Genomic DNA, 68,466 nt, shown 5'->3' with positions numbered 1-68,466 from the left:
CTTTCTGCGAGAGATGCGGGATCGCATGGCAAACGTTCTGGAGGCGCCGAAAAACTCCAAATTTTACATCGACGAGTACTGCCTCCACGGTGCAGTGAGTCGCGAGTATGTGGCCAAGATGATGCCCGCCGTTGCCTGCTACTACATCTCCTTCCTGAAAGCAAAGTCAGAGCAGCGTGTCCTGAAGCAACTATCGCATCAACAGCCTATCCTGGCGGGTTGCGCTGGAAAGGAACGTGCTGGGCTGACGGGGAAAGTTCTGATGAACCGCGCCGAGACCCGCGTTGGCAGCGTGTACACCGATGTCTCCAACGACCACGCATCTCTGGCTGTGAAGGTGGCAGCGTTGGAGGGTGCGTTGAAGAGCGGGAGCAACACTTCTCCGAAGATCACCTACGTGGTAAAGGGGTACGTGACTCGCGCTGTGACAAGCATCTCGAACTGGAGTCACACGGCCAACGAGGTGTACGTGGTCTGTGTGAACAGCACCGTGACGGTGGTGGATCGCGCTTCGGTGGAGGCCCTCGATGGGCCAACGCACACGCCGTCACTGGCGCACCAGCCGGACCTGAGCGAGGATGCCGAGGTGGCCAACGGCACGACATCGGCGGTGGTGGAGACTCTTCAGGTGCGTCGGGGCGACATTCTCTCCTTCTACGTCCCCCCGAGCACCCGCAGCACGGGCGCCAGCCCAACTCTCCGTGTTACCGCGGCACACGATCTCAGCGAGGATGACGATATCTTCTATGGTACACCACATCTCGAAGCGCTGAAGTTCTGCTCGAACAACACCTCGTCGTCGTCGTCTGAGGCACCGTCGCGCTGTGGCTCAGCGGGTCTCACTCTCGATCCTGCGAAGGGGGCCTCCGATGAAGACAGCGCGTCCGCGGCGGCCACCCACTCCAGCGGAGCGACCGGCCTCGACGGCAATGCCGCCCCCTTTGAGGCGAAGAAGGGCAGCTGGCGCGTCGACGACAACATCTTCATCGAGAGCGTCCTTCTCTCCCTTGTGCGTGATGAGTGCAAGCTGGCGCGTGAGGCGACGGAGCAGGACCCGGGGTGGGTCTACGACGATGTCAGCAGGTCCTGTGTTCACGACGGCTCCTTTTACGTGTGGCACTTCCGTCGCGGCCACGAGGACTTCTACTACGGTACCGTGCCCAAGTTTGCCAACCCGAACCGACAATCGAGTCGCAAAAACGGCGGTTGTAGTAGCGGTAACGCGGAGCAGGGCAAGGTTGACCGCGGCGGCGTTGGGGGTGCCGGGGCTGCGAGAGATCCGAACAGTGGTCTCCACAACATCGGCGCGCGCGGGCAGAATGACAAGTCGCCAATGCTGTCGCCGACGCCTGCCGTGAATGCAGGCAAGACCCCGACCGGTGCACTGCCGCCAAGCGTGCCTCCGGTGCACAGACAGAATATCCTCTCCCAGCCACTCCAGTCCTCGAAGCTGCCCCAGAAAGGCACGTTGCTACCCTTCACCCTTTCGGCGGCGAGTCCAGACGTTCAGCAGGCGTACCTCGCGTCTATCGCCGCTGGAGTCTCGTTGCCACAGCCACCCGCGTACGATGCAAGTGTGCACTCTGCAGTTCAAGCTGCCCCAAATCCGTTTACAAGCAGCGTTGGCCAAGGGCACCTCAATTCAATGTATGCCACATACCCCGCGGAGGCGGCGGCGATGGCGGCGGCAGGCGCCCCCATGATGTACACCTTCATGCCTATCAGTCAGGGCCCGGGTCAGATGTCGCCGGCACCGCAACAGCAGCTGCACACCTTGCCTCCCCAGGGGATGTACAGCCATGGGGTGTCTCCTCTGCCCCCGTCTCCTTCTCCGCAGCAAGCCGTGTGGAGCGTGGCGGGTGCTGGCAATGGTCAAGGTACCACACCAACATCCCAGTCGGTCGGAACGTGTCTCGTGAATGCACTGGGACAACTCATTTCTGTAGATGGCTCAATGGGGAGCGAGGTCGCACCAGCGCCGCAGGTGTCCTACACCCCGTCTGTCGCTACCGCCGCACCGCAGCCGTACCCAAGCTACGTGATGGTGAATGGGCAGCTCTGCATCTTGCAATCGACCGCGACTGGCGCCACCGCCGCTGCACCGTCGTCGCTGCTACCCTACCAACAGCACCCGCACATGATGGCCTTCGGCCAGTGACGAGGCGTCGCAGAGCCAGCTCCTCTTTTTTCCCCTTTCCCCTCCCTTGCTTCTGCGCACCGTACACGATCAAGGTGGCAGAAAGGTGGCGGTGGGGAAGGCGGCTATGGAGTGGAGGGGGATGGCGAGACGGCCGCATAGGCCAGTGCTTGAGCACACGCCTGCACCCACGGTAATACAGGACGCCTCACGCTCCCGTTCGTTCTCTCTTTGTTTTTCTCTGGCCTCCGCAGCTCTTGTTCGTGTGTGTGTGTGTGTGTGCTCACGTAGGCTGCCTGTGTTCTTCTCGCTGTTGCCGTCCTGATGCACCGAGTTGGTCGCTTATCGAACTCCCGGTGTATCGATATGCACGCCTTGGACGGGTCTGCACAGCAGTTGTATGTATGTATGTGTAACCTATATATTATTGCTCACCGCGCGCTGGTGCATGTGCGTCGATCCACCCTCTACACAAGTTCCTCCTCGTACACGGCGAACACACACGAAACCGCCCTAGCAAAAACGGGCAGTGCCGCGGTCGTCAGTCTGTGGCGCTTGATCGCTGCTCTGAAATAAGAGTCGAGCATCTGAGCCGAGGCGCAGCAAAGGCAGAGCGACTGAATACGGAAAGAAGATCGAGTCCTTGTACCCCAGAAATGCATGGGCCGGTAGCCGACATGCGCGTTGATGGTATTTTCTCTTCGTACCTTTTATGTATCTTCCTTGACCTTGCTTTCCTTTTGTCTGGGAAGGATGCCGATGTGTGACTCTATCCGCCCTTCCACTCGCTGTCTTTCTTGCTTGTCCGGTGCATGGACCGTTCGGCGCTTGCTCTTTTTTTTTATCAATCGTCTTGTTTTCCTTGCTGTTGTCTTCGATGGAAACCGTCATCGCTGCCCTTGCGAATCGAGCAGGCCGTAGTGCCCAGGACAAGTGCTTTATTTCTCGCCCGCCCCTCCCTCCCCTCTCACCACGAAGTCATGTTCCCGCACTATTAAATCCCCCCCTCTCTCTCCGCCTTTTTTTTCTCTCCCACGTTATGACGTACTTGATGCAAATTCTTTATGTTCTTTTTTTTTATTGTTCGACTTTCGAATGCGTGTTGCCGTCAGTGATGTATTTTTCTTTTCTTTAGTGCGTGCGCCGTGTTCTCCTCCTTCTCCCCCCTCCCCCTCCCCTCCCCTTCTTCATGCACCAGTGCGCGGGGGTGCGGGGGGAGAGAGGGGGGGGTACGTTTTCTCTCTCGTTTTCCTGGTGGTATTCTCGTTTTGCGCGCCCCGTTTTACGTTCTTCTAACTATTCTCTCTCCTCTTTCGTCCCTGCTTTCTGTTGTCACACCCACACACGGCTCTCGCTTCCCTTTTCCGTTGCTCTTTCTTGTTTTCGCTTTGTAAAGAATCGCCAGACTCTCAGGAGAGCCAACTCCCCTCCCCCCTCCACACGCCTTGCCCTCCACTACACACCCCTCTCCCTCCCTCCATGTTTCCTTTCACCACTTTCATGCAGTTTCTCCCACTTTTCTTTTCAGAATCTCTTCGCTCTTCCCTTTTCTTCGCCTTGCCTCAAAACCCTGAGGCTGGAGGGGGAGGGGCCCTGTGGCAGACCGGGCGGTGTGTTGTACCCGCTGATGCGTCGCGGCAGAGAAGTGGGCACGCTGATTAAAAAAATATGTCTGCGTGTTTCGCCTCTTCTCTTGGGTGCAGTTATCTTTGTGTTTTACGTGTGCTCGACTCCCTTGATCGGAGCGTCTTGTGTGTCTCTCCATCTCTTGCTCGCTCTTGTCTGTTGGTCGACGGTGTTTCCTTAAGATATAAGCGGGTGGTGCATGCGTTTTCGTGCCTGTCTGTGCTTGCCCCCCGCACATCGGTCTCCGTACCTTCATGAGACACGAGTGTGCCTCCGTTGCTTCTCCTCCTCTCCCCCTCTTATGTTTTCCCCTTTTTTCATCGTCGTGTACGCATTCGTCTGCCCCTTCATTGGAGTCTTCTCGTGCCAACAGCGCTGAGCTTTTTGGTGCATCTTGTTTGTTCATGGCAGTGTCGTGCTAGCCGTGCTGGGCTTCTTCTTTTTGTTTTTCCGTTTTGTCGTCGTTTGTGCGCGTCAACAGTCGCCCAACCCCCTCCCCGGAAGTCGCGTCTTCTCCTAGAGCTGTGAACACCGATGGTTCGCTCACGGCTTGCAGAACCGCGAGCAGGAGCGTAAGAGGAGAGCTGAGTGCATCGGTAAATAACGCTCACTCTCTTTTTTTTTTCGCTCTTGCTCGCTGCTGTTGAAGTAGAACATGTGCGCGGCGCCCTCTGCCTATGCGCGCGGGCGCATGCCTGTGCTTACAGCCAGCGCGACTCGGAGGCCGCAGCGTTATGGGCTTGCATGGCTGGTGCGATGCGGTAGTAGGAGGCGATCCTCCTCCGTTGGCCGACGTCTTTGCGTATGTCATGACTTACCACGTTGCATGTCTCCTTTTGCTTTTTCTTTTTTTGTCGTTCTCCTTTCACAGTCGATGATGTGCGCGTATGGACCTTCTTTTGGGCTCGACTTCATCTTTTTGTTTTTGGTTGTTGTTCCCCTCCTATGTCCCTGTCTTTATGTACATTTTTTTTTTATCTGGGTTTCCGTGCGCATGTTTCCGGGCTGAGGCAGACACACACACACACACACACAACGAAACAAAAAATGTCAAAGATGAGACACACTCCCCCTCCCCTCCCACCCACATGAGCAGCAGACTTTTTCCCTGTTCGCCCTCTCCTCCTCCTCCTCCTCCCGCCTCTATTTCTTTCTCCTTTTCGTTGTTGTCGCACTTTCCCTTCCACCCACTCTCGTTGGCACGCCGGAAGGCTTCTTTGACTTCTCCGCTTTTTTTTCTTTGTTGTTGTGCTTCCTGAGTCGCTGCTTCGCTCTGCCTTTTGTCGTCTGTGGCGCTCTCATTCATTGCTCCGCCGCCACCGCCGACCTTTTCTTTGCCACTCAGCCGTCTCAGCTCTCCAGTGTTCATCAGCGCACCCCGTTGTTTTTTTTTTCCTTTTACGCTCTCCGGGCGTAGCAGCTCATTGTGTACTTCACCTCACCTTCCCCACTCGATATGCGTCACTTTGCGTTTTCTGTCTTCGTCTGCACACCCGCATCGGCTGGACTGGGGGAGGGGGGCACGACAACGGTCAAGGATGCTTTTGTGCACCTCACCCCCGCCTGTGCACCCCGCGCAACGGGGCTGGGGTGCACAGGCGGGAGAACCGGCAACATCACAGCGAATTCGAACTCGTTCGTTTCGCCACCACCCACCTCCTCCTCCTCATTCCCTTTGTTTTACAACCAGGGAAGCGCGACCGTGACAGACACGCGCACTTTTACGCAACTCGCAACCAAAAACAAAAAAAAACGAACAAAATCGGGAGGAAAACGAAAGACACCCACAAAAAGGAACATAGACACGCTCTCGCACGGACACTGTCACTCGCTTCCACTCGTTCCAACCCTCCCCTCCCCTCCGCCCTCCGTTCAAAGGGTGTGAAGGCGTCTTTTAACAGCCGCTTGTGCTTGTGCGTATATATATATATTCACTCTCGCTCCCTTGCACATCTCTTTGCCCGTCAACAATGCGCCGCACCGAGACGTGATGCTCTGCTGAGAGAACCGCAGAATGTAAAAGCTCTGCTCTGTACCTTCTTTTCACGTTTTTGTTTTGGTGTTTTATTTTTGCTTTGTGTCGAGTGTGTGCGTGTGCTCGAGTCTCCCCTGTGCAGCTGATCTGTTGGATCCGCGAGGCCTTTGCGTGTAGGCGCTGGTGGACTTTGGTGATGGCGGCGTTGTCCTTTTTCCTTTTCCCCTTCTCTGTTCTCAAGACGGCAGTTTTGTCGACGAGAACGGGTGCTGACTGAGGGTGATCCAGTAGACGATGAACAGGCGAGCTGCTCCACCTGCTGTTGTTGCCGTTCTTGTGGACTGTATTCTTTTCGGTCTCTCCGTCTCTCTCTCGCACCCTTTTCTGGCATGTTCTTCGTTTATGTGCGCTCTCACGCACTCTCGCTCTCCCACGACTCACGTGTGTGGCCTTGTTTTCTGTCGTGTCTTCTGTCGAATGTGTCGCCTGCTTTTTTCATTGCCCCGTTTCGGGTTCTTGCCCACTGTTCTGTGCGCTTCCCGCCCCCACCCCCTCCCCCTCTCTCTCGCTCTCTGTGAAGGGATGGGAACCTCCGTGGGTGTAGAGAGCCGTATCTCGATGGGGTTTGCTTTGCTCTCCTTTCCTGCCCTCTTTTCCCCTTTGTCTGCGTGTCGTTGCTTCGTTCGCCTTTTCCTCCAGCGGTGGCGTGCCACCGCCTTTGCACACGCGCATCTGCTCTTCAGCGTCAGCACTGTTCTGCGTAAGTTGGAGCGCATGTCGGACAGGCGCACAAGCGGGCGCAGGACACGACTTCGGTACATACACAAGCAAAAAAAAGGAAAAGGAAAAGGGGGAAGGGAAAAAAATCAGCAACACTCCGGCACGTACGCGCACTCCTGTCGCGCTCTGCAGGCCTTTCACAAGATCGATGACTTCACGGATTCGCTTACGTTGAGCTGCGTCTCAACAGAGCCAGAGAAAGAAACAACAAAGAAACGCAAGCGGAAAGGGAAGCTGGGGCAGCGTTGGAGGTGCGCAATCAGTGGTGCCGATGCTGGTGGTAGCGGACAGAATAGACGAGTACATGAGGGGAGCCCAAGTCTTTCCTCAGTTTCTCCGCCTCCCCCCTTCTTCAGTCCCCATCAGTGTGTCATTCACCTGCACATCTTCGTTGTTGGATCTTCCTGTTTAGTATTAACGTCCACGTGCGGCAACGAGAGAAGGATGCCATGCTGCGTCGCGCGCGCCGCGTCTTGCGTGCATGCATGGACTACTGCTGAGAGCGATAGCGGAAAACAAAAGGCAAAGAAAAAGGGAAAAGGGCGAACTGAAACACGAACACACACACACACACCAAACAATATAACGCGACATGAATGAAGCCATCCGTAAAGCGCTCAGCAAAAAGCACCGCGTCGAGGGCCCATTCAGTGCAAATCCAGTGTCTGCCTTCGATGCTGCTTTTACCGAGCGTCTGGATATCTTTGCGCCTCTCTCTGGTCTATCTTCTCTCTCCCCCTCTCTCTATTGTGTTGTACTCTTCGTTGGCCTGGATAGTTTGGAGGGATGCCCCCCTCCCTCCCTATTCCCCTTCCACTTCGAAAAAAAAAACAGAAACGTGAAGCAAATGACCTTGTATCACCCATGAGGAGTGCATCGTGGCGTGTATGTGTATGTGTGTGCACGCAACCAGTGAAAGAAGAACGATAAAACAAAAGGACAAGAGAGGGAGATCAAATCGTAGTGCGTCTTATCCTTGCTAAGCAGTATCGCCTTTTCATCGTTCTCCCGTGTGCGTATGCGTGCTTTCAATGTACTCCTGTCATGGTGTGATGGATCGGACGGAGAGGGCAGAGGAGGATCGACAAGCGCTGTGACTGTCTTTCTCTCTCTGGTTTTCTATGGTTGCTGAGGAGCGAGTCATTTTTTTTTGTTTGTTGGGGGCGTGGGTGGCAGTGCTTCGGATGTATACGCAGATGTGTTTGTGTGCCTGTTTTATGGCAAGAACGCAGGCTCTGTGCAGTTGTATGGGTGCAAACAGGTGGTAGTGGTCGTGAAGCGAGAACACGTAGACATGTATGTGTGTGCGCGTGTGTGCGGTTCTTCTTTCCTTTTTTTTGCGATAAGTGCCCACCCCTCCCCTCTCTTTCTCGCTTATGTATCTCTTCTCCCCTCCTCTGGCCCTTTTTTTCGTTTCTGCTGTTCCACCCGCTCTCCCTCTCCCCCTCTTCGTGCCTGCGCGCCCACATCCGCTGCTCTGCAACGTGTAACTCTCCCGCTTCCGTAAGGTTCGCACACGCGGAACCGAAAACACAACGAACATACGTATGTCTGCGCGTCTGTGTCTCTCTCTGTGTGTGTGTGTGCGAGGGTGAACGGACGAAGTCGTTGCTCAGGATAAAGCGAAGATCTCTTCAAAAAGAGAATGTAGTGAGGGAGGGGGAGACGATTGGGGTGGGGTGGGGTGGGGCAACGAACAGCAGCAGAGAGAAGGGAAAACGAAAGGAAACGAAAGTGAGCTCCCCCCACCCCACTCCACCCCAGTGCTCGCTCCGTGTATCATTCTTTTTTTTTTTTCAATTTTATTTGTTCGCTTTGTTATATATGCGAGCTTCTCCCCGGCAAGGGGGTGAGGGTGTACGCCGGCGGGCACGCGTGCCAAAGTGGAGAAGGGTAGACGAGGGCGAGGGAATGATGAAACTTCCTTGCTTAGACAACACATGCAAGCAGTCTGATGGCGGTGTCTAGCAGGAGGAGATGGAGCATGGGCCAGGGAGGAGCACTAATCAAACGCCAGCGAGAGAGAGAGTGCGAGAAAAAAAAGTGCACTCTTTCGGGGCGCGGCATACGGCGCAAGACTGCTCCACCTCGTGGACGCGTAAGTGGACAATGAAGCGCTCGTGTGACCGATCAAGCCCCTCTCCTCCTCTCCTGCGCAAACACGTGCCTAACGACACGTATGCGGGCATGGACAGACATATGGTTGAGTCCGGCACGCGTGCGCACATCAGGTGATTAGCCCACGCTTTTCCCTTGTGCTCTCGAACGTTTGAGTAAATATCGGATTTCTCCTCTCTGGTCTTGTGCAGGGATGTCTTCAACGGGCAGCACAAAGTGCGCGCGCGTGTCTATCGGCGCTCGCTTCTATATGCTCGTGCTCGCATGCCTGTGAGGGGTACCGCTTTCCCGATATATATATATATTCTTGTTGTCTTCCTCTAGTTTTGGACTTGCTGCGCACGTGGCGGCTGTGTGTCATTCTTGTCGAAGCGAGGTTGTGTGCTCCCAACTCTCCTCCTCAGGTCTTTCTCTCTTTCCATTTGTATGTGTGCGTGTCTGCCAATCACGCGCGCAAAGAACGCATAGGTCCAGTACCAGCAGCGGTGTTCGCCTGCCCACGAGCGTACCTTTTCTCCGCCTCTTTCTCTCTCTTGTGCGATTTGTGCATGTATAGGCTTTCGTTGTGTGGTAGAGCTCCGCAAGTCTTGCTGCTGCTGCTTTCCCCCTCACCCTCCCCCTCCCTCTCCCTCTCCTCCTCGAGACGCCTCTCTTGCTCCCTTTACCCTTCTTGCGATTTCTTTTTTTATTATTCTGTTTCTCATTTTTTTTATTGGTCCCTCTTGGCGCACAATTTGATGGCTCGCCTCGCTTCGCTCTCTCGCTTGCTGCTGTTGTTTACCATTGCTTTTTTTTTCTTCTTCCTCTGTGTTCCTTCGTCATCTTCGAGTTGTAGTGCAGTCAATCTTTTGTTCTTTCTTTTTTTTTTCGTATGCTTGTGTGGTGGGGATGCGATGGCGCTCGCGTCTGACACCCCAATGCACTCTCCCAAGCGTTTGCTTGAGCTCTTCTCTGTTTTTCTTTTTTTTTTTGCTCGCTCATTCTCTTGTCTTTTTTCCTTTCTCCCTCTTGGCCATGCACGCACTCATAGAGGCGTGTGGCACCCATGGACCCGCACACACACACACACACACACATACGTTTGTGTCCATCTCTTCTTCCTATTCTATGCGAAGGCTTGCCAGTCTCTGTGTATGTAGATGTCGCTCGCTCGATGGGCTTGCTCCGTGTCTTGCGTCTTGACGCCTTTTGTACCCACGGCGTGCGCTGCGTGTGGATGCGGTGGAGCCAGCGCACAGACACATAGGGAGACGCGCATCACCAACAAAACAATTTCCTTGAACAAAAAAGTGGGCGGATCTGGAACACTAGGAGGGTGTCTAGTGTACGTTCCGTGTGGTACACATGCCCACACATATTACGCAGATGTCAGGGGACGGTTTCTCGAAGCGTAGAAGAGCCATCCCCTGCTTCGCCGGAGGTGTAAGGACCCTTTTTCACATCAAGCGGCGCGCCTGCGGGCCAGATGGTGGTGGTGATGGGGGAAGTAGATACCCCCATGCAACGGCTGCTTTTCATATCTCTATCCTATCTCTCTATTCTTTTCCTCCTTGTCTCCTCTCTGGGCAATGGTGCACTCTACCACGCACACGGTCACATACATCCGAGCAAGCCAGCGGAGTCTTGGAGGGTACTCGCCTATCTTTTGTTGCTTCTTCAAGGTGCGGGGGGGGGCACATACAGGCACAACACACACGTGCGTACAGCCGACCCACTCCAGGCTTTCAATATAGCCACATGAACTTGTCTATGTGTCCACGCATTGGTTGAACAGATTTTGTTCGTTTACCTGGTCTGTTGCGTTTTTTTTGTCGTTCCCTTTTCCTCCTTCCTCCACCTCTTCCCTACACCCTACACCGCCTCCCTCCACCTGTCCCCTTGCTTTGATCACCTCTTCCTTCCCTCCTTTCAGTTATTCTTCTACTGGTGGGTGTGCTTCAACGCAGGCACACACGCCTGCAGCTGCCACTGTTCCCTGAGCTCAGCATCTTGTGGTGCAAAGCCTTGCTATCTGATTGGGGGACGGTGTGTCGCCTCTGGCAGCCGCTGCCGCAGCCGCGCTCACACATCGGAGAAGAGGAGCCCCTGCACGGGGAAAGAGCGTACTGGCAAGCGGACGCTCTTTGTCTTTGTTTCGCGCGGCCGCGCAGGCAAAGCGAGGGTAGGGACTGACATGCTGCGAAGCCATCAAAGCGGATAGCGCCAACAAGACAAGCGAACACGAAAACGTACACGTAGGAGAGGCATCTCGACCTATTATCACCTTTTGCTGCTGTTCTCTACCTCGAATATTTTTGCCTTCTCGTTACCTGAATCTCTCACCTTCCTCCCCCTCTCCCCCGCATCCCTCTGTCTCTCTGAGCGTCTCTCTCTCTTTCTTCCTGTGTGTCTTGACGGGGGCATTTTCATTTTTTTGTGTGTGCGCGTGTGTGTGTGGCCACTGTCGTGTGCTCTCGTCCTCTCCGACCCTTTTGTTTCAGCTCTGCCCTTCGCTGTTATCTGTCGTTTCTTTTTCGTTTTGTTGCTCTCCCTCTCTCTCGCTTTTTTCTTCCTCTGGTGCGCTTCTTCCAACTTTGTACAGCACACAACGAAGAGCGCAGCCCCGGAGAGGTGATACCGCCCGAAAACGCCTTTGCTTACCCACTTGCCCAACGCTTGCACACATCCAAGCCGATACCTGTACAGAGAGCGCATACAGAAAAAAAACGCTGCGCCGTTTTGAGAGAGCAAACAACCGCGCTTTTTCGTCTCTTCGCTCTGGCGCTCCTCCACTGCCGCGAAATCGACGCCCCTCCTCAAGTGCCGTGTGGTGTTTGGACGCAGCAGGGGAAAGTCAAACAGATAACTGACCGTGCGCTTATTGTTCTCTCTCTATCCCCCTCGCGGAGTCTTCAGTCGACCAACGCCCCGCTGACCCCACTTTCCTGTGTACACGCACGCATAGACGAAACGAAAAAAAAGAAGAAGGGCAGAGTGAGGGGTCCTCGTCCGCCTGCCAAACTGGTCGTGCTTTCGTGGGGCTGTCCTCCATCAAGCTATTGCCCGCTTTGCCCGCTTTGCCCGCTTTGCCCGCTTTGCCCCGCCCCCCCCCCCCACTCCTTCCTTCGCCATATCGAACCAACCAGCCGTCTGCGTGTTCGGGCTTCCTTCAAAGTTGGAAACCCAGTCCCACATACGCCACAGGGAAAAAGGCGAAACCTCCCTCCCTCCTCCTCCTCCTCCTCCTCTCTCCCCTAAAAACAAAACGAGCACTAGCAGTAAACTAAAACAGGTACGACAGCGCCAAACGACGAGTCCGAGCGAAGGCGGTACGGAGCTGCGAGGACGCGCCTGATTTTCCGTTGCGCTTTCTTTTCGTTTATTTTTCTGCTGACTTCGAGTGCGCACTACTTCCGCGCGCCCTTTTCTTATTTTCCTGCCATTAGCCGTTTTTGTTGCTTGTTCGCTTTTCTTCTTGGTGTCTCTACCCCCCCCCCCCCTCCCTCTCCCTCTCCGTGCTTCTAAGCGTTCCGCCGAGTCTTGTCTCTGTCTGTGTGCGTGCATGTGGGCAGCTGGCTTACTCGGCATTTTTCCCTCTTGCTCCCTCCGTTTTCTTCCTCGGTATCTCTCCGTCGCTCTGAGCTAGCTTTACTACTCGCCCCCGCCGCTGTTTTCCTGACAGCTGCTTTGGACTTTGTCTGACTCGTGTGAGTGCATGCATATTGTGTGGCACCGTCCTCTCCACTCCTCCTCTCTCCTGTCTTTTGTTTTTTTTATATGTGTGTGTGTGGTGCCTTCTGTTATCTTCTTGCTTGCTAAGGCTTAGAGTAAGCTGGTCACTCGTACACATCGCGCCTGCGCACACGTACGTCATCTTGCTCTGCTTTTTCTTCGCTGCTCTTCGTTCTGTGGAGGCGCGCGCTCGTTGCCCACATCTTCTCACCCGCACCCATTGCGGCCTTCTTGCTCTCTTGGGGAGGTGGAGGCGCACTTTCGTTGCTGCCTGAGTGGGTCGGGTGCGTCACGCGGTACACCACGCACGCTTGAGCTCACCCGCGAAAAGCGCTCCATTTGATTGTGTCTCGGCAGCGGAGCGAGAGAGATAGAGAGAGGCGAGGGAGCGGTACGTCTGGAGCAGCAACACCATAATCGGCACGAGCAGCTCAGCAAAGGAAACGCAGGGATGGGAGCAGTGCCGAGTCGCGAAACCGTTGAGCACTGGCTCTCTCAGCCCCCCTTCTACGGCCAGCGCCAGGACGTTGTTCTCATTCCGCTTCTGAAGAAGTTCTTTCCGAGTCCAGACTGCCACTTGTTCGTGCAGCTCTACGAGGCACGATGTGATCCGGCGGTGAGGTACTACTACTACGCTAATGACGGCATCAGCAAGGTGCAATCGACGCCAACCACGCCGGTGTCTCCGGCGGTGTACGCGGCACACGAGGGCGTCGGCAACGTTGCCTCGCCCACTTACCTGGCTGAGGTGATCGGCAATGCCCCCATCTACTGCCCTCCCGCTGACGTGTTTCCATCTGTGAACTTGACGCGAGAGGCCATGTATGATGCGTACATCACCAACGGCGGAGAGAGGATGGTCTACGAGACGGACGAGGAGATGTTGCGAGCCTACCGTGCAGATGCAACGTCGGTGCGGCCGCTGCCGTGCGCTGTGGCTTTCCTCTACCACCGACAGGCCTCAGCAGTGAGCCCCGCCACTTCTTCTGCGGGTGATGTTGACTGCGAGGGGAGCGCGGATGCAGCCTTCATTAACGAGACCGTCGCTGTCGGCGCCTGTAGCTTCCCTGAAGACTGCACCGAGGTGCTGGGGTGCTACGTGAAGGCGACGGGGTTCATCGGCGACGTGCACGGGCTGGGTGCCTCGTGCCCGCGAAAGCTGCCTTACTACGAGATGCAGATGTTTCTGACCAAGTCCGCCGGTGACCACCACCGCACGCACGTCCTTCTTACAGCAGTCTACACGTATGCGGAGCAGTGGCAGCGGGCGTGTCTGCACTGTGTGCCGTGTGACCTCACAGCGAAGGAGCTGGCGCCAGCGGCGACGAAAAACGGCGACACTGCTGGCAAGAATCTCGGCGACGCCTTCTTCTACTACAAACCCTTCTCCCAATCGCACCACATGCTTGTGGAGGCGAACCGGATAGCTGGGCATAACCGCACGGCGAAGTCCGCAGCCGCCGAGAGAAACGGGGGCAAGAGCGGCACCCTTGAGGTGGACGAAAAGACTCGGTTTTGGGCTCCACCGCCGCTGCCATCACTCGTGATGCGTAGCCGCCGGGCTAATGTGCCGCTACTCTGCTTCCTGCGTGAGATGCGCACGTGCGCGCGCTCGTTCTTTCTCTCGCACTTCAAGTACTCTCTTGAGCACCAGGACTTACTGAAACCGGGGTGTGGCGGAAGCACCGGCGGTGCCGACGGCGGACCGGATCGGCAGACCGAGAACAATCATCTCACCACTCCCCTCGACCACGGAGCTGGGGCGAGCTGTTCCCTCAGCATGCCTCCGCTTGGCAGCGTGCAAATGTGGCTGCAGAGGGCGACGCGTGTGTCGGCGTCGCTTGCTGAACTCAGTGACGAGGGATCAAGCACGGATACGGAGTCAGTGCTGAATTTTCACGTGGTGGCGCCGTACGTGCGTGCATTGTCTGAGTTCATTGTGGCCTGCCTGCTGCACAACATCAACCCGCTAGAAGTCTCCCGGCTTTCGTCTGGGCCGGACGATTCGGCAATCGCGGCGGCCTCCACGGGCGATGACTCAAAGGACGCCACCGCGACAGGGGAAGCGCCTGCAACTGATGCGGTGGGCGGCAGCGCTTTTTTCTTCACCTCCACCACCGACGCGGCCATGATGGCCGCGAACCCGCCATTCCCGCAGTCGTTCTCGTTCATCCGCCTGCCGGACGAGGACATGCTCGTACAACCTTGGCCACCGAGCAGCAGCGGATGCGAGACGGGTGATGAAGCATCCACCTCCACCGCTGCCGCTAATGCTGCTGCTTCTCCCTCAAGTGCCGAGCTGCTCTCGGTGTGGCGGTCTAGGCACACGAACCATCATCTGTTCTGGTCGGTGGGGCCGAGCATCGTGAATCGGCGCACTGCCACGGCGGCGTTGCTGCACTGGTACAGGACTGAAAAAGCTCCTGTGGTGTGGGGATGCAACCTGGACGAGAAGGACTGCGAGATGGTCGCTGAAGGCAAGGAGAGCGCCACCGCCAGTTGCAATGTGTCGGCGGCGGCCTTTCCCTCTTCATCCTTGGAGAGCTACATGAGCACGGTGACAGTGAATGGGCAGGAGGAGGAGCTGCTGCGCTGCAACACGGTGCTCAGCCTAATGCGGTTGGAGACCGGGATGCCTGCGGAGGCACGCGTGCTGCGTGTGTGTCGCATCCCGCTGGAGGAACTGCTTCTTGGTGAGCTGCGGAACTCCAGCAAGCTCGCTCGCGAGGCGGGGCCAGAGGACCCACACTGGGTGCGGCAGGCGGACAGCACTAGCGGCGGTAGGGGCGCGACGAAGTACGCGTGCTGCGTGCTACACGCATCCGATCCGGCTGAGGGGGAGTCCAGAACGACCATTGCGAGCAAGGGCGTGGAGCTCCCGACCGTGCCACCGGAGGCTGACGGGATCATCGGTGATGGGTCATCGTGTCTGTGGCGGGTCACCTTGATTGACCGCATGTGTCGCATCATCGCTGTGACGCCGCAGTTCCTGAAGTCGATCCGCAAGAAGCACCCCAAAAAGAAGAAGACGCAGCCTAAGGTGGTCATCGTGCACGGTACGGCGGCGCACGTCTTTCTGCCAGTCGTCTCCCTCTCACCAACCGCCGCTTCGCCCACGTCAGTGTCGCCAAACACGACAGCGCCCGCGCAGAAAGGCGTGCTAGAGTTGAAGGAGAGCGAGACGACGCCAGCGCGGGCCTCCGTGGTCACATCACCAGACAGGCAGAGTACTGTAGCGGTGGAGGAGGCAAGGCCTGGCGGCACTGTAGCCGTGCCGGATCCTCTTGCGCCCGATGCCACCACTGCCACCACCGCATACGCCTCAGCTGCAGCGGCCACGCAGGCCAAAAAGAAGACGCAGCAGATGGCGAACGTCGCCGCAGCGCCAGGCGTTGCCTCCACCTCTACTGTAACCGAGTCGAAGGCTGGGGATACGGTGGGGCACCCTCCAGCGGCCGGCGCCGCCAATATGGCTGTCAGCACTGACCCCGCTGCTGTTGTTACTCAGCTCAAGTCGACGAAGGGGGCAAAGACGACCCCAGCGGAGACGAAGAAGGCAGGGGCAGCGAGGAGGGGGTCATCGGAGACGGTGACGCACACTACTGCTGTAGCAGACGACAAGCAGCGGAAGTCTTCAGCATCGTTCACCTCCATCGCGCCTGCCGCCACAAAAGCCAAGACGATCAAGCCCACCGCGCGTGTTCCTGGGGCTTCGACGACCTCGGAAAAAGCGAACGAGGTGAAGGCAGGCAACGCCTCTTCAGGCAGTAGCGCCGCGGGAGCCGCGGAAACCTTCGCGACAACAACTCCCACCGCGAAATATGCCACCATTCCAACGGCAGAGAGGCCGAAAAAGACGTCATCACTGCCGCGGCCCCCGCAGCCCCCGGTGCCAGCTGGCGAGTATGACTCGAGCAGCAAGAGGGACAAAGCTGGTGCGGGTGGGAAGCACCCGGTCCCCTCCGCCGCCAGCTCGGTCGGTGGGACCAGCTCGTTCAGTGGCGCCAGCGCGACAGCTTGTGCTCCGCCCCACCCGCCGGGAGGCAGCTACTACCCGCACCCGCCGTTTTACGAAGCCAAAACGCTGCAGCAGCTGCTGCGAGACCCCTACGAGCAGCACGGCTACGGCTACCGAGTACCGCCACCGCCTCTGCCTTTTGCAGCCCCCCACAGTAGTTCCAACGCCACACCGAGCTACGTAGGCTACTACTACAGCCCCGATGGATATCAGCTGCACGCCGGCTACTGCGGCGGCTTCTACACCAACATCAATGGCGCTGGGTACTATAACACAGACATGTGCGGCGGCGCAGCAGCCACTGCTGATGTCGGCAAACATATGGGCGGCAGCGGCTACGGCGATTCACCATATGTGTACGTAGCGCAGCCACAGCAACTGCAGGCGCTGCCCCCACTGTGCCAGCAGCGGCAGCACACGGGAACGACGGGGGAGATTCGTAGTGAAGGCTTGTTCTCCCACGAGCAATCCTACTCGCTGCCAGCGAAGGAAGAGGGTAACGGCTACGAGGCCATCCCAACGGCGGCCCCAGGCAGCCGACAGGGAAGTGCGTGTTCCCTGCGGCATCATGTGAGCTTTGAGGCAGGCGTTGGCCTGTTGAAGGAGGCCGTGGGAGACAAGGCGGGCCTCAGCTCTCCAAGACGGGAGGCCACGCTTCTGCGCCCCGGAGGGCTCTGCAGTGGCTCTTCCCCTATTTCTCTCGCGTCCCCTAACGCGCAGTCCCCCAACCACCACCACGCATCCCCAATGCCGTCAACGCTGCGACTCCAGGGCTCCGACATCGGCGAGTTGACGTCGCACGACTTCGAGTACCACCACAACGCGTCTGTGAGCGGCACCGGCTCGCACCTGCACTTTCAGCTGGATGAATTCAACTCGCCGGTCACGAACGACAGCAGCATTGCGATGTCGAACGGGCATAACTGGGACCATACCAGACACGTGAGCAGCCCGTGCCAGACCAGCACCATAATCATGGAGGATGCGGGGGTGCCGTGGGTCCAGGGTTGCAGTTCTGTAGGCGGATCGGTGAATGTGACGGTGCGGGTACGCCATCACCATAACCGCACGCACTCCCACGCCGCGAGCTACCTCAGCGATGCCACCCTGGACTCTCTAAGTACGTACCACCACCATCATGACATGACACATCACATGAACCGCAGCACCTCCGTGGCGAGCGGCAGGGGTTTGGGGGGCGGGGGTGCCAGCCTGAACGGAGCGCAGATGTCACACAGCTGTGCGAGTCTGGATCACTCGTTGAATGCGTTACACAGGCTATCCGGTACCGGGTGCGGCTCTCTTCGTGAATACAGCATCGCTGCGGAGGGCGATCACCGCCACCAAGCCTCATCCCCTCGCGAACACCACGAGCACGAGAACCGCCATCATGAGCCTGGCGTGATGGCGAGCAGCACGCGAAGCGGTGACACGGCGAGCGCAGCGAGACGGACGGGCAGGCGTACGGGAACATACCGGTGGGACTGGCGCACGGCATCTCTAGATATGGGATATGAAGACTGAGCGGGGCGTCTGGGATGCGCGCGTTGCCTCCGTCCCTTTTCCTTCCGCTTTGTCTTTTCCACATTGCGTCGTCTCCTCTCCTCCACGCATTCATCATGATACCGTTTGTGTGCTAGCGAGTGAGTCGGCGCCGTCGTTGGAAGAGTCATTGGGCGGGATGGGTGACAGCGGCGCGTGTGGCGCGACTCTTTCTCTGTTTTCTATGTGTGTGTGTGTGGGAGGGGGGGGGAGTGGAGGGGTGAAGGGGCGCGTATTCGTCTGTCCATTTTTTTTGTGTGCCCTCCCTCCGTCCCTCCGCCCATCTCTGCTTTCTCTTCTCGTCGTCGCTGTGCCGTACTTGAGCGTGCAGCGAAGGGAGGAAGACGGAGACACATCTCTTCCTCCCTCCCTCCCTCTCTGCCCTTTCCAACCTCTCCCGCCGTCGCTGCAGTTCTCTTGTCCACGTCTAGCGGAGGAGCTGTGCCTCTTTTTCGTTCGTAGAGAGGTGTTGTGTGCGTGTGAAGGTCGTGGAGGGAGCCAGAGGACGAGGGGAGAGGAGGGTCATCCATTTCTCTCCCCTTCACCGATGACGACGTCCGTTCGTGGGTGTGTTCACTGCAACATGTCCTCTCGTGGCGCTATCTGTGCCACGGCGGCCCCCTTTAGCGCTGCATGGTGCTGTTGTGCTTACGCGTTCAGTATGGTGTACTGCCTCTCTTACAGCTGCACAGGTTTGCTCTCCTTCCTCTTGTAGGGAAGGCCTCCACACCTCTTCCCTTTATTGGCCCCTTTCCGTTTTTTTCTTTTCTGAGTCGCGTGTCGTCGTTGTCGTCGATACGATCGTTACCGTTACCGTTGTCCTCTGCACCATTCTCTCTTCTTCTCTCAGACTGTATACCTCTCTCTCTGTCTATGTGTGTGTGCGTGTCTGCTTACCTCCCTCTCTCTCTCTCTGCGTTTTCGCGTTGTGCTCTGTTGTTTTTCTGTGTGACTTTTTTCCCTATTACCCTGAGGCTGGAGGGGGGAACGCACCCCTCTCGGTGCGTGGCATCTCAGGGTCCAGCGCACCCCCCTCTGCGCGTGTGCGTGTGTGTGGGGAAGCCGAGCCGCCCTTCTATCCCCTGCCAATGCTGCACTACCTATGGCCGTAACAGGGTCAGGCAACCACGTACGTAGGGGGGTCGAGGCAATGTATCGCTGCTGATGCCGGCGGTGAGGCCACGGATGGCGTTGCGTCGGAGAGATCTTCGACAGTGGACACGCTTGCACCACCCGTGTGATGGGCCGGGTGTCGGCGTGACTCGAATGCATCCCACCTGGCCCTCACACACCGCCCACTGGTGTGGGGAGCCTGAGCGACCCCGTGGTGTATGAACCAAGTGGCGACCGGCATGATGTGCGCGGCTGTGAGGCGCCCTGTGAAGCAGGCCGGGTAGAGTGCGAGGCATGGACCGTGCTCTCAGATGGCTGAGTCGGCGCACTGGTGTAATGCGCCTGTGGGTGCGGCTGCTTCGCAGGAGGCGATGAGGGGAGGGGAGGGAGGCTGTAGCAGGCCGGGCGGCGTGTTGTACGGCTGATGCGTTGTAGCAGAGAAGTGGGCACGTTGATCAAAACACCGGATTGGAGCGTTTAGGACTTGCCGCCATGACAAACACCCAAACGGCACACCGCAAATCTTGTATTTATTATTGAGTAGTTCTACAGCAGACAATCCAAGACGTACTTGCGTGCAACCACAGCGCACCCACCTCGACGACACTACGGCTGAATCCTCGTGGTCTAGGACGTCCTGTTTGCCATCGACTGGAGGCATGTGTCTAGCAGGCTGCTTGGTTCTTCTCGGTCCCCTTCTTGTTCTTTGGGTGCGTGCTGCGCTTCAGCGGGACGGCATCGCAAAGAAAACTGCGAATACCCCCAAAAAGGGAAGGATCAACACTGGCTTAGAGTGACGTAGAGTAGCACTGATACTCGTGCGAGTGTCTCGCTCTCCCGACCTCCGCCGTCCTTCGCCACTTCTGGCGCGTGCGCGCTTGCTGTCTGGTGCTCTCCCGTTTCCGCCCCTTCTGCTGCTCCGTCTGACGACCTCGCTGGGGAGGGGGATCGCCTGGCAAAGAGCTGAGGCGTTCTTTCATGCAATGTGTGCCTGTAGAGAAAGTGACGGGGCCGAGCGTGCTCCTGCGGCGGCCTGCGCTGGCCCTTCAGCGCCAGTGCTGAGTCTTCCAACGAAGAAGCGACACGCTCCTCGTGTATCTGTCCCTCTTCTCCCTCACTTCGCTACTTCGACTCATCTGTCTTCTCTCGTCTACCGCTCTCTTCGCCTTCGTCCTTGTGGTGCGTCCGCCCTCCGCACTCTACTGCCCTGCCGGGGTGTGACGGTGCTGCCCTTGCCCATCCGTGATGGCCGTGTGGACATCCACCAACTGCTGTCGAGGCCGCGCAGCAGCCGTCTCATCGTGCACGAACATGCATTGAAGAACAAGAACGACGAACACCCCGAAATCGCTTACAAAATCGACGACACCCCGACGAAGAGGAGACGAGCAGAGTTTGGAGCGTCTGTCGGAACTAGTTTCGTGCTCGAGAGAACGCCTACGAAGCGGCGCACGAGAATTGGACGCCGGGCAGCCAGACATCAGGCGTGACCTCCGCGTGCAGTTCTGTTGCCCCTCCTCTCTTTTCTTTTTTTTTCACGAGAAGGCAGAGCCCGTTGGCTGGCAGCGGCATCCCACACAGACAGAGACCTACCGCTCACCTTCAGCGATACGCAGACCATGGGTGTTGCACCAAGCCGTGAGACGATCCGGCGAGGCTTTTTCAATGTGAATCAGGCAAACTCGTCGGCTGCCGGCAGCGGCAGCGGGGGTGGGGGTGGCAGCAGCAAGCGCCAAGACATCATCCTCATCCCTCTCACAAAGGAGTACTTCCCAAGTCCCGACTGTCCGCTGTTCGTGCAGTTCCACAAGGCGCGCTGCGATGCCGCGGTGAACTACTACTTCCGACGGCCCGGCAATCCGGGGGACCTGAGACGTATTCCCAACTACGCGAGCTCCTACCGATTACCGGGAGAGGAAACGCGCGCTCAGCGGCGCCGCCGTCGTCAGCAGGAGCGGGAAGCACGCGCCACCGCTGCTGCTGCGGAGTCGGCCACAGAGAGCGGCGTAGACGCCGATCCGCACGCTGCCAGACTAATGCCGGAAGGGGGCCACAGCAGCAGTGAGGAGGACGACGATGACGACGAGGATGACTCGTACCCCTCACGTGAAGCCCTCTACCGCGGCGTCATTGAGCACGTGGAGGAGATGCTCTTCGACACAGACGCGGAGATGCGGCAAGCCTATGAGTGGGCGCTCGCGCATCCGCACACTACCATGGGGCCCGATGGCAAGAAGCAGCGGAAGGTGCTGCCCGTCCTATGCGCTGTGGCGTTCCGGTCAGACATCAGCAAGGTGCTCAACCTGCACAACGCTGTCCCTGGTGGTGCTGCAGCGCGAACGGCAACTTCTGTGTCCTCTGCTTCCCCGCCGTCGCCATCCTACTCCGGGAGTGGCACCTCCACGGCCATGAACAATATGCAGGCTGCACTAGAGAACGGTGTGTACATGTTTGGTTCTATCATCAACATTGTCGGCTGCTTCGGCTTTGCCTCCATGCAGGAGGACGTGGAGGATGCACAGCGAGTGACGACGCAGGCCTCGGCCATGGCGAACCAGGCAACCAGCCTGCTCACCCCAGGCTCCAGGCAGTCGCCCTCGCTGACAGCAGGGGGAACGTATCACAATGACCCGTACTCCTTCACCAGTAGTCAGGCGAGCAGTGGCGGAATGAAGGCGACGTCGCCGATGACCAGCAGTGGAACGCTTCTGAGGACGCGCGGGACCGGTATGAAAGGTGGCAGCTATCTCGCCCGCATCGGCACCCCCGAGAATGTCATGACGCTGCCGCCTCCGGTGGCCGCCCCACTAGCGGCCATGGTGTTCCTCACCAAATCTGCCGGCGAACAGAACCTTGGACGCGTGACGTACATTGCCGCTAGCACCTACTACTACCAGATGATACAGGCAGGGGTGATCGAGCGTCAGCCCAGTGCTCGAATGGAGGGCCCCATCGCCTATCAGAGCCCGGCCGCAGGCTCGGCACCCCCTCTGCCCCCCTACGGCAGTGGCGCCAACAGTGCTGCACACGTGCCTGCAGCAGATGCACCGCCGCCGATGTATGGTGCTACCGCTGGCTTCGGCTCCTCTGCTTCGCCTGCCACGCCTCGGACGCTGTCCGCCGTCGCACAGGGAGCACCGCGGCCATTCCTGCCGCCGATGGAGACGTTCAGCTTCTCGAGCCTTCTCACCAACATTCCGATTCTATCGTTCCTCTACGAAATGAAGTGGCGCTGGGGCTACCTCGGCGTGCTCAAGGGCGGCACCCCAACGACCGGCCTGAGCTGCAACAGCAGCTTCAGTGGGACCTTGTCGAGTCAACACATGGACAGCATGACGGCTCGCGGCCCGGGCACCATGATGGGTAACCACAGCACCGGCGGCTTGTCTGCTGTTGACCGCAGCGTGGGCCAGGGCGTCACGGACGAGATGGAGATGTGGATCACAGCGGACCAGATGATCCACGGCCGCATCTCGAAGGACCTGGCGCAGCGTCTGTGCTGGTCCCTCGCGGAGCGTCCGGAGGTGATGCAGGAGCGCGTGACGCAGCTGCCGAGTGAGGAGAGCGGGTACTGGCGGTACCGCGGGTTGGTGGATCAGTCGCACCCGCCACCGGTTCCAGAGCCGGGCCGTGTGGTGACGATTCACCCGAAAGACGTCTACGTCATGGGCAGCGATGTCCTGCCGGGCTTCAACGAGGGTGACATTTTGCGCTTCGACCCAGGCTGCCTTGTGTGGTTCGCAGACCACTCGATCCCCCTCGAGGGTGTCGTGCTGGCGGCGATGCGACCATACTGCAAGCAGGCACGCGAGGCGGACTCCGACGACCCGGCTTGGGTGACGCGGCTGTGCGACCGTGACGAGCTCGAGGCTCTGCACAGCGGCGATGGAGATGTCTGTTACCCACCCCCGCCCGCGAGTGCAGAGGAGCTGGGAGTGCTGGAGTCGTGCCCGAACATGGTGCACATCCATGAACACATTGGAAACTTCTACGTCTACCGGTTTGAGCGGGATGGCACTACTTACTACCACGGAACAGTGCCGAACTTTGCAAACCCGAACAAGAAGAAGCAAGCCGCCCCTGGCGGCTCACTGGGCGCCTCCATGTCAGGGTCCCACAATGATGCCAACGCCCCGCCATCCACTGCAACGGTGGCGACCTCTCCTTACGCGTCCTCGATGGCACGGCCGCCACCGACCTTGTCTGCCTCGACGACCGCTGCCAGCGCAAGCAAGCCGGCAAGCGTGCCAGTGCCCAAGACGATTGCCAGCGCCTTGTTCTCACTGCTGCCAGCGTCACGCGCAACGGCGCAGAAGGGCAGCACCGGGACTAGCGATGCCAGTGGTAGTGCGGTGGCGAGAGGGGGAGTCGGGGAGCGCGGCGGGCAAGCCTCTTCACAGACTGGCGCAGGCAACACGTCGGCAGCCCCAACGGCTGCGTACCTTGCCACGCCAGTGGTGTCATCAGCTTCGTCGGAGGCCATGAGAACTGCGCGGAGGTGGGTGCAAGCAATATACAGCTATGCCTACGGTGTGCAGAACGTGCAGGCGACGCGTCGCGGCTCCAGCGCAGCAAACCTGGCTGGCGCTGCTGCAGGGCCATCGCGTCCGCCAGTCCTGGGCGGAGTACCGACGCCCGGCGCTGCCGGAATGAGCCACAGCGGTGGCAGCTACCCGTCGACACCGGTGCGCGGCTCGTGTGGGATGACGCCGACCTCGATTGGAGCGTCCGCTGGCTTCCCAAATGTAGTTGCCGTCGATGTAGCTGTGTGGCCGCCGCAACGGCGCATGACCGCTGTCACAACACCGGTGTTATGCCCGGCGGCTAGTAATAACTCTTTCGCAACTCCTAGCACGCCAACACTTACTGCAGGCAACGGCCCAGCGGTGACCCGACATTCCCGCTCTTCCTCGCGAATACAGATACCACAGACGGGCGCACCAGTTGCGAAGGAGGTCTCGCCAGCGGCGCCGTCTGGCGGTACCACAGGTACTACTGGCACCTCTGCTTCAAAGCTGGTCAAGCGCCACGTGGATGGTGGCAGCTACGAGTGGGACTGGCGGTGATGGTGGACGTGCGCGCGACGTCTTCATGGGGGGGGGCATGCGAGCGGCTCACAGAGAGAGGGAGGCGCCGTTTTGTGTGGTTGTCTATGCGTTGGCGACTCTGGCGTATCGCCCAGCTTTTCTCTAGGCTTCCAGCCATGCTCCATGGTGTGCTGCTTGTGTTTCCTCCCCTCCCGCCTTCGTGTCTCTCTCCCTTCCTTGCCGCACCGTTCCTCAGAAAGAAAACGCTTGTTTCCCTCCCCCCTCTCTCGCTCGATTACGTCACCTAAACTTTGTAGCGGGTCCGTAGCATGTTAGGCACCCCGCCCCTCCTGGCGAAGCACTGTCCCCCTTTTTCCTTTACTGGGTCTTCTCCGCCTCCGCCTTGTATGCTGGGTTGTTCCTGTATATATTTCTCCCCCCCCTCCCCTCCCTCCCCTGCGTTGCCGTTTCTTCTCGTTCCCTTGTTCTTTGTCACACCTGGTGACTTATCGTTGCCTGTTGCCGTTGCCGTTTCGCGGGATACGTCTCAGTCGATGGTGTGGGTGGGCGAGTAAGCGCGGGCATGTGGGGACGGAGAGGGTCGTCGATGTCGTAAGGCGTGTGCGCCATCTCATGCCCTCTTGCTGCGCATCACACCCCCTCCCCTTCCCGTGCCTCATTGTTTTCTTTTTTCATTTTATTTATTTATTTTTTTTCATTATTTCTGTCGTCATATTTTCCGTGCTCCTGTTGCGTTGCTCTGTTTTTGTGTTGCCTCGCTGTGGCTGTTGATGCTGCGTTGGTGGGGGGAGGGGGTGCTCGAGTGCACTTCTCTGCTGGCGTGCGGGACATTCTTTCCTTCCCCCTCCCTCCCTTTTTTTGGTTGTTTCCTGTCCTCTGTGTGTGTGTGTGTGCGGCTTCGCCCGTTACGTCATGTAGGCCTTGCACAGCAGCTGAGCGCAGAGACGAGCTGGGCGATGCACGAGTGAGCGGAGGACGAAGCAATAACAAGAGTGTACAAAGGGAAACTCTCGCAGTGGGGGGTGGGGTAGGCTCTTCCCTCCCCTTTGCTGCCGCTGAACAAGCCGTTGCTCGGATCGTACTTGTTGCACGTGTGGCCGCTACTGACCTCTCTCCGTTTTGTGCTTCCTTTTCTTTTTTCCTTTCCGTTGGTGCCGAATATAGTCCTTTGATTGTCTCAGGGTAGGATGTATCGCTGGGGTGGTGTGGGGTGGGTTGGTGGTGGTGGTGGTGGTGGGGCCTTGCTTTGTGTGTTTTTCAAGTGAGCGGGAGCCTCTACGCGTTCGCGTGTACATGTGACGAACATGCACGCATGTTATCTCCATCCTAACGTCCGTCTTCACACCACACATCTTCGTCGTTTTATTCGTTTTGTTTTTCTTTCGTTCCGCCCTTTCTGGCTTTAACGCGTCTAATACACGCGCGTATGCATCACAGGCCTCGCATTCGGTGGAGGACGAGAACAAAGGGTAGGTATGTGGCGCTTTGCAGTGACCGTGCAGCCGTATCAAGACCGGCGCTCTGTGGTGGAGCAGAAGCGCCACCTCACAGCACGCAGCTACGCACACCCGAGTATGTTACCCACATGCAGTGGTGCGCAATCGATGCTTCTTCTTTTTTTCTTCACCTGTTTCGTTCATTCACCCGACCCTAACCAGTCCCAGCGCCTCGCCTTTTCAGCCTCTGTGCTTGACATGCTGTCCCAACGCCTCGGACGGCTCCGCTGCGTTTCCTTCTTTTTTTTTTACCTCTGTGCCTTCGACTCTGTACTGGCTCGTGGCAGGTAGCCAGATACATGCTACTCTGCACACCTTCATCACGGTCTCGTGGCTGGTGGTCTCCGTCGCGGGGCAATGAAGAGGCATCTGCGGCTGCTCTTGCTGCTCCTGCTGCTACCGCAGCAGCGGTGTGGATGAGTGCGAGGGAGAGCAAAACACAAGGCGACGTGGGGGCAGCTGATCATCAGCGCACGTGTGAGTGTAATATAATAAGCAGCCTTGTTTTCCACTGTTGGAAGTGCGGTATCATTCAAGCTCTCTGGTCGCCGTTGCCTCCCTGCTGTACAAGGCGCCGACACTGCAGCGCACGAGCACGGCAAGCACGTGAATGTGGAGGGGCGAGAGGAAGGCATGGGCCGGAGGGATAACAGGAGCCTCGCTCTACAATTCCACGCGTTCTCCCACATGCTGGGTGTTGCGCACGTCGCGTGTGTTGCCGGTGCGGCGCGGGCAGCCTAGCGTGAGGAACGGCGATGCCCATCCCCATGGGCGCACGATGCGCCACACTCGCAGCGGCACTCCCTGACCCTTCACTGACGCACACAAGTCTCCACTTCATTCGCTTGGAAACTCTTCTCTCTCTTCTTCACCGCGTCATGGTGGTCTCACTGTGCTCCACTTCGGCCTTGATGTCGTTCAGCACACGGCTTTATCATGTGTTTTTCTTTTGAAAACCTACACATCAGCACGGCCTCCACCGCTGTTCCTGCAAAGTGCTTAAACGAACGCGCACACATGTAATCGTGCCTGCCCGTTCCTCCGACGTGCTTCAAACCGGGTTCTCGGCTGCGTTTTGCTTCCCTTCCCACCCCCACCCCCACTCTCTAACGCGAAATGGTTGGCCAAGATAAGGCGAGCGAGGTGATCTTACACGCGACTGCACCCCTCTTTGTGCCCGTTTTTCGTGATGCGCGTCTTGTCGGCTCCTCTTGCACGGCTTACGTGAGGCGAGTGAAAGGAGAGATGACATGAGGAGCATACCCCGACTACAGCAAGCAGCCCTCCTCCCCTCCCGCCACTTTTATCTGTACACCTTTCGCCCCCGTTATCATGGGTAGCCTTCACTCTCTCTTGACTGGCACGCTTGGCCGCGAGCAATCACCCCTGCGTGCGCCTTCTCCGGTCGTATCGCTGTGGTGCCTCCATGGGGGGGGGGCGTGCTTGCACATGGCTGTGCGTGCTGCACGCACGCAGGCAGTGATACGCACAAACTCTGTTTGCACACCCTATACGGCATTTCGCAGCTCTCGTTGTTATCGACAACGTCGCAGAGAGAGGGCGCTCTTGAACGCCTTCTCTGCGCGCTCTGATTCGTAGCAACGTGGCGAACGGGTGCCTCCCTCCCCTCTCCAACAACATCGCGGAGCGGCACGCGTCTCTCCTACCGACGTTTTCGCCTTCACCTGCAACACCCGTCCTCTCGCTCTCTCGCACGCACAGCGGTGTGGTTTCTTTACAACCGCTGCTACAGGCTCGCGTAGCTCGATCGGTGCTGCACACGCGGCCTCGTGGCTGTGGCGCCCGACGACACAGCTTTAATGCGGGCCGCTGAGTACTTCAAAGACGCCTTACAGGAGGACTGCGAGCGCGCGCAGGTTGGCCGAAGGGGCAGTAACGAGCCTTCAGCACTGTACCTGGCCCAGGAAGACTGTGCGCGGGTGATGGCCTCGCTGTGGGCAGCTTGATTTCCCGAAGAGACCCAGGGCCCAAGGTCTGTGGGCATCAACTCCGTTGCCACGATGGGACCCGATCAGCCCAGCTCACGCCTTTGGTGAGGAGGTGGCGAGGAAGAGGAAGCTCACGGCTTGACTGCCGTCGTTGTTGCCCCCAGCTTCTCCGTTGGTAGCGGCGCTTCTCCTCGCGACAGGTCCAAAGAATTCCTCTTCCTCGAAACGGCCCTGACACCTCTCTGAGCCCACTTTGTGTGCTGCCCTGAAGCTCGCTCTCTTCATTCTACTAACGCTGTGCCGGCGCGCTTGGCTCCCCCGGTGACGTGCGACGCGCCTTGAACGACGTTGGCACCTACGCCGCATGCCGAGTGGATGACGGAGGTGCGGCACGTTATGAGCGCGACTCCCGCGCTGCAGGTGGTGTTGCAGGACTGCGGGACCCTCATTCTGGACATGCTGGGCCAGGCGGAGGCGGCTGATCCGGCCGTGGCGCGTTCATCTCTTACGCGTGAGCGGCAGACGGCGATCCGCTCCTTCGATGCCCTTTTTTCATCGCTGCGGGGCCAAGGGCGTGTTGGAGCGTGGAAGCTACGTTGAGCAGGTGGCGTAAGATGGTATTGAGTGTGGGTTGCCAGAGGATGGACCGCGTGCCTTCTGTCAGCTGTTGATGGACGCGGGTGGGTACTTTGTGAACCGCAGTTTGTGCCGTGATGTGTGGACGCTGCGCGCGCGCCAGTTCACGGGACTACCTGGGAGCTCCTCTCCAAGTACTGGATCACATGCGTTGGCACGCCGTGACAGGCGTTCATGAGCGCGAAAGCAGTGCGCAGTTCTGGGGGCGCAATGAACGCCCACAACCGCCTCCTCAGCAGCCCCATCGCCAGTAGCGGCGCGTACGTGGTGAGAGGACTGTCCGCGACTCATTCGTGGTTGCAGCGAAGACGCTGGCCATCGCACTGGAGAGTCCACTCGCTGTGCAGGTTGAGGTGGTGGGCGGCTCGATGGCGCAGGGCCTCGAGATGCTTGGGGGATGTGCAGTGCAAGTGGCCCCGCTGAGTGCTGGGGGATTGACTCGCTGCGTGTGCGTGTTGCAATCCACTGCTGCCGCGATGCGCTTGTCGTAGACGACTGCGTGCAGCAGCAGTACAACTACTGTGGCGCGAATGTGAACGGCGCTGGCGGCCATATCCTCATAACGTAGGATGCACTGAAGGTGTTCCATGACATGCCGCTGTTCAGCAGGCTCAGGCGCGAGACTGCAGGTGTCTCCGGCAGCGACACAAGCAGCAGCGAGAGAGGCGTGTCGAAGGACGATGAAAACAGAGATTAAGGAGCAGACCGGAGGTATCCACCTGCCGACATGGTCGCTGTGCGGGACTGGGACACTCACAGCGTAAGGGGGTACCGTGGAGCTAGTGTACCTGTTCTCTGTTGCACTGAAGAAGTTGCCTGAGCGCGAGTTGGAGAAGCTGCCAAGCTCTATGGCCCCGGGCCTTCCGGGCATCCCCTCTAGGCCGTTCCCATACTACGCAGCCGCAAGCAGCTGATCTCATGCGCGTGAGCATCCGCGTCGTGGAGGCGAAAGTGTTTTATCCTGGATGTGCCACGAATCTGGCGCGAGCGCACGGATGGCTCTGCAGGGAGGCGCGCTCCCCTGGCATGAGCGGGTGCATTCACTGGAGCGGACAGCCTTCATTTTGTTGTTGTTGCTGCCACTGGTAGCGCTACGTTAGGGCGCTCATCGCTCGGCACGGGGCGTTGGCGAAGTCTCCGTTTTCGTTTCTTCTTTCGTTTCGAATTTCCTCTCCCTTTTCTCAGGCGGTGCTTGTAGGCTCACACTGCGTGCTTCTGGAGCACCGACATCGGTGAGGATACTGCTTGGCGCTCCCTCGTGCCAGGGCTGCTCACAGGGTGCGAACAGGGAAGCACGCAAGGTTGATGCGCTCGGGGCCACGGAGGGTGGGCGTCTAGGAGCGATACGGTATCCTTTCATATTATTTTCCTTTTTTTTCTGTTTATCGTCTTGCTTGTAACGGAGGCGACTGCACGCCTGCTTGTGTGTCCGTGTGCCCCTCCGTCTGTGTCTCCACAGTTCTGTTGATGTACCCGCACTCATGCTGCTTCGGTTGTGTAAGCGAGGCAGATGATTCATGCTTGCTCATGCCGCTTTTTTGCTGTTGCACATACTCGGTGGTCTCACCACACAACCACATGCACATCCTTGCGGTCGCCTACTTCTCTGGTTTCGTTGACTTTGAGGCGTGCCCTGAGCCGACCATGCTCCACGGCCTATAATGGAAGGCCTCATGCGTAGGGCTTCTCATTTTTCTTCTGATCACTCCCTTGTTCTGCATATCATCTCGCATGCTCTACGAGCAGCGAAGAGTAGGAGGGGAGGGGGGTTGCGGCCGGCGAAGCAACACGTGCAAGCGCAGACACCCAACACCTCAACCGAAACTGTTGGAGGAGGCCGCTTTGCGGCTCGGGTTGGTCATGATGACGTGTTCTCTCCTTTAATTTTTGTTATTTTTCGCTCCCATCGTCCGTTCTTCATGCCGCCTTTTCAATCCCGCTTGGTCTCTCCACTTTTCACTGTGTGGCCTGCACATCTTCCTCCGTCGTTTTCTTACGCTTGCGCCTCTGATGTGCGGTGTGCAGTCAAGGCGGCTCTGGGCCACTGCCCCCTCTCTCTCTCCCTCTTCTCTTTTTTTTGTGTCCTCTCTGACTGACTCGCTCTCTAACGCTGCCAGATTTTCCGTTGGGACTTCTCTGGCTCGGCATGGGACGCCTCCTCGTCACAGGGCCTCCGCTTGCTCACCGGACGACGCCACGGCTGGTGCTGCTTGCATACGCGCCACAAAGGCGCACGTTATTTTAACTTTTATTCTCGGTAACGCAGACACGCCACAACACACAGCATTGTGCGAGACATGTTTGCTTTTTCGCTCGCCTCTGTGTCCTCTTGACTACCGCTGAGCATGTGCGCGTCGTTCTTTGCATGTCCTGCGACTCTGTGCGTGTCTGAGGAGCGACAAATGACCGCTCCTTGTGTGCGCTACTCGTTGTACTCGTGCGCGAGTATGTGGCGACGCTCTCGTCTCTCTTGCTTCTCCTGCTCTTTGCCGCTCACCCTTCCACCTCGGGGCCGACTCTCCGTCCGCCATTTTGTGCGCCATCCCTCGCCCCACGCTCTCGCGCCCCTTTTTTCGGCGCTCTTGTCAGCAGCGAGTGCACGAGTGAGCGGAGATGAGCCGCGGCCTGTCAACAAAGGCGGGCGGACAAAACAAACAAACAAAACTACAGAAGGACAGCAGCGCCATTTGCGCTGCGTGGCGCACCACCTCTCCACCTCCTCCTCCATTCTCTGGAATGGACGTGAGGGAGTTGAAGGGGATGCCATCCGCTTGTGTCTTCCACCGCCACGCCAGTTGCCACCTTTCTTCACACGTAGGAGAGGAGAGGAGCGATAGGAACGGGGTGCAGCGGCGAAGCGGTTCACCTGCATCGGACTTCTTTACCGCTGACTGGACGCTGCTGTTTCGGATGTCCTTTGCTTTTTCGTTTTGTTGGGACGCGCAGCGATACCTCCCCCCTCCCTTGGCGATGGTGGCAGTCCTTGCCCACGGTGAGGGAGCGCACCAGCGATGCCGCTATTGCCACCCTTTCCTCCCGCTCTTTTTTTTTCCTCTTGCTTCCCCCCGTAAAATTCTGCTCGATGCGTTGGCCATGCGCATGTATGTGCGCATACTGCACATTGGCATCTCCGTCGCTCACGTGCGCCGCAACTCGCACCGCGCACGCTCTGTCCTTGCGGGAGGCACGCGCGTGTGCGTCTGCTGCTGTGGACGTCTGTGTGTGCGCTGCCACCCCGCCTCTTTTTCCATCTCGCGTTCTGCCGTGCATTGTGTTGCAGATTTTCAATAACGCCATGTCTGCGGACGGCCCCAGCGTTGATGCCCCTCTTCCCATGGTGGCCGATATTGTGGAGCGTCATGTAGATTTCATCTCCAGCACAGCGGCAGCTTCGTCTCCGGCGCTCGTTGGGCCCGCGCTGCGTCCCATTCAAGCAATCCCAGGCCAGGCCTTTCCGGTGGTGAGGACGCGATACTTGTACGGCCGGCAGCGTACAGTTGCGGGCGAGGCAACTACTCATCTATCAGCGCTGCAGTCCTCTCAGGCATCGTTGCCTTCCGCTTCCGCCGCCGCACGCGTCACAGGCTTTAGCGCACATGTGCAGCCCCGCGATGCCATCACCGCATCGGCAGACCCGTACGCGGCGGGCGGGGAGTTCTCGAACTTTCCTGGCACCCGTACGGGGATGCATGGTGGAGAGACGGAGCTTGTGCTTGCTGCCGGTGGCTCTGCTCAGCAGCGCTTGGCGGCACACCAGTGGTCTGTCTTGGAGTTTGAGCAGCTCAAATTTGGCTACTACGTGAGACCTGTGGATGTCTCTTACTCAAAAGCCGATGACACTGGGAAGGAGGCGGCGGCCACCACGTGTCCCACCTCACCCGCGTCATCGCCCTCTTCTTGTGTACGCGGTGAGGCGTTCTTCTCGTTGGTGTTTCAGTGCCTTCGCAGCACAGTGCGCAAACATCAGCAGCTCGCGCTCGAGGTTCTCCTCGCACACCTGCGCGGCTTGGCGATGACCACCACGGCGTCGAAGTCGGCAAGAAGGACGGAGGCGGTGGCGTTGCGAGACCGCTGCCTGCACGGCCCTGACTGTGCCCCGTTCGTCTTTTTCCTTCTCGAGATTCTCGTCTCGGCGGGGCACCCGGCGATGATCGAGCTGGCTGCGACTTGCTTGCTGCTGCTGTTCCGCGGGATGACTCGCGGTGAGCCGGCCGGTTCAACAGGGAGTACAGCAGCCCCGGCATCTGTAGAGGACGCCCTCGGGGGCTGCAGCGCTGTTTCGCATTTCGTGGAGGCCGTCGCTGAGCTTGGCAGCCCGGCAGGGGGCGCTTCGGAGGAAGATACGGAGGAGGGTCTCAGCAATGTCAGAGGCGTCGGCGTCGAAGGCAGCGGAGCTGAGGAGCCGGCAGATGACCCTGATCTCCCGTTTAGCGAGGTGTCGGAGCTGCTGCGCGGGCCAGATGCCCGGCTGGGACTGGAGCAACTAGGCTTTACGAGCAAGGTGCTAGAGGCAATACACCCGCTGCTGCGGAACGCCTCACCGGCTTCGATGGTGGCGAGGGGCGAGGGAGGGGAAATGGGTCGCGAGGGCGTCGAGAGCGAGGCACACCGAGTGTGCGTCGAACCGACCGCAACATCGTCAACTCCTTCCTTCTCTTCCTCTCTCGCCTCGATTCATGTGGAGGTGCTCTTTCTGGAGCTGCTGCTCTGCGGAGGCGTCGGGGTGGGCCTGCGTGCGGCGTGTCGGCGCGTCACCGAGGACCCTGCCTTCCTGACCTGGGCTGAGGCACAGCTGTCGGCGGTGGTGATGGGCCGCCGGCGACTCGAGGACATTGCGGAGCTGCTGTGCGTGCTGCAGCACCTCTCGCACGTTCCGAGTGCGCTGCACACCCTCCTTTGCGGCTCCTCTGTGGTGAACGTTAACTTAACCGACACCCTTGACTGCGGAAGTGTGGCTGCCGCGGCGGCGCGTCAACATGCACAACACCAATTCTATGAGACGTGGCTTCTTTTCTTTACTCTTGTCTGCTCCACAAGCGCGGCTGAGGTACGTACGGTGCGCCACGCATCCGCCATTCTGTGGTCGATGCTCATCCTTCGCGCATGTGCGCGTATGGGGCACAACAGGAGTGGCACCGGCAATAATGGCGAGACGGGCGAGGAGGACGCAGGGCACTCGAAACCCGCGGCCAGGCACAGCGGTTACGGCATGGTGCAGGACGTCAGCGACACACTGCTAGCTGAGGGGATGCACGTCGGCGGCGGCGTTGTGATGGAGATGTGGTTCCTCCGGTACGCGAGTGAAGATGGCACTGCAAGCGCTGCTGGCCACGCAACTGGCAGCTTGGAGCACTACTTCCTCGATGCTGCGCGGATGGCGCTGCATCTGTGTCGGTCTTCAGCGGGCACCGGGTCATGTGTGACCCCGGCCGATGTCTCCAGCCGTGACCGCCACGACGCTGTGCTCTTGGAGGCGACTGTGGCACAGCGCGTGTTGGCAGAGATGCGATGGACCGCCAGCGCACACTTCCTTTCCACTTACATTGCGCGAATGTGCCACCGCTCGCCGGCGGTGCGCTATACGCTGTGCAGCACTGAGGGCGAGACGGAAGAGGCGGTGCAGCTCCTCTTGCGTTCAGTGGTGATGGACGCCGGGCGGCTGACCAAGGCCTTTGCGCGCTTCACGTCTCCGCTACTGTCTACGCCATGGTCGGGCAGTGCCGATGGGCTTCGAAAGGCCGATGCAGACGGAGCGCACCCCCACACCACCGGTGGCGACCTCGCAGCCGTCCCTGTCGGCGCTCCAACGCACCACCTAAAGGCTGTCTCCGCACAGGTCAGCGTTGTGTCTGCTATCCGCGCAGTGGAGCGTTGCTGGCGGAGGGAGCCATCAGGAAACACCGCGTCCAATGATCGCGCCGTGGAAGCGGACTCCGGTGGTCGCGATCGCGCGCTGTTGTTTCTCTGTCTGGACGCTGCATCGCTCTATGCCAACACCCGCCTTGCCGCTGCTCTGGCGGAAGTGTTCCCCGCCATCGCCGCTGACATGGTATTTGGCTACGCGGCACTACTCGCTCACGCGTTCGAGGAGGCATTCCTCCGTATGCGTGACGGCACCGCTGTGCGACTCCAGGTCGATGAACTGTGCACTATGGCAGAGGCCGTGCAGCTGTTGCAGCATCTCGGCAACAGCGGCTCTAGCGTTGAGGCAGCAGTGCCGCGCTCGACCTTGTCTACCGCAGGCGCGCTTCCCAGCAACTCGCCGGCCGCACGCGATACTCGTGAGGCGCGTATCGCAGCTTTCTTCCTTGTCCACAGCGTAGCGGTGTCCAAGCGCTGTCTCGACGCTGTGCCCGTATCGCTGCTGCTTCTCCTGCTGCGTCCTCAAGTGGAAGCCAAAACGAAGCAGGAGAGGGCTGCTGCTGCCCCCCTGGTACCCGCCGCTACGAGCACCGTTGAGCTAGTGGCTCTCATGGACTCTCTGCAGTCGGGGATCGAGCTCACGCCTGTCCCTGTCATGCCAGGCAGCGGCGGCGACGCCACCGACACGTCTGCCTCGTTATCCTCAGCGGCGGCGGTCTCCGTTAGTGGTGCGCCTCGTTGCTGGGCTCTCTATCCGCTCTTCGACGCCTCTTTTACAGCCAAAGACGTGTGGGCCAGCTGGCTGCGCCGTCTTTTGGGCCTGCACCAACGCGTGAAGGACGTGCTTGGCTGGGATGGAATGCTGAGTCACGTGCTGCTGTGGACCCTGGCACATCGTCGAGAGCTGTGGAGCACCGCTGGTGGCGACACCTGCGAAGGTGCAGAGTCCGGTGTGCGTACATCAGCCCTCTCCCCCTCTTCGGCAGCCGCGTTGTGCGAGCTGATGGTGGACCTGTGCGCCATTCTGCATGCACTGTCAGCTTTTTCCTGCGGCTTGCGCTGCTCTGCCGACTCGAGCACGGCGATCTCCGCAGCTGCGTCACGCACACTGGAAATCTCACTGGCGGCGTACAGCGACGCACCTTCTGAGGAGGGCATGCCGCTGCTCCTCCACGCGCTTTTGGCGTACGTGGCGGCGCACTGTTCTGCCCGCACGGCGCTGGCAGCGCTGCAGGTGCTGCTCTGCAGCCCGGTTCTGCCACCCTCCTCCACAATCGCTGCAGGCGTCGAGGCGCGTGGTGAGCCTGGCGACGAGCAGCAGTCTTCCGGCTCTCCAGTGCCGACAAGGCCTGGCTCACGCGGCACAGCTGCCACCGCGCAGGTGTGCGCCTGGCTGCAGTCCTGGGCAGCAGCGCAGGGGTGGCGGATGCAATCTGCTCGGAGCGTGTGCTGGAGTTTGGACGATGTCGTCGCGCTTGTGCAGCTGGTGGGGCCTCACTTTCGAAACGATAACTTCAGCGGCCGCAGCTGCGCGTACGAAGGGGGTGCGACTGATCAACATGGGACAGTGGACGCTGCTGCAGCAGAGGTGATGCTGACTCCCACGGATGCCGATGCGAGGCTCGCTGCGAGGGATGGCATGTGGTGTGCGCGCTGCCTTACTGAGGGCCTCCTGCAGTACTACGTGCAGCAGCGCATCGCCACCAGCGGAGGTCTCTCTATGATGGAGAAGATGGTGCTTCGATCGACGCTGCAGGATCTGGATTGGTACCCTTCCATGCTTTGGCCCCAGGTGGAAGGCGAATAACGACCAAAAAACGCACAGACGGCGCGTGCCGATACGTGCGGGGGTTGTTTGCCTTCCACGCAGCGTTTCTGGTGTCCGGCATGCGCACACGCGGAGCGAGTGCTATTCGACGTTAAACTGGAAATAAAAAAATGCTAACCCGAACAAACGAGGGAAGCACTGCCGCCAACCTCACGCGTAACGGCCTCGCCAGCAAGGGAAAGGAGCGCACACACGAATCCCCCACCCCTCAAAACAAAGCCAAAGACCGAAGCAAGCCACATCAAGGCGTGTGCTTGGCGCAGGTGTTGCTGTTCTCTCTCTTCCTCTCTGTGAGGCTCCAGCTCCTGCCACCGCGAGTGCATATCCGTGTCACACACCAGCGAAAAAGAAAGCCAAAAGGAGGACCCCCTCCACCCACACGCACACACAGAGCATGCATCTCGCAGTCGATGGGGCTTCTCTCTTGTCTGACTGGAGAACTCTCTTAGCGCCACTTTCTCAATCATTTCCTCTCCCGTTTCTCCCAGTTTCCTTTCATCTCCGCGTGTGCGTCTGTGTGTGTGTGTGTGCATACTGCTGCTGCGGCTGCCGGCGCCGCACAACCACCCTGGTGACACGATGCAGTAGAAGGAAGACATTACAGAAATCAACGAAAGACGGCGCATCAACGCACTCCTGTGGTACTTTTTTTTTGTTTTCCTCGCCCTCTTTAACACATCGCTACGAGTGTACGAGAATACGAAAGCAAGCAAGCAAGCAAGCAAGCGGGCGAGTGGGAGACGGCGCTGAACAGCGATCGGGCTATAGAGAGTGCGGCTGGCGCGCCGACGGTATTTCGCTATAGCAGCTGATACCGCTTCCTTTTTTCTGTTGGCTCCGCATGCATCTACACGATTTCGAAGAAAACAGCGATGTCATCGTGATTGGCGGCGGCTGATTCTTCGTGTTCCTCTGTCTCTCTCTGTGTGTGTGTGTGTGGTCTTTGTCTCCCCTTATACACGTAGCGCCCCGCCCTTTTCTGTGTCGTTGTGCCCCCCTCCCCTCCCCCTTACTAGCACTGTAGTCGGAGGAGCAGCAGCAGCGGCAACGCTAGTGTGCCGCGTGTCGGTCTGCACGGCCAACCGCATGGCAGGCGCGTGCTTTGTGGCATCAGTAGCAATGTATCAACGACCGCAGCAGTACCAAGAAGAGCAGTATTTGCAACTCTCGCTGAACTCACTGGGTGCACTCACCTCATACTGGCCGTCACGAGCCCCGCTGGGGTTTGCCGCGGCACATCCACGCTGCCGCATCGCAGCGGAGGCGCGTCTTCTTGGAGCGTACCACCACAATGACGCTGAGAGCGAGTACGAGGCCGCGTGGACCGACTGGGCACGCCAGGTGCCGTTCGGGGACTGGTGGGTGTCCGACGTGGCGGAGCGTATAATGCCATCGGAGCGGCGGTTTGCCAGCGATGTGCAGTTCATGGACGCTGCAGGGGATATCGTGGACGATGCTCGGTGGTATTCTTATCACGTGCCGAACACCCTCCCTGTTGATGCGAGCGCGACGTTAAGAGGAGGAGAGCGCCGCTGCGCCGCTCGGCCTCATCCACCGGGCACCGCCGGCGCGTCACCGTGGCGGCATACGGTGCCGCAGCGCCGTGCTCGCACTTACTTCGAGCACAAACAGCAGCGCGGTGTGACCGCTGCGGCTGCCATCGCCACAGGGGCCGTGCACTCTGGCCTCGACAGCGAAGATTCTCTGCGGGACGTTTCCTCTCTGCCTGAATACCCCTACCCAGGCACCAACGTCCGCGGTGCAGCCATGAAGGCCGGCTACCTGGGCGGCGTCCTGGTGGGCCACCTCGTCTCCTTCTTGGTTCAATCCACCGCGTCCGATGCCGGCCAGTACATCCTCAACCCCTCTGCGACTGTGCCCTCAGTGAGTGCTGACCTTGCGGTGCAGGAGCATGCGCAGCTGCAGTGGCGGCGCGTGCTCCACTGGGAGGTAGGGGTGGAGCGGGAGGAGGAGCGGCGACGCAAGCACGCGGCCGCCCCGGCGTGTAGCAATGCGTGCGAGAATGCGGCGCCAAGCTCTCAGAACGGCGATTATCCTGGAGGCAGCTGGATGTACTCGCACTGGTGGCTAAGTCGCCCTTTGGTGTTGGGTCGAGCTTGCGTGCCCCCTTCTCCACGACCAAGCTCTCGTTCTGCCCACGAAGACATCCGTAGTCACGCTGAAGACAATGGTATTCACCAAGTTTCGCATGGTCCGGCGTGTGCCGTGGCAGCAGTTCCACCGTCGACGTCCCTCTACGCATATGGTGATCATCCCGCTTCCCTTCCCTTGTACATGACGGAAGGCTGCAATGCTTGTGCTTCATACTCGACTCCAGGGCGGACGACAACAACGACCACTGCTCAGTTGCCAGAGGAAGTTACTAGACGAATGAATATGGTAGTGTCGTCTCCCGCTCGGGGTGGGCAGCAGCCCCGCCGGCGGTGTTCCTCATTCTTGTCGGCCGTGCATCTTTACGAGTGCCGAGCACCGCCGGCTCTGCCGTCGCCGTCGTTCTCCGCGATATATGACAGCCCGGCGCACTGGTGGCGTGCATTTTTGCGTTGTCCATGTTGCGCCCATGTGCGAATACTGGACGTCAACTTCGAGGGTGCCCAGACAAGAAAACTCGAGGGCTGGGCAATGGTGGGTGCGTCTGTGGGCTCAGCGGGGCAAGCGACCGGGAGAGTTTTGCCTCCGTCCGCGTCGCCACCTCTGCGAACACTCGATTTACAAGCCAGCAACGATGGCAATGCACCGTCGGATGCACGCTCACGACGGTTTCTGTTGGAGGAACGCCAACTGCAGCTGCAGACCATAACCAGCCGGGCAGACTGTGTTTCCTCTGCACGTCCTCACCTCCTGGCGCCGGGGTTGCGATACGTCACTGAAGTGCACCTCACTTCGTCCGCGACGCTGCACGACATCGGGTTCCTCGGTGAGCTGCCCGCTCTCCGTCTCGCGGATGTCAGCTTCAACGCGAGTCTCACTGACGCCGGCGTGCGCGGCCTGTGTCGGAGCACGTCGCTGCGTGTGGTTGACGTGAGCTACTGCCCTCAAGTGGACGCAGCCGCCGCAGAGCTGGTTCGCTGCCTTGTGGAGTTGGAAGAGCTCTACCTCTCTGGAACGGGACTAACAGATGCCACCCTGCGGACCGTGGCGGCGCATCTACGCTCTAGTGGTGGCACCTCGCATGACGCATTGCTTGTCACCGAAACTGGTGCGCCGACAGCAAGACAAACACCTCATTCACCGAGCCCCGACGGCGGGCGACGGCTGAATGTCCTGCACGCATGCGCGTGTCGTCGGGTGCGTAATCCATACAGGGCCCTCGCCCCCATTGCTGTGATGCAGCGGAATCAAAGGAGGCAGTGGCGCGGCGGTGGTGTGGTTCACGGACAGAGCTGTTGGACGGGGCTGCAGGAACTGCGTCTCTCTGCCGTGGCCATGGGTGAGCTTCACCACGAGTCAGATCAAAGCCAAAGCGGCAGCAGCGACACGAGCGGATCACAGAGCGAGAATAGCGGTAGTGAGGTCGGCGCTGCCGCTGAGCGCGTGGCAGATGCAGCGAATGAAGGCGCAGAACTACTGTCGAGTCTACTAGAAAGAGGACAGGAGGCGGCGCTACCTCAAACACCTGACAGGTCGCTACCCGTTGTGTCGTCATCTTCCCTTCCATCGAGGGGCACCGCAGCACCAGCCGAGAAGGTGTGTGCGGGAGCAAAGGTGGCGGCTGCGGCTGACGTGCCCGGGGTGCTGACCACGCCACCGCCTTTTCCCTGGCAGCGTCTCGCGACGCTTGTCTTCACAGACACAAAGTTCAGATGCGCTCTGGGAGACGTTGGCCGGCTGCCTTCTCTGCAGTACCTTTCGCTGTGGCGTTGCTCAGTTGAGGAGGGTGGGCGGCTCGGTGCCGGTGAGGGGGCTCATCGACCTTGGCTCAGCGGTCTTGAGCAGAGCGCACTTCTCCACACAGTGCACCTTGACGGATGCAGCGCGAGCGCCATTCAAGATGCCGGCAGTCTGCGGATTCTCGCTCGATTGCCGTCTCTCCAGAACATCTCTCTCTCCCACACGGATATCCGAGATGCCGACCTCGACGCGTTCGTGGCAGCTTTATGCGAGGGCGGTGCCACGGCACCACAGCACCAGTTTCACCGCCTTTGCCTCCGCGCCTGCGGTCGCATCATGAACATTGGCGCCCTGGCCCTCTTGTCCTCCGTGCGCTCCCTGGATCTTAGCGACACGGCGGTGCGGCAGGAGGTACTGGATGCGCTGGGGAACTCAGCTGCGGCGCAGCGCAACGGTGGCTTGCACGCGCTGCAAGTGCTGAACTGCTCCGCGTGCTCACTCATTGTTGACCTGAGCCCTGTCGCTCACCTGCGACACCTGCGCTGGCTCAACGTGAGCCACACACCCCTGACCACAGCCGCGGTGGCGGCGCTGCGCTTCTGCTCCGCATTGACACACCTGGCGCTGAAGAACTGTGCTGGAGTGCATCACGTGCGTGATATCATGGCGATCGCCACGCTGGAGGTGCTTAACGTTCAAGGATCGGGACTGTACGACAGCGACGACGAGGATGAGGAAGAGGGCGGGGAGGCCATCCCAGGGGCAAGGCGAGTGTCGGAGCACAGTCGGCGCCGCAGCTTCATGCCTGGAACACCACCGCACAACTTCAGTAATCCTCTCGGGCACCGTGATGACAGCCAGGCGCTGAAGGAGGGCTTCAGGAGCCGTTCCGCCGTCGCTGACGTCTTCCCGGGCGACGATGAAGTGCTTTTCACCTCTTCTCTGCACACGCTGCTGCTGTCTCACACGCGCGTGCGATGCATCCGTCGTCTCGGCCTGCTGCCGTCGCTGATGTGCCTTGACCTGAACAACACAGCCGTAACAGACGCCGAGCTTGTGAAGTTCGTGTGCACTGGCGTGATGGCGGCCGACAAGAGAGCATCAGATGCAAGTTCGGCACTTGCACGAAATCCACCGGTGGTAGTTCACTCCCTTCGCGCGCTGCGTCTCGACGAGTGCGCTGGCCGAGGGCGTCGCGGCCCACCTCTGCGACTCCTCTCGCTACAGTTCTGCCGTCGCATCTTCTCTGTCGGTGTGCTGGGGCTGTGCCCGTACCTGACAAAGCTTGACGTGTCCTCGAGCAACGTGACCAGTCAAGGGCTTGTTGGCTTGCACCGCAGCACGAGCCTCGTGCAGATGCGTCTGCTTTCCTGCAAAGGTGTGCATGATATGCGTGCGTTGCATGTCATTCCGAGCTTGGCAGAGGTGGACGGCAGCGGATGCAATGTGCATAGTGGCCGCATCACAGGCGCTGACGTGCGTGGTGGCAGTGGAACCCATCTTGCTGCGGGTGCCGCTGCTGATGGAGGGAGGGGAGGAGCTGGGGCCAAGGAGAGCGGAGGGCGCTTGTCGCCGCTACCCCTGTTTGCCCACGCTGGCGACGTTCCACATATGACTGCTCCTCTTTTGCACTCGGACCTGCTCCAGGAGAGCGGCTCAACGGACGACGACATCGCGGCAGTGCGGCGTGCGACGGAGGGGACTTTGTTTCGCACGACCGCGCTTTTACAGGCCAGCGCTTCCGTTTCTTGTCCTCTTGGGCTTAAACGTGGTTGCCAGAGGCTCGTGCTGGATGGGTGTGTGAATATCAGCAGTTTTGCAGAGCTCAGCACGCTTCCCTCCTTGCTGGAGTGTTCCCTCTGTAATTGCCACGGCATCACCGCTGCGAGTGCCGCTGAGCTGATGGCACTGCCGCAGTGGGGGCCATGGGCATCCGGCACAGACTCACCTCAATCTGTCGAGGTATCGCCGGTGCTGCCACGCTCTGCACCGTTCGCTTCCTTGCGCATCCTGCGCCTCTCGTCGTGTCGGAATCTCACCGGATCCTTGGCGGGGCTGGAGCTGCTGCCGCAACTGCGCTGCGTGCATGTCGACCGATGCGGCATCACGAGTGTGTCCGAGGTCGTGGCGGCCCTTCAGAGTCGCGTCGTACTTTAGTGGCGCCGGGTAGGACTTGAGCGAAGGGTGAGAGAGTGTGTGCGACTCTGTGCTAAACGTCCATACACAAGCACGCAGGCATACATTCTTCTCTGCGCCTCCGTGGTGTGGCGCTGATCGGCATGCACCCCCCCCCTCTGCACCTTCCTCTATTCCCTCTTCTTGTGCCTCGCGAAGGCGCGCCACTCCCGCCCCCCTCTTCCGATCCTATTGGGCTGGGGCTCATGTGGTCCAGCACCGCGAGTGGCGGTGCCGGAGTTTCTCCTTCGCTTCCTGTTCGCGGATGCCGCTTCTCTGCTTGTGGCTCTGGGCGACTGCTCTGCTGGGTAAGGTGGTGTACGCGTGGCTGTGTATGCGCCTGCGTGAAGGAGTGTATGTGTGTCACGGCGCTGGCTGACATCTCACTCCCTGTCGGCTGCTTGTCTGTTTCTCCACCCCTTCCCCAACCAGCACCGCCTACATCCTGTTCCTCCACTGGCCTCATGCGTTGCCCATCCACGCCGAAAGGCGGGGCAGGAGGGGCTAATGTTGTTGCATAGATGCACCCCTCTCTGCGCACAGATGCGGATGCCACCAGAAACGCGCACGCTCGTTATGGCGACAACCTTGCGAGGCTGAGGTGTGTGCATAGGCGTCTGCCGACGCCAGCCTAACGAAAAGCAAACCTCAAAAAATGGCTCCGGTGGCGCTTCTACTTGGGACTCACTTTCGCATTGCTCTATTTTCTTCTGTGTGTGTGTGGAGGGAGGGAGAGAGAAGGGGGAGGGGGCTGAGACTGCGACGGCCACGTTGTCTGCCTCCCTCCATCTTGTCATGCTGTCTTCCCCACCCGCGCGCGCGAGCTGAGGGTGACAGCCAGAGGCTGTTCCTCCTCCTTGTTAACGTTGACCTCTCTCAAGGTTTGTGGTGGTGTCTGCTCACCGCACGCCTCTCGCCGTGTGCGCTACTCTTACCCCGAAGTGCCGATGGTGTGCCGCTTTTTCTCCTTTTCCTCACCGCTTGCACGGTTTCCAGGTGGCCCACACGGTGATTCCTACATATCCTTCGATGCGGGCACTGCGTGTGTCGTGCGCGCTCTTCAACCCCCACTGCCCCGCGCCCATACGTATCTTTGACCATGCGTGTGCGTGCTGCTCGAGTGCGCATGAAGCAGCACGCACACGCACGCCTCTCCCTATACGTTTTTTTCACCTCACCTCCATCAAGTGATGCCCCCCCCCCCAAATGGACGCTTGCATTGCCTGTGCCTCCACCCGCTCTTCTCGCTTCGCCTGTGTCAGCTCCTCTTTGTCTCCAGGCGTGTCACTGAAGAACCCAAAAAGAGTCGGTTTTTTCTTCAGTCATTCCCTCGAAAAGCGCGTCTGTGTGTGCCTGTGTGCGCGTGTGTCCCCACCTGCTCTGGTGTAGCCTTGTCCGACCACGACTAAGGAGCGACAGTAAACAACAGCAACAACACCAGAATACATGCGCATCCGCCACCTCCCTCCCTCCCTCCTCGTCTCCTCGGCACGCGCACTCGGACGCGATCCCTCCGCTTCTGATTCGGTGCGCAAGTTGGAGAAGCATGCTTGCATGCTTCTGCTCAGGTCGTTCGTCAAGCGCATCTCTCCCTTTCTGTGGGTGCCCGTGTTTCTCCTGTCTCTCTTTCTGTCTCTGTGCGCGCTTGGAGTGGTGTGGCCGTGTTGGCCCACACATCAAGAGTGGGCCGAGTACGTGCTACTGCCCCGTCCTACGTCCAACGTAGCGGGCCGCGCGCGACAGGCGCAGGGCGCGTCAAAGGAACACCAGAGGCGTTACGCAGCAGCAGTGTTGGAGATGGAGCGCCAAGGAGACGTTGGTGCACTTGGCAAGCGGTATCCTGTAGCCCCCATCCGCACCACCATCTTCACCGGTGCGCCACAACAAACGAAAAGATGCACAGTGCCGCTGCTGTTTTTCTTATAGCACTCTTCCCTGTATGTTGCGCGAATGGGCGTCTCGTTGGACCTCTCGCTGCAGCGAGAAGCCAAACCTCGTAAACACATTGTGCGCACATGTATGTGTGCGGACCATGTGGAGCGACTTCAGTCCGGCGAAGCCAGATGCGCACGCTCTTTCTCTCTCACCCGGACGCAAGCCATCTTCTCCCCTCCATCACGCGGGGGAGGTGTATGAGAGAGGAGGAGGAGATGAACACCACGACAACTGCTTCGCTATGCGGTGCCTTCTCGCTCTCAGCGATGAGAGATGCACGCTGACGTATGGGCATGCAGGTGCGCATGTACGCATGCGCACTACCGCCGAGCGGGCCGCTGCTAGTGTATTTCGCGCTGTCTCTCTCTCGGTGTTCAGTGCACTGCGCGCTTCCTCACTGCTCGACTTTCCACGCCTCCTCTTCTTTTATCCTCTGCCTCTCTGCTCCCACCCCGGCGCGCTTTTTATGTGCTCTCTCTGCGCGTGTGCGTGTGCGTGTGCACGAATCACTCTCCCAGAGCCGTGCATCAGCAGCGCGCATTTCGCTTCGCGTTTCGTCATCTTTTCGCCGAAAAAAGACAAAAAACATCTTCCCAAGAGAAAGGCAGCATATGGACTTGATGCGGGTATCATCGCTTCGACGACCGTGTCGCCATGACACCCGAACCCCCTCCCTCTCGCTCTGACCTCGTCTCCCATTATTCATACGACGCCTATCCACGCTCGTTTCGTTTCCATCTTCACAGACGCGTAACGTAACTCTCTCTTCTCCCTTTTTTCCATAACTGTGCACCGAAGGGCGCATCTGCCCAGCGACGCGCAGAGCTCTACTCGCCGGCTAAAGGATCGCGCCAGTTGGAGGCCTCTTCCGAGCGTCCCCCCGCCGCTCTCGTTGCGTTGAGGGGGGTCTTGGCTTTCCTCTGCATTTCTTTCTTTCACGTCTTGCCATTTCCTTCGGTGGAGAGCACTGTCCCCCCCCCCGGAAGACCCGCCCTCTCCGTCGCGCAATGTTAGGCGGGGCAACTCGCCGTCTTCACGTGCTGTGGGGTCAGAACCTCGGTAGCTATGTACCGCCACACAGCCCCTCCGGCCTTGTGCGTGGTCATCTGCTCCGCCGCTACCCCGTCTCCGGCGCTGTCACCGCTTCATCGCCGGCGCAAAGGAGCGACGCAGATGTCGAGGCACACGTGATGTCTGCGGAGTGGCTGCCTGCACGTACCCCTGCCGAGGTAGTGCTCAACGCCAATGAGTTTTCGACGTTTCATGCCGTTCCTACGGCGACTCCGGAGGATGTGCAGTGGTGCACGCGCTACCTCCTAGCCACTTCCAGCACCTCTGCAGCTTCCGTTGGGATGGAAAGCCCAAAGTTGCATGAAACGAAGCTGACCACCTCTACAGTCATGAGCGACGTGGGGGACACCGTGAACAGTTCCTACGAGCCACCTTCTGACAGAATAGACACCGCCTCTCTCCACTTCCCCTCCATCATCACCAGTCTACATGCTCTTCGCCACGTTCTCCTCGAGCATGGACGCCTTCTCGCTGGGTCTGAGGCCCTGCAAACTGGTGTTCCCATCTCGTGCATCTTGGCGGAGCACGAGGAGGCGCAGATGTACCTGACATGGAGCCTTGGGTCACACCAATCGGGCCCATTGGCTCAAGGGATGTTGCCCAAGCCATCTAATCTCGCGCGTGATGATGACGACGATGGCAACGCCGGTGCTTCAGTTGGATCGAGGGAGGCGACGGCGCCGTTGACTGACGGATGCGTGTTTGCGATGGAGGAGACGGCGGAAGGCGCTGGAAGCACCGCTACGCCCCATCAACATCTCGACCCGAGGGAGAGGGAGAGACGGGAGCGTCTGGCGCGACTGCGCCACCGTTTTCAAAGCGAGGTGGCACACCTTCACAGCTACGGGCCGCGCGGCAGTTTTGCGGAGGCCTTTCAGGGCCCGATGCCCATCAGCGCTGAAGGTGCACAGGGCAACCCGTTTCTGCCGATGGTGGAGCCCCGCGTTCCTTTGCTGACAGTGGCGACGTCAGCAGGCAGCGGCCTCGCCGCTGCCATAAAGGCGGCAGCTGTAGCATGGGCGTGTTGTGCGTGTGGAGTCAGGGGCAGCAGCGCCAGCTCGTTGCGTTGGGGCGTGTATGCGATGGACATCTTGTGGCGTCCGGCACCCGCGACGGCACTTGTCGCTACATGGTGGGCTGGACTTCTGCACCAGCACCAGCACCAATCCTCAAGTAGCACTGGCAACTCTGCTGGAAACTCGCATTCATCGTCCTCCGATGCGGCGGCTCAACACAGCTTGGAAAGGCACCCGCCCAGTCTCACAGGCCCGGCTGGTGAGCGGAGCGAGGGGTGCCGTAGCGCGTCAGAGAGGTGGGTCGAAGGAAGTAGGACTACCATTGCGCCCTTGCTTTCGCCATGTGCGCCCAATTTCCATGTCCTGATCACCGGTGGCGACACGGCTGATCATTTTCTCCTACCTTTGATGGCTGGTGTGGATGATAGCATTATTAGAACACACACCAAGAATGCCCATCCGAGCGAGAACATCGACGTCACTGCACAGAACGGCGGTCGGAGCGGCGGTAACTTATCAAGACCACGTGATGGGGATTCGGCTGGTGCGTCTTCTTCAGTGCCGTCGGTACATCGCCGAAGGCCTGAAGCGCTTGCCATGGTGCTGTGCTATGGCTGTCCCGCGGCTCAAGTTGCACATCTGCGCGCGATTCGCCATTCGTATCTCGTCCAGAAAGGCATGACCGATACTTCGGCGACTATCGAGTCTCGAGGAGCGCTCAGCGGACAGGGTGACGCGAACGTGATCTCTGATGGAGAAAGTAACGCAGCGACATCTGGCCAGAGCGACGACTTGCCGCCGATGAGGCAGGTTGATTGTGCCACCACTGGGGTTGTGGAGTTGTGCACCGAGACTCCGGCGGTCTCCATGATAACAGCATTGCCTCACGCGGTGAGCGCTGCTACACCCTCTTCAGTGGGGACTGCAAGTCCGTTATCGCTCTCATATCATCTACTTTGCTCAGGCCCTTCCTTGTCGCTACCCTCTGGGACACAGTCGGTGTTGTCGAATGGTACAGCAGCAGCACAACCGATGACGTTCAAAGAGATTGCAGCGTGTGTCTTCGAGTCTGGCTTGCTGGAGCGGCCGCTCCGTCACGCAGACCTTCGTCACCGTCGCCGGGGGGCGTGTGTTGGTGCTTCGCGGGAGTCACTACGCGAGCCGCATGCGGTGTTTGCCCCAGCTGCGCTGCACCGGGGCGTGTCTTTGCAGCAGGGGTGGTCCTCTCTCTGCTTGGCACCGCAAACGTATGCTCCAGCGCTCTTGAGCACACTGGCGGAGAACCACTTTGGACAGCCGCTGCGCTCCGGTCACAGCTTCGACGCGTTGTGCCGCAGAGGGCCAGCTCCGTCGCCGCCGCATGTGCAGATGGCACAAGAGGTGCTCCGATGCGCCACCAGAGGTGGATGCGTGCACAGACAAAGCTCAGAAGGCGGGCATCAGATACGCAAACATGCAGACGCGGGCTCGCCTCCTTCACGGGCGCCTGCATCCACAGCGTCTACGATGTCGCCAACGTGTGCGAGCGAAAGCCCCTGCGTGAATGAATGGCACCTGAACTATGGTGTGGTGCGTGAAGTGCAATGGAAACACGTGTGCGGGGGCTTCACACTTCCCCTGACCGCCGTAAGGGGCCGCAGCTCCCCGTACTTTGTTCCATGCCTGCTGTTTACCGACCTGGCCGAGGTTGCGTCAACGATCTTCACGAATGGGCATGAGGGGCGATCATCCCACGCAGGTATCGACACAATGCAACCGAGTTGGCCTGCTGCATCGGCCTACCCGGACGGGCATAATAGCTTTCCAGGAGAGGCACTCAGCGCAGGACTTGGCGCCTCGCCGCAAGCGACTCTACGATACTCTGCGAGTGAAGAGTCCAGGCAGACACAGGCACAGGTGGCATGTGCCGTAGCGGCAGTGGAGGACAGCGTCTTCGAGCTGGGACGCACGCATGATACGGAGATGCTGGGCTACCGCGGCGTGGTCGCTGGCAACTATCTATTTATATGCTGTTACCCGGATGCCTGGCAAGACGCGGTGAAAGATGCGTTGATGCGGAGGTAGCGTTGCGTTTTCTGCATCTTCGTTGCTGACCGCGTGAGGACGAGGTAGTCTTGAGCGCTAGTGGACGTTGCTGTTTGCCTCGTCACGCCGCACGCGCTCGAATGGCGGTGGGCGTGCTACAAACACTGCTGCTGTTGTTTTGATTCTCCAGTCGAGTTCTCTGCTCCGTTACTTGGTCAGCTGAGGTAGTGCATCATGCTCGCGCTGGTCACTTGTCACTGTGCGTATGCGTCCTACACGGCACCCACTCTCTCTCTCTTGGCAACAGCGGAAGCCAAGAGAAGCACCTCAGGTTGTAGCAACGCAACGGAAGGAGGGGACGGGAAACAGAGACAGCAGCACCTCTCCACGTCTTAGTGAGCGCCCCGTTGCCTCTGCCTCTCCACCGCCCCTCCTCTCCTCCCTCTATGCTATTGAAGAGGGAGAGAGTCGTCGTTCTCCCTTCCCTGCCCCGACTAGCGCCACCACCGGCTATCAGCACGCTCTCTCTCTCTCGTCCTATGCCCTTCCCCCCCTTCCCCCTCCCCAACGAAAAAAACGAACGAATAGCGAGGGATGCCCATCTCCGTTTTGTCCGGCTCCACTGTCCTCCTCGCGCGCCTTCACTCGCTTCGTCGATTTTTTTAAAGTTCTCCTCTCTCTTTTTCATCATCATTACTCTCCCGCATCGATCTCAGTGTCGCGTGCCGCGTGCGCTTTCCTCTAAACATCTCTTCCCAGCCGATCCCATCTTCTCTCTCTGTCACGCCCGAGGAACACCCCAAAAAGGCGCCCCTCCTCCTTATCTTTCAGCCGCGTCGCGTCTCCGTCCCCGCCACCGCTATGCTGCCGCGACTCACTGGCACGGATTGCTGCCACTGTACCCATCGTGCTACGTTTTCGCCCTTGAAAAGGCGTACCGTTTGAAGCCCCATGTGCAAGAACGCCGGCTCTGTCTTCCGCAGAAGCAAAGTTGTACCCGCGAAGGACGAGGACATCACTACAGGAGGCGACGCTGGTGGTGCTCGTGCCTGTGAGCACAGATATAGGTGGATCACTCGAGCCTCTCCTCCCTCCCTCTCCCCCTTCCCGTGCTTGATGACGCCCATGATGCTGCTCCGGGGTGCTGTGCAGCGCGAGAGAGCCGCTCTCCTCGTTGTGGCGCTAACCCTGTGCCTGCTCCTGCCGCCCGTGCGTGGCGCGGACTCGCCGTTCACCCACTACAGCGCCGTGCAGAGGGAGAACACGCGCAAGTTCCTGCAGGCCTTCGTGGACGCGAACCCGCTGCTCGAGAAGCTGCCGTCAGTGGACTTCTGCGAGTGGGTCTACTGCGAGTGCACGAGCAAGGGCGTGGACCTGTACCTGGATGAGAGAGCCATGGTGCAGCTGCCGGAGCTGTCCTCTGGCACTGCTGGCAAGTATGTGCTGGTCACTTCCATCACTCTCAGCTACGGCAAGGACACATTGAAGGGCACGCTGCCGGCGAGCTGGGGGAGCCTGACGCGCATCGAGTACGTCTCGCTGTACTCGAACTCGCTGACGGGCACCCTGCCGCCGGAGTGGGCGCAGATGAAGGCGGCGAAGTGGTTCCTGCTGTACCGCAACGAGCTGACGGGCACCATTCCGGAGGCGTGGAGCAGTCTGCGCTACATGACGTGGGCGTGCCTGGACGACAACAATCTGACCGGAACACTCCCCTCGTCGTGGGGCAGCGCACCGCAGCTGGCGATCATCGAGGCCCGGAGAAATCGGCTGACCGGGACATTGCCGCCGACGTGGGGGAGTCTGCGGAAGCTCAGCTCCATCACGCTGACGGAGAACAATCTGACCGGGTCCCTTCCAGCGGAGTGGGTGTCTGCCCAGACGCTGTACGGTGTGTCCGTGGAGCAGAACAACCTGTGCGGCTGTGTTCCGAGCGCGTGGGTGTCTCACACTTTTCCCTATGGTATGAGGGTCGACGGCAGCCTCTTGGCCGCCGATTGCTCGACAGCCAACGCGTGCAAGTGAAGTGTGGCGCTTCTCAGACCTATCTGAGGGACAGGGGAAGTGGTGCTGTTCATGTGAATGCAGTCATGGGACCTTTGATTGACGTGTTTTTCCGCGCGTCGCATGCTGGCGTTTTTGCCGCTCGAACACTGTCAGGGAGCAAGGTAGAGAGGAAAGCAGCAGTGGCAGGCAGTGATGATAGAATGCGTGCTGGCGCCGAGGAAGCTGCTAACAGGCACATGGACTGAATTGCTCGCTGGTGCCGATATTAGTGGGTGGCTCTTGTCACCTCAGCTGCACAGCTTGCGCTTCTCTACTGTGTCCGTCTCTGTCTCTGTCTCTCTGTGCGTATTTTTAGTGTGCACTTCCGGTGATGTATGTGCGCTCCGGGTTTGTCTCAGCGGTGCATCGATGGAAGAGTCTGGGCGCGGGTACACACACCTCTTCCTCCTTATGAGCCGAAGGGCTTTTCTTTCTTTTCCCTTCTCACCCCCTGCGTTTTGCTCATGGGGCATCTCTTGCGTGCTTTATACTCTCCCATTTTTTCCTAATCTCATACTCCCCGCAGATGGCCGCACTCGTCACTCCGAGTGACAAGTGGAGCAGGATGTATTAGCCTTCATTTTGTCCGTGTCTCTTCTTCCCGCTTATGACCACTACTGCGCTGTACCTCTCCCGCACGTGACCTCCAGATCCTTTATTTACATGCGCCGGCGCTTCTCTGCTCTGTGGTCGTTTGCCATAGGCTCCTCCCCCTCCCCCTCATCTCTCTCTCTGTTCCGTGCGTCTATGCGTGTGCACGGGCGATGCTGTTCTCGTACGACTGCAGACGAACCCCGAATGCAGCGCGCCAAACGAAGGGGGCAGCGAGGGGGGTGGAGGGACACAGAAAGCCACCAAGAAATCTAAACACCACCACCAACAAAGTTGAAACGAGGAAAGGGAAGTGCGCGGGTGCGCCCCACAAGCCGGCGAGGGCATGGACCTGCGCGACGGAGGAGGGGGGGGACACGAAACAGAGCACGGAAAACAAAGAGCACACACGAAACGATGGTACATGCAAACGGGAAAAAAGTAGAAGAGGAAGGATGATGCTGAACGCGCTTATCGTCTCTAGATTCTGGCAACTGTGTTGGATCATCTCTCTCCCATCTCCTATGTATGCTGGGTGCGCAATGCCTGTGCATCTTTCTCTCTCTCTCTCCATGTGCGCGAGAGAGGCGCTGCAACTTCATCTTTTCCTTCTACAGGGCTGTTCACGGTTTCGTGTTTCCCATTTGCGCCTGTCCGACGAGTCTGTGTCTTTCTTGTCCTTTTGCCGCTACGTGTTTACTCGTTTTTTTTCTTGTGCTGTTCATCACCTTCGTTTCCCTCGTCCGGAGTCCCTACCTGAAAGCGCTCATTGCTCTCAGGCCGTTTCGTTCTGTTTTTGAGTGTGTGTGTGTGTGTGTGTGTGTGTGGCTCATGCAACTGGTGCGCCTGCATGTGTGCCCACCTCCCTCCTGCTTCTCTCTTTTGTGTCCTTATTTGTTCATGTTAGTGTCTCTGTCTTATTTCGTGCCATGTCCGCCTTCGTATATCCGCCTGCTGTGCTCTCGTTCTCGTTTCCTTGTCTACTCCTTGCTCCCGGTGTCTTGTCACCTGGCCGCCCTCCCCCCATTCCCCCCCCCCTCACACTCCCCCCACTCCCCAAACGAAAGGCAACATGAAGCGGCAGTGTACCAGATGCACGCCATTCTTTTTTTTTCCTTTTCTGCTTCGCGAGTGGACATGGGATTGCATGCGTGAAGAATGTTTCGACAAGGAAAGCAGCGCAGAGAGGGGGAGGGGGGATGGGAGAGAGGGGCAGGATATCAGTGCAGCAGCGACAGGCCACCTTGGCTAGCAAAGCACAGGCTGCCTCCTACTCTCTAAATGTGGTGTGAGGATGTTGTCTGACTCTCTCTCTCTGCCCGTCTCTGCCTCGAGTATTGTCAAGTTCTTTGAGGGGGATCGCCTAGGAGGATAGATCACCCGTTCTTTCCCTCCCCCTGTCTGTCTCTCCCTCTCTCCAAATATTGATCTTCGTCCGTTCTTCTGCCTTCTTACTTTGTTTATTCTTCTGCTAAAGGTTTGCGCCATCTCTCTTCCCTGAATGGGGCTCACGGTTGGGCGTGTGTATCCCTCCCCGCTGTGCCTCGACCCTCCCCCCTCTCCCTCTCCCTCTCCCTCTCCCTCTCCCTCTCCCCTCTTCCCTCTCCCTCTCCCTCTCCCTCTCCCTCTCCCTCTTTGTTGGCTTTTTCGTTTGCGTTGCGTTGTGTGTATCTGTGTGTTTTCCCTTTTCACGTGCTCGTGCTCATCACATCACGTGCTCCTGCCTTTTCTTTCATGCGCCCTGAAGCAGGAAAGAGAAGTCTGCAACGCGGCGGTGCGTCCTCTCCCTCTCCTCCTCCCCCCTCCCCCTCCCTCCGAATCTCTCTCTTCTTTTACTGTCGCACGGCGGTCTCTCGTGATGCGAGCGAGAGGGGAGGGCGCGCGAAGAAGCGCGTGAAGGGAAGAGGGGGTCATTGGGTGGAGGGGGAGGGGAGTGAGGGGACAGCCTGCAGGAGGGAAAGACAAACGAAAGGGAGGATAAAATATTGCAACAGGGGAAGCGGGGACGCCGCGCAGGCACGATGAGGTGGGATGAGGCCGGCGCTCTCTCCACCTTGTGCGCTGGAATATGCATGCGGCGGACCAGACCAGTCCTTTGCCGTTTCGTTTGCTTTCGGCTCTCTTCGACGTACCATCGTTTGTTGTGCGCACTGCAAGTGCGCTGCGGCGTGTGCTGACGTGTGCCCCAGTGCTCGTGCTTGGTAAGCGCGCATGTGCATGTGTGACTTGCCAGGACAGCAGGTTGGTGAGGAGGCGCCTCTCCCATCGGAATGGCGTCGTATGTCCCTCGAACCTTAACTCTCCTTTGCCCACCCCCTTCCCCACTCTTATACGCGGCAACTGTGTTCAGTTTCCGAGGCACGCGGAGCCAAAGGCTTTTCGGACTCACACGTGCGCACGTGCAACATGGACGTTTTCAGGTGGTGCCCTCGTGACACCCCCGGCAGTTCAGCTAGGTGGTTAAAGAGTGCAAGCAGTTTAGCTGAAGCCCCACGTCCAACCCGCCCGGCTCCTTGGCCCACAGGAGCGGAAGAAGAAAACAGAGAAGTTGCCTCCCTCCCCCCTCTTCTTCCTTCTCCCCGTTCTTTCTGCCCACACCTCCAACCTCTTTCGACGTCGTCGCCCTTCGCTGCTGTGCGCTCGTGATGCGTCGCCACTTTTGCCGCCCTTATCGTTTCTCTGCTTGCTCATGCCTTTCTTTTTTTTTGTTCCCGGGCCCGCGTCACGGGCTTTGCTTTTGCTGTGTGCTCCTCCGTGCTCCCCCTCCTCCTTCCCACCCCGTGTAAAACGTTTGTTTGCTTGTTTCTCTTGCGGGGAATCTTTTCCTGTTCGTGTCCTTGTTTGCTTTTCACGGTAGTCTTTCCCTCTTCCTCTCACTCTCGCCTCTCCATCGATCCCCCCACTCCTCCTCCTCCTCCTCCTCCCCTTTCCGCTCCGCCTGTTGTGGGAAGGAAAAGAGAGAGTGCGCGCCACCCCACGGCTTGGTGCTGGGATTTGTTTTTGTTTTGTTTTCCAGCCCTCCTCCCTCCCTTATTTGTCCTCGTTGTGGTCGGCCTATGCGCCATCCATCGAAGAACTTCAGCCAGGGCTTCTTCTGTCACGTGTTCGCTCGGCTGCTTTCTCTCCTTGTCTAGCTGGTACTCATATGCTCCTCTCGTTCTCGCGTTAATCCGGTCGGGCGGCACAGCTGCGAGCGCGTGGGCATCGAGGGTGCACCCGCTCATGTTTCTTTCCCTTTTTTTTCGGTCAGCGCCCGGCACTTCTCCTTGTTTGCGGGTCACCCTCCCCTCCCTTCCTCACTGTTGTACTGGTCTCTCTCCTGAGAATACTGTTGCTCTCGAGGCCATGGTGTCGCCTCGTGCCCCTCCCCCCTCTTCCCCCGTGTAACGGGAGAAGGAGCAGACGGGATGAGTTGTCGCCGTGTATCAGAGATCAGCGAAGAGGCAGCAGTATGATTGGTAGAGGGGAAGAGGGCGGCGGCGAGTGTGTCGCAAGCGGTGGCCGCTAGAAACTGACTCGAGTGGGATGGAGGGGAGGGCGTGAAGGAGCAGTAGTCTCAGGCGGAGCGTGAGTGCGCGTGTGCTTTCTGATATATCGCGCGTGTCTTTCTCCTGCGTGTTCTACTTATATCTCCCTCTGTGCACATGCGTTTGCCTGTCTGTTTTTGAGGCGTCTGGGAGCGCGTGTACATGTACACGGCTGCGTACATCTACCACGGTGTGACGCACCAGGTGCAACCCATTGCCCATTTTTCTCACGGCCTTGCTTTGTGGCGCTCGCCAAGCAGAGGCGGGTCCGCAGTCGCGGCCAACTGAGCGAAAATCGGAAAGGAAACGGATGTGGGCAGCCCCTCCCCCCGGGGGTGCATCAGATTCGAGGCGCGTTGCCGCACACAGGATACAGGCGCCCTAGTGAACATGGCACCATGGCCTCTCTGCAAGCCACAGCACAACGACGCGCTGCGCAAACGAAAAAAAAACGAAAAGAAAACAATGAAAGCTCGGACACTCCGAAGCGTCGCTGTCAGCTTCTACACAGGCTTCACCCAGTGAAACTGAGGAAAGAGGAGGAGGACTTCAGCCGAACCAGCTCGCGCAGCAAAGCGAGAGTGGGGGGAAGAGGAGGCAGAAGCTCTACGCACGCCATGGGCGTCGGAGTCGATAGCTGGAGCTGCTTGCGCCTTGTGCTCTCTTTTAGGAGGAAGAGGTGGAGTCCATACAGGCGGATGCGCGCTCCCTTTTGCCTGGCCCCGCCACTTCCTCCCCCTCTCACTGCGCACGCAGCTCGCGGAGAGGGGGACGACGAGTGCCCCTCAAATCCAAAAGAAAAGGATGCGACGCACGAGGTGGCTCGCACGTTCCCAAAGGAACATGTGCGCATGCACGCGGAAGAGAGGTATTGATGTGTTGCGAGTGGCGCAGAGGTCCGTCTTGCACTCGGCCTTGGCGGAAGCACTTGCTCTCTTATGTGGCCTCTCCTCTGTACTTTGGCCATGCCGGCGCAGCTCCTCACCACGTTCCTCTCTTCCTCCACCTGTGTCTCACCGTACCTCCTTGTGCGCGTCGCTGGCGTTCCCCACCCCACCCCCTCCCTTGCTTCATTCTTTTTCCTCTGCCTTTTGGGCGACTCTCCTCATCTAATGCCCACAGCAACGCGGGTGCGCATGCATGTACACGGCAAGAGACTGCCACACACAGAACGCCGCAGACGGGTGCGGGCACGAGTACACCCGTGTGAGAGCTCCAGCGAGTTATGGGTCCTGAGAAGCGCATCAAGAGGACACTCGGCCCCGCGTGCGGCCACGATTGGCCACAAACGGGGCTTCTTCTTCTCAGCGTGCTGCTCTTGCGCTTGCCCATGCGCGTCCTTGGAGACGTCGCGAGCGACGACAGCGACACCGCAGCACACAAGGCCCGCACTCGAAAATTCTTGAACGCACTTACCGCGTCGAATTCGTTTCTGGCGGATTTTACGTTGGGAAACTCCCGCCACTGGTCGTATGTGGACAACGCTATGATGGGACGTCTGTCTCTATGCGGGCGTGATCTCGGCTGGTGGTTTACTGCCAGCTGTGGCGCCGGATGTGGGGGAGGGGCGAAAGCATCCACCTCGCCTCTATCGGCAATCGGTGTGCCTCCGCCGAGTTTTGGGGAGAGGCAGTCAAGAATGCAGTGTGCTTCCATGTGCAAAGGCGCTCTCACCAGTACGCTCCCGGTCGAGTGGTGTAGCAGGCGCGCACTAACGTGGCTGCTGCTCTACAAAAACTTGATCACCAGGGCGCGGTCTCGGCTGCCTTGATTGCGCTGCGCTTTCTGGCACAGGCATCAGAAAACAAAGGGAGGAGGCGGTGCCGATGGTGATGGGGGGGGGAGGAACGGAGATGTGCACGTCTTTGCTCTTCTCTGCGTCTCTCTGCTTGTCCAGCGCTTCTTTATAAAAAGTTTCGCTCTCTCCACCCGTGCCAGCCCTCTTCATCCTCCTCGCGTTTACCCCCTCACTCGTGGCGACATGTTTCACGTGCGATTGTTCTTGTAGCAGAGCTGTGCGGCTTCCATTCATCGAATCTCTTCAGCTGTGTTGTCACTAGCCTTGAGCTTTCCCCCTCTATCTATACACACATATATATATATATCCATTGGTGCTGTCGATCGCCCTGACGATAAATAGAGTGACGGTGATGTGATCAACTGGATGTGAGGAGAACAGAGAACACACACAGACACACAGTGTGTTTCAAGGGCGGCCAATGATCAAGCCAACAAAGGGAGTTTATCCTCCGCTTCCCTCCCGTTGCGCCGTGCCCACTCACCCACTCGCTCATTCGACGCAGACGATCTGCCACAAAAAAACAGCGCGTGTGTGTTGCGCGCTTAGCCTTTTCCTTCTTCGCCTGCTTCTTCCCTCCCTCTCACGGCATGGCGTCGTTACCAGGGAGGGGATTGCTCGTATACATGTAAATATTTATTGACTAATATATAAGTATATAAGTATATATATATATATACCTATATTCATTATTCCTATGATCTGTGCCTCGTTACTGCTTCATCTCTTCGCCTGTTGTTGGGGTTGTGCGCACCTGTGCGCGTCTTGTGGTGTCTTTTTCGTTTATCGAACGGCTACTGACGCCTCCCCTCGCGTCGCCGCTTTCCTTTACCTCAGCGCTGCCGTGTCCTCACACGCTTTCCTCAACGAACTACTGCTGTGCGTTATGTTTTCTTTTTTTCCCCGTTTTACGCGATGGGGTGTGAAGTGCGCGCGCTTCTGCGTGGGCTCGCCCCGTGCAAGTCCGACGGCGCCTACAACTGCCTGTGAAGATTTTACACGCATCGTGTGTGTGTGCGTGAGGAGGAGGCGGGGGCTCACACGAGCTCTGTCAGTAACCCTACGCGCATTCACATGTCTACATCCGCGGACAGCCGTTCCTGTGCGTTTCCCTTCATGTCACTTGTAGCGGTGTGCTCTGCACCTTTTTTCTCCCCTTTCTTCTGGTGCGTCCTTCTCGATGGGAATGCGCCATATCGTTCTGTTTTGGGTGTTGCGCCCACCACTCCTCCCTCCCCTATCCCCTCTGACTCTGTCCGTGCCTGTCCATCTCCCAACGTGTGGGGGTAGTCGAACTCATCCCTCCCCCCTCCCCTCCCCCCGCCGTGCATCGCGCACGTCCTGCCTAGCAGACGGCGAACTGGAGGTGTGTGTGTGTGTGATGCGAAACATGGCACCGAAGGGAAAAAGGAGTGGTGTGCCGCGTAACGGTGGGGACGGCGACTCGCTCTTGACATAATATGTTTGCACGCTTTTAGGTGGACAGCATAGCGTGGGGACGAAGTCGATCGGACAGCAGACGGCATACATGCACTTGCGCCTCCTTTCAAGCACTGAAAAGGACGTCGCGGAACTCATGGGAAAAGCGAAGGTCCCTGGACGCAGTGGATATGATGAAGGGGCTCGATGGCGACGGTGCCGCCGTTCACCGGGCGAAACAATACGCGAAATAGTTGGAGACAGCAACCCCAAAACAAACAAAAAAAAGGTACGAAAGGAGAACACATCGTTTGAAAGCCCCGGCGTACGCGAAGCTTTTTTCGTTTCAGTTGTTCCAACACATCTGTGCGCCAGGTGAGGACGCCAGAAGTGCACCGGAACGCAACACGGCGGGTGGGCAGAATTTGTAGATAGGGAGAGAAACAACAGAGTCGTAGGAAAGGCAACGTACGTGCGTTGATGGCAGCGTGCGGCTCTGCAGGGGACGGAAAGAGTTGGCTGAGGGAATCGCACCCGCGCACCTACTCTCGTTTTCTCTGAACTTATCCTTCCAACCTCTCCCGTTCCGTCATGCCGCTAACACACGTCGTGCTGCGCTTCGAAACGGCGTTGCTGACAGCCGCCCTCATGCCCATCTCCCGCCTTTTGGAGTCTTTCCATGTGCTCCCTTCCCCTCGCTCTATGCCTGGACTTCTTCTGCCTGCACCAATGCACCACGCCATCTCTCTCGCCACACCCTACTATCGCTACTCTTTCTCCGCTGCGTCCCCCGCGACCATCCCCGGTGCTGTCCAGCAGAACACGCACTATGCGCACCCCTCCCTTTCTCGCTTCTCACGCACTCGCACAGTAAGGCCCGCCTCTTGTGTTCACCGTTCGCCTTCATTACCCTCTCACACTCCCCACTGGCTCTCGCTGCTCCCACACCTCCTCCTCGCACTCCGCCCCATCCTTCGTCTTTTGCTGCCCTTCCTGTCCATTTTCCGGCGTACTTCCGTCGCCCCTCTTCACGCGTGCGCGCGCGTGCCGTTTTCATCGTTGTGTGCCCCACACTCGCGGCGCGTAGGCGAATTCAACCTCGCTTTTATTCTTCTCAGTTTTCCTTTCCATTTTTCGCGGGCTCCTCCGTCTTTTGTCTGTTGGCCATTTCTTTCGACGCCTTTGCTAACGAATAGCTGTCTGAGCGTGTGCCAACTCCTGCATCCTGCGCTTGCCGCTTCGCACCGCTTCCTCATCAACCGTTGAGAAGGCGTGGTTCTTCCGCTTTTTCATTCGCCCTCATTCTTTTTTTTTCGTTCTATTTCCTACCTGCGGCACTCTGCAAGATGCTGCGGCGTCTCGCCTGTGCGTTCTTAACCGCGGCACTGGGCATCCTTGTCGTGCTGCTCGGATCTGATGCCCCGGTCGCCCACGCGGCTGTGGACATGCCTTTCTCTGTGCAAGCCGAGAAGGCGGTGCTCGGCATTGCTGAACCTCGCTACTCATTCACGAGTGCACAGAAAGTAAACACTCTGAAGGTTCTGCAGGCGTTTGCTGACGCGATACCGTCACTGGGGTGGACCGGGACAGACTTCTGCAAGTGGTCGAGTGTGACATGCTACCAGTCGACTGTCATACTTACAGTCAGCGGCATCAGCGTGGAAGGCACGCTTCCTGATTTTCCCGATGATGTGGACTACTCGAATGTGATGATCACAGCCATCTACTTGTTCGATCAAAAGTCCTCGATCAGTGGCACGCTGCCGAGCAGCTGGGGAAAGCTGCAGTACCTCGTCACCCTTAACGTGGGATCCACCAGCGTGTCTGGCACTCTCCCTGCGTCATGGGGCTCGCTGCAAGCGGTGACGTTCATTTCACTTCAGAGCACGTCAATCTCTGGCTCGCTGCCCGCCTTGTGGAGCTCAATGAGTTCTCTCGCCACGTTGATCTTGTACGACACTCAGCTCAGTGGGACTTTGCCACCAGAGTGGAGCTCCATGGCTTCTATGAACATTCTCCAACTGCATCAAAACCAGTTTACTGGTAGCTTCCCGGAGTCATGGGCGCAGATGCCGGCATTGAGAAGGCTCTCGGCGATCGCCAACAACTTCTGCGGCTGCGTCCCTGACTCGTGGAAGCGAGCATCCTTCCGGGTGACTGTCGATCCCAAAAACTCTGCCGCCGACTGCGCCACGGCTAACCCCTGCGTCCCGACGACCACGACGACCGCGGCACCGACGACCACGACGACCGCGGCACCGACGACCACGACGACCGCGGCACCGACGACCACGACGACCGCGGCACCGACGACCACGACGACCGCGGCACCGACGACCACGACGACCGCGGCACCGACAACCACGACGACCGCGGCACCGACAACCACGACGACCGAGGCGCCTTCTGAGTGCGAGGTGCCGCATTGTATTACCTGCGTTCGCGGAAACCCGACGCGGTGCGACGTGTGCTCATCTGGCTACATGGTAACGGCAGCGCAATGGTGCATGAAGCGGCCCAGCGCTAATTGGGCTTCGTCGCCGTCATCGACAGCGTTTAACGCAGCCGCGTCCCTTGGTGTGCTTGCCGCTGTTCTCTTGTCGATGTAGTGTGAATCTGCACTGAGGCAAGTACTCGAAAACGCCCTCAATGGGGACCGAGCTGTAGCTCACTGTACGCGTGTGATGGCATTTATAGGCTTTGAGCCCCCTCCCCCCGTTTTGCTTTGCAAGTGCGCTGCCAGCTGCTCTTCGCAGCAAGGCATGTGGTTTGTGAGGAAGTGGTTGGCGGAGGAATGGCTTGCGGTTTTGGGAAAACGGGGTAGGTCTTTGTGATGCGATACGCTGTGTTGGAAAACCCCACCCTCTCGCGTGTTCGAGAGGGGCAAAAGTGCAAAGAAACAACGCCGATCCGCTGTTGCACTGCTTGCCAGGGCCGACAGCACTTCTCATATGTCGGGGCGTACGCTCTCTCATGGCGGCGTGTGTGGTAGAACTCGCTTGGGCATGCGACAGGACAGGGCACCGGCAAGGTGTGTTCCGTCAATGAATCTCAGCAAGCTAATGTGGTGACGCTTGGATGGGTTTCATTCGCTCTGCACATCGATGCCTGGCTTCTCCAGGCACGCCGCCCTCTTTTTCAGCGTTGTGGTTTTTCCTTTTGGTATTGCGTTTCTACTCAGTGTAGCGCCAGCCACGTCGTCGTGAGGCTATTTTCTGTGTTCTTCTCTCTTCAAAGGACCTTCAGAGAGCCGAGCCAAGGCAAGTCAAGCCAAACGAGGGCAAGGCAGGCAGTGCCGTGAATGTTCTGCCGCCTCCTCTGCCCACCCTCCAGAAGAACGAGCACGAACACAATAAACGAAACGGAGAAGGCAACAGACGCGAAGGCGAAAAAAAAAACAAAAGCAAAAGACAACATCGCCGCTGGGATGGTCGAGCATCTCCGTTAAACCGTGCCTCCCGTCCTCCCCTGCCCATCCAAGATGGAGGCAGGAGGCTCCTGCTTTCATTTGCCTCTATTCTTTGCCACGCTTTATTATGATTGCTTGCCTGCCAAGCTCCGGTTTGTAGATCGGCAGTACGTTCTACTATTCTCTGGTCCTTGTTATAGATATATATATATATACACACACATATTTGTTTAAACAGTCGTGTACCACGTCGCGGAGGCTCGAGAAATGAGCGAGTGCGCCCACTGTTCCCGCACTGCCCATGATTGCCTGGGCACTACTTGCCGCGTGGTCTGCGAGGTGGAGGCGGCCGCGTATGCGCATGCTTATGTGTATGTGTCTCTATGTGCTCGTGCACGTCCCCCTCCTCCCCTTTTTTCATGCTCATGCGCAGCACTTTCTGGGGATCGTGCTCTCTACTTCTTCCGCGCATCTTGTTGGTTTGCTCATGGTAGGGTGTTGGTTCCGCCTTCTCGGCTCATTCGTTCTTTTCTTTTCGCTCTCCCTCCCTCTACGCCTCACAAGGGCACTTGGTGTGCCCATGCTGCAGGTCTGCCTCAAGTTCTCTATCTCCCTCCTTCGTCGCCCCCCTGCAGCGTCGCCCCATACGCTTCTTCGATGTCTTTCCATTGCGTGGCTTACATTTTTCGGGCACGCAGGGGCGCATCTGCGCCCCTGCGACCTCTCGCGACTCGCCGTGGGTGAAAAGCGACGGGAGGAACGGTGGTTTGTGGCGCTCACGGAGTGCAGGAACAGCTGATGGGGTGGGGGGCGGTAGAGGCACTCTTCGAGCATGCTTTGACACCTTTCTTGTTTGTCCGGATATGGATGTATGTGCGCTCATTTCTTACGTTTTCTTCGAGCCTGCGCTTCGTGCAGGGCTCGGGACGCATAATATTTTGCACGCACACACACACACACAGCGAAAGCAGAAGGCATTCCATGATAAATTTGAATGGCGTGTGCTTCTATGCAGATGGGTGGACGTTCTGGGCCGAACCTGCTATGGCGAGTCTTCTTGCCTAGCATAGGCAGCTTGCCTCTCATCGCAGCGTCACCTGCTGCTCCCCTCTTCCCCGCACGGCGACTCACCGCTCTCCCTGGATGCGCTTCGCCAGCTTTTTTTTGTCCTCGTCCGCCGTTCTCTTGAGCTTTTTGCTTGGCTCTTCACATTGACGCCTCTTTTTTTTTCCCCCTTGGTGGCGTACCTTGCCTGCGGACGAGGGCATGCTTGTCCCTCTCTCTCTCCCTCTCTCTCCCTGTTTTTATTTTTATTTTTTTTTGGGCGACTGCAGCGCACACAGGAGTGACGAACTTTCTTTCTGCTCCTCCTTGGTCGCCAGGCTCAGCACCGTCCCTCCTCCTGCCCTCCTCTCATTCTCGCCTATTCTTTGCGCTTCTTTGTGGTCTACATCGCTTTTACCTTACCCCCCAACCCTGCCGTTGCCCGCCATCCCCCACTCGCCTTTCTATCTCATCATCGACGCTCTTTTTTTTTCGGGCTCTTCATTCTCTGCCGTCCCGGCCCATCCTCCTCCCCCTACCTTTTTGTTTTGCTTTCTCTCGCGCTGTGCGTCTTCCCATTTCCCCATCCACTCACCCGCCTCCCTCCCTTTCGTCTTTTGTGTGGGTGTCTCCCATCCTCATCCACTGCGCGTTTTCGCTGTTGTCACTGCATCACATGACGGTACCTTTGCATCCCTTTTCTGCCGCGTGTGGGACATTTCATTCTCCTTTTCCTCCACGGCCCCACGATGGATATCCAGCATCCATTCCTGCCTTCTTTCGCCTCGGTGCCTGTCTCTCCCTCTCCCCTTCCCTTTCCTGGCACTGTTATCGTTCCACCGCACCGACGAAACATCTTCGCCGGCACCTAGACCTGAACATTCTCTCTTGTCCTTCGGTGCTGGAAGCACGCGTGACCGACACGCGTGTGGGCGAGTCGAACTGGGGCAGAGTGCAGTTTTTCTTCTCTCGGGTCGCTTTACAGCCGTACAGTGAGGCGGGTGGACTACATCGACTGCGGGCACCCACGACAGAGCGCGTGTGGGTGCATGACGATATTCTCGGCGTATTCGAGAGCTTCTTGCAGCCGGGGTGTGCCTTCCCCGGAAAGACGACCCGCCGGTGATGCGACCTTCCTCTTTCACGCAGATTGGAGGATATTTTTATTTTCTTTGTGTTGTTTTCGCCTGCACTGCTTTTGGCTGCATCTTCTAATCCACGTGTGCCTCGATCACTGCGGTTACCTTTTTCACTGTCCCCGTTCTTTCATGCCCGTCTCAGCATCACACGAGGCGCCTCTGCTGAGGCGAAGGATTTCCTTCGAGAGTGGATGCACACTTCCGCCTACCGCCATCTCCCATACCCTGCTCTCTCCGGCATCGAGGTCCGCGAGCCACCGTTGCCCTCTGCAGAGAGAGGACGGGCATGCGTGCTCTGCCTCGCCTCTCACGCGCCGCCAGCGTTTTGTGCTCGTCTCTCTGCCGCGTTTGCCCTGCCGGGGCACCGGTGCTGCCCCACGAGGCAGAGGTGGCGAGGGGCACCAGGCAAAGACATACCGACGGCGCGCGGGTACCGCTTTGCGTCGTGGGGCTCTGTGTGCGCGGCGCGGTCGCGCAGGCCGTGTGCGTGACTGCCCGCCTGTGCGTATGCTGCGGGTGGCGGCACCCATTTCCCCTCTGCGCACCTTCCCTCCCTCGCACCACCCTGTGCCTGCCACGCCGGCAAGGGAGGGGCAGCACACGCAGACACGCATGTACCTATCTATGCATGTGTGTGCGTGTATACGCGCGCGTCTGTGCGCCGTTTTCTGCTTGTTTCTGTTTGCCCTTGAGCGTGCCTTTAGGCGCTTGTCCTTTGCGCGGGTTTGGCGGTGCGGCGCATGGCTTGGCGTTGCGTGCGCGCCTCTGCGCCGGTGGGCGGTGGAGTGCTGGTGCCGGATGTGTGCGCCATACGGTAGGTGCCTGTGCTTGTGTCGCGGGTGCGCTGTCATGCGTATCGGCACTCGCTGACGCACCGGCATGGATGCGGCTTTGCTGTCGCTGGTCGCGCACTCGGCTCTCCGCCTCGTCTTGATTATCCCTCGGCTTTGCGTGCTCCCTCGCCGCTCTCCTGGTCGCGACCGCGTCGTTGTGGGGGCGCGTTTGCGGGCGTGGGTGTACGGAAGGCGGCAGGGGGCCGACGCTAGCGAAGAGCATTGCGGGGGCGGCGAGGATGAAAGCGGGCTCGTACGCGGCACGTCTGGGGGAAGCGGGATCGATGGCGCCCGTCGATGCATGCGCCAGGTTTCGCGGTGCAGCACATACGTGAGGGCAAGGGTGGCGGCGGGCACGCCAGCCAACGCCCCGCCGCCCCCCTCACCTGATTCTCCGCCTGCCTCTCTCTGCTGTCCCGCTCGCCTTCCGTTGTGTGTGTGCGGGGGACTGATGCCTTGCTCTGCTCTCTCGTGTGCCGTCGAGCGCCGATGCGACCCGAAATGGCATAAGGAGGGGGCGCCACAGAGGGGGCGGGGAACGCGTGCCCCCGGCAATCGACGAAACGGGACGGCCGTCGCTCTTTTGTGAGGGGCGGCCAGGGCGTGCACGCTCATGCCGTGACCGATGCCCGTGTGCGCGTCGACGCTATCGTTATCGTTTTACTCATTTGCCCGCTTCCGCCATTCGGCCCGTCCTCCCCTCTGCGCTGTGCTCGCGCGCGCTCTTCTCCCTCCCTTCTCTCCCTTCGCTTTGCTTTTGTGCTTCCATGGCTTGTCCGACATCCTACACTACCCCTCTGCCTCCGCCCTCTGCAACAACCCAGCGCGTACCGGCACGCAGTCACGCGCATGCGCACGAGGCCTTCGAGCGGCGCACGCCCTTCGTTCCGTTTTGCTTCTCGCGTGTGCTCTTGGCGTTGCGCCTATGGGCTTTCATCGCTTTTCGCGGCACCCCTCGCACTGGTTTTGTGCGGAGAGGGCGAAGGGAAGACCGCCTCTCTGCCCGCGAGGCCCCATGTGCGCCGCTGTGCAGCGATCGACTCGGCGCCTTCGCTGTGCCTGCATTTCGACTTGTGAGCCGGGCACTGGTGGTGTGCGTGCGCGTGTTGCAGCGGTGATGGGAGGCGCTGGGCAGTGCGCCGCATGTCGGCCTCTGTGCCAAGGGCACCTCCGCGCACCCCCCTCTTTGCTGGCTCGGAGGAGAAGAGGCGAAGCGTAATGTGCGGATGCGCAAAGTGCTGAGAAGCCCCCAACGCGAAAAGACGTGGCGGCATCGCGCACCGCTCGGCTTACGACCCCTTGCCTCACGTCTGCCTGCGCACGGCCGCCTCGCTCTGGAGACGGCTGTACTCTGCTGAAGTCCGGGCCCGGCGTCCTCAAGGGCTTGGGTGGGGGAGGGGGGAGGCGCCGCCACACCGAGGTGCAGAGGACCGCGCCCGGTGCGTGTGGGGGCGGAGGATGGCGAGGGAATCGACGTGCTCGCGCTCGGGAAAGGGGAGGGGGCGAGGGTGTGGGCTGTCTGCCGCTAGAGTGGAGACGCGGAGCGCGTGAGGGGCAGAACCAACGTCGATGCGGCTTCGCGCATCTGCGGGCGCTGCCGTTGTCGGGGCTAGGAGGGCAGAGGCGGTTGCGCCCCCTCCCCCCCCGGTGCCGGCTGCCCGCTCTCCTTTGTGCGCGCGTTTGTGCATGTTGGCGCTGCCGGGCTGGCGGTGAGGCGAACACCTTGTACGAGCCTCCGCACGTGCCGACTGTGCGTTGGCGCCATGCTGTGCGCACTGCATCTCCCTTCACCACCTGCCTCCTTCTTTCCTGGCTTGCTGCTCTTGCCGTGCCCCTCAACGCCGTGGCGGGGCACCTGTCGTGGTCGACGCTGCGGCATCGCTTCGGACGCTTCGCGCCCCTGCCGCCCTTTCCCGCATGGCTCCTTCCAACGCCACTCGCCACACACCCGCACCACCACTACCGGATGGCCCTCTCTGCTATCCGCCTCTCGCTCTCAGACTTCGTCGCAGTGCGTCCATCAGCTCTTCCTCTTCTGCTGTGATTACATACGGCACAGCGATACCCTTACCGCGCGCGCCCCTTCCCCCCAGGCCTCTAAGTGCACCGTCTGCCTTTCTGTCCCCCACTCTTCGCCCCGCCTTCGCGTTCCTCTTCGCACCGGCTCGCCCGCTGCGACTCCATTGTGTGGCGGCAGCAGAGGTGCGCAGGCACGACTGAGGCGGCTGCTCTTAGGCATCTGCGCCATCGACACGCAGCAGCGGTCTGCGTCTCTGCCGCGCTTCTTTCGAGTGTATCCCTCCCGTCGACGGCATGGCGCAGCCGCACCGTTGTGTGGCGCTGATCGCCGCTCTCGCAGCTGCGGTGCTGCTCTTGGCGCTTGCCGCGCCCGCGGCACGTGCCAGGGTGGCGAGCCCATGGGATGCGATCGAGGACGACGTCTACTTGGATAATGATTTTGATGCCAAGGCAAAACCGTTCCTTATAAGCGAGGCAGAGAGGCTGAACACGCTGAAGGTGATGCAGGCGTTTGCTGCTGCGATGCCCTCGCTGGGGTGGAGCGGAGACGACTTCTGCACCTGGGCTGGTGTGAGGTGCTTCGATACCAATGTGAGCTTCGTCGACGTTGGTAGCTTGGCTACCGGCACGCTGCCTGAGATGCCTGATGACGTGGACTACTCGCTGGTGAAGCTTGATGAGATCAACCTGTTCAACCAGAACGCCGGTGTCACTGGAAGCCTGCCGAGCAGCTGGAGCAAGCTGCATAAGGTGAGGACAATCAACCTTGGGTACACGAGCATCAGCGGCACGCTACCTGCGTCGTGGAGCTCGATGAGCTCGCTGAAGTTCTTGACCCTGAGCTTCACGGATGTATTCGGCACGCTGCCGGCTGCCTGGGACTCGATGCCGAGCATTGAGATCATCCTCATGTCCACCACTCAGCTCAGCGGGACTCTTCCTGAGGAGTGGAGCACTATGCCGAGCGTACGGAGGATTCACCTTCAACAGTGCCACCTGCACGGCTCCTTCCCCGCGTCATGGGCAGAGATGCCGTCGCTTGAGCGCTTGGGCCTTCAACAGAACGACTTCTGCGGCTGTGTGCCGGACTCGTGGCTGGCCTCCCCCACGCTATGGGTGGGTGTGAACGCCAAGCACCGCATGCCCGACTGTGCGACTGCCCACGCCTGCGCTGAGACCACAACGCCCGAGCCCGTCCCGAGCAGCTCTGCGTCGGCCGGCGGGGTGTCCGGGTCGTCCAGCTCGAGCACCGCGACGACTGCGGAGCCGGCCCCTAGCACCACCACTACCATGCACCCTACGACGACTGCCCGCCCTACGCCGGCTCCGCCGCCGTGCCTCGTGCCGAACTGCTTGGTGTGCGTTGCGGACAACTCGATGGGGTGCAGCGAGTGCTACTCAGGATACGTGCTGACTGCTGGCGGGGGGTGCATGAAGCGCGTTGGTGAGGATGCTGCTGCGTTCCCTGTGGGGCCTGCTGCCGCTGTCGTCTCCGCGGCTGTGGTGGTGGTTGGTGCTGTGCTTGCGTAGGGCGAGCCTGTGGGCGTGAGACGGCGGCGCAGTGCTCACCGGCGCCTCTTCGTGTGCACCGGCGCCCGTGGTGTGCCGCCTTGTGGCCCCTGCGGTGCGGGGAGGCGAGGGGTGGGCTGCCGGGGCGCCGCCACGCATGCGAGGGCTGCCCTCCGCTCCGTGGTACTCGTGCCCCGCAGCAGCTGCTTGCCTGCAGACACGCGAGTGCCTCTTGCGCTTTGCCGCACCGGCGTCGCTGGCCCTGTCACCGCTTGCTCGCTGTTGCGGGCTGCATGACCGCTTCTCTCCCCTCGCTGTGTTCCGTTTTCGCTTCGTGTGGCTGTGCGGGCTTTGCGCAGCGGCGCCCCTCTCATGTTGCGCTGCGCCGGTCCTGTTTCCTGGCCGAGGTCTGCGTGATGCTTCGGGGACTGACCGTTGCCGGCACCGTGCCGTGCGCGCGGCGGGCTGGAGCTCTTTTTGTTGTGCGCTGTGCTCGACTCCGCCTGCTCCCACTTCCTCGTCGCTGGCCTCTTGTGGTGCTGGCTGCGCTTCACAGGTGGCTGCTCTGCACGCTGTACGCGCACTCATCGCCGCACACGCTCCCCCACGCTGTGGGGCGGCGCACTCGCCTTTGCGCAGCGGCTGCCTTGGTGGTGTGAGGGCATGGGCTGTGTCTGCGTGTGCGTGTACGCATCTGGGGGAGCGTGCGCTTGGGCTGGCGCGGATGCAGATGTGTGGAGAGGCGTCAGGGGCATCGCGGTGCGCGTTGCTGTGTGCACTTGCTGGTGTGTGCGAGGCGGCACGCAGGGCGGCACGCGAAAGCCGGGGAAGGCGTGGAGGCGGATTGTGGGGCTCTGCTCCCGTGCGCCCTGTGCCTACCCGCTCACTCCCTCTGTTCCTCTCCGTCCTTCTGCTGGGGATGCCTTGCGCTTTCTCTGCCGAGGTGCGCTCTCTCGTTGTAAAGCTGCCACCGACGCGTTTCTGTGCTCTGTGCTTGCTCGGCGCGCGTACGCTCCGACGATGCCCCTGGGGCGCCTTGGCCTGCGCTGCCGTTCTCTGTTGACCTGGATCGCCGTGGCGAGCGCCCGCGGCTGTGCTTCGCCGTGCGCGGCGCGGGTGGCGCTCTCTCACGTGTCGCGCTCGGCTCCTACATGCGGCCTCTGTTGCGCGGCTGGAGGTGGCGGCGTACATTTTTGTGCTGGAGTGCGGCGGGCGCGGC

General features: G+C 59.4%; 9 protein-coding genes across 9 annotated transcripts in view; all 9 read left to right on the top strand.

Annotated features, from left to right (window-relative positions):
- The window catches only part of LMXM_30_1520 (conserved hypothetical protein), a gene marked incomplete at both ends in the record, with an annotated part of 2,865 nt that extends 707 nt beyond the window's left edge, over nucleotides 1-2,158 (top strand). The window contains one exon of the mRNA XM_003877623.1: nucleotides 1-2,158. This exon is cut by the window's left edge and continues 707 nt beyond it. Coding sequence (XP_003877672.1) covers nucleotides 1-2,158 — 2,158 coding nt within the window.
- A 10,640-nt stretch (nucleotides 2,159-12,798) lies between these two features.
- On the top strand, nucleotides 12,799-17,889 carry LMXM_30_1510 (conserved hypothetical protein; the record flags this gene model as incomplete). Its single annotated transcript, XM_003877622.1, has 1 exon — nucleotides 12,799-17,889. One exon carries the CDS (start codon nucleotides 12,799-12,801, stop codon nucleotides 17,887-17,889), a length of 5,091 nt encoding a protein of 1,696 aa, XP_003877671.1.
- Nucleotides 17,890-20,639: 2,750 nt separating this feature from the next.
- Nucleotides 20,640-24,086, top strand: LMXM_30_1500 (conserved hypothetical protein; the record flags this gene model as incomplete). Its single annotated transcript, XM_003877621.1, has 1 exon — nucleotides 20,640-24,086. One exon carries the CDS (start codon nucleotides 20,640-20,642, stop codon nucleotides 24,084-24,086), a length of 3,447 nt encoding a protein of 1,148 aa, XP_003877670.1.
- Nucleotides 24,087-31,231: 7,145 nt separating this feature from the next.
- Nucleotides 31,232-35,818, top strand: LMXM_30_1490 (conserved hypothetical protein; the record flags this gene model as incomplete). The annotated part of the gene is made up of 1 exon (XM_003877620.1): nucleotides 31,232-35,818. One exon carries the CDS (start codon nucleotides 31,232-31,234, stop codon nucleotides 35,816-35,818), a length of 4,587 nt encoding a protein of 1,528 aa, XP_003877669.1.
- Nucleotides 35,819-36,958: 1,140 nt separating this feature from the next.
- LMXM_30_1480 (hypothetical protein, unknown function) lies at nucleotides 36,959-41,848 on the top strand (the record flags this gene model as incomplete). The annotated part of the gene is made up of 1 exon (XM_003877619.1): nucleotides 36,959-41,848. The coding sequence occupies one exon, from the start codon at nucleotides 36,959-36,961 to the stop codon at nucleotides 41,846-41,848; it is 4,890 nt and encodes a 1,629-aa protein (XP_003877668.1).
- A 2,960-nt stretch (nucleotides 41,849-44,808) lies between these two features.
- Nucleotides 44,809-47,952, top strand: LMXM_30_1470 (hypothetical protein, unknown function; the record flags this gene model as incomplete). Its single annotated transcript, XM_003877618.1, has 1 exon — nucleotides 44,809-47,952. The coding sequence occupies one exon, from the start codon at nucleotides 44,809-44,811 to the stop codon at nucleotides 47,950-47,952; it is 3,144 nt and encodes a 1,047-aa protein (XP_003877667.1).
- A 1,077-nt stretch (nucleotides 47,953-49,029) lies between these two features.
- On the top strand, nucleotides 49,030-49,938 carry LMXM_30_1450 (surface membrane protein gp46-like protein; the record flags this gene model as incomplete). Its single annotated transcript, XM_003877617.1, has 1 exon — nucleotides 49,030-49,938. One exon carries the CDS (start codon nucleotides 49,030-49,032, stop codon nucleotides 49,936-49,938), a length of 909 nt encoding a protein of 302 aa, XP_003877666.1.
- An 8,702-nt stretch (nucleotides 49,939-58,640) lies between these two features.
- On the top strand, nucleotides 58,641-59,903 carry LMXM_30_1445 (hypothetical protein, unknown function; the record flags this gene model as incomplete). The annotated part of the gene is made up of 1 exon (XM_003877616.1): nucleotides 58,641-59,903. The coding sequence occupies one exon, from the start codon at nucleotides 58,641-58,643 to the stop codon at nucleotides 59,901-59,903; it is 1,263 nt and encodes a 420-aa protein (XP_003877665.1).
- Nucleotides 59,904-66,239: 6,336 nt separating this feature from the next.
- On the top strand, nucleotides 66,240-67,268 carry LMXM_30_1442 (hypothetical protein, unknown function; the record flags this gene model as incomplete). Its single annotated transcript, XM_003877615.1, has 1 exon — nucleotides 66,240-67,268. The coding sequence occupies one exon, from the start codon at nucleotides 66,240-66,242 to the stop codon at nucleotides 67,266-67,268; it is 1,029 nt and encodes a 342-aa protein (XP_003877664.1).
- Nucleotides 67,269-68,466: the final 1,198 nt, after the last annotated feature.

Source organism: Leishmania mexicana, chromosome 30 (assembly GCF_000234665.1).
Source record: "Leishmania mexicana MHOM/GT/2001/U1103 complete genome, chromosome 30".
Lineage (NCBI taxonomy): Eukaryota > Euglenozoa > Kinetoplastea > Trypanosomatida > Trypanosomatidae > Leishmania > Leishmania mexicana.
This window is presented reverse-complemented; position numbering and strand designations above follow the sequence as displayed.